Source organism: Oncorhynchus mykiss, chromosome 5 (assembly GCF_013265735.2).
Source record: "Oncorhynchus mykiss isolate Arlee chromosome 5, USDA_OmykA_1.1, whole genome shotgun sequence".
NCBI lineage: Eukaryota > Metazoa > Chordata > Actinopteri > Salmoniformes > Salmonidae > Oncorhynchus > Oncorhynchus mykiss.
The window spans coordinates 43476411-43548499 of NC_048569.1; the positions used below are offsets into that span (position 1 = coordinate 43476411).

Consider the following 72089-nt stretch of genomic DNA (forward strand, 5'->3'; position numbering starts at 1 on the left):
TCTTCATTGTCATTAAGTTGTTCTATTCACTGGGCTTATTGTCAATAAGTTATCCTTCTCATCCATTCATGATTCCATTTCAATATACTGTATGATCAGTGGGGTATACACAAACATGCAGGGATTAAGTTTTTCCTCTTTTTCAGATAAGGGTGTAGATGTGTAATATGTGTCAAAGATGGACTAATGTATGTCAAGTACTTCTGTGTGTAGTTGTTATAGCCTAATATGAATTGGCCTACTGTATTCATACTATAACAACAAAGAAGTCCTTGACATGCAGAATACACAATTGAATAAAATGTCATTGTTGTCACTTGCCAGTAAAATGTGTTAGGCAGACCTACATGCTTTCAATTACTTTCGCTGAAAGTGGGTCAGTGGGCCTAGTGCCATATTTAAATCAAGTAGACTGGTAGGCCTAGGCTTCCCTTTTTTTTCTGACCACACAGATATCAGATCGACAAGAAAAATGTAAACACTTCATATGTAAACAAAGTCAATCTCAGATGTTGTTTTCTTTCTCACGGCCCGAGGGCGGGTACCCTTTGCGCGTCATCATCAAGCATGCGCGCATGCTGACAGTACAGACAACATGGCATAACGAAGGAAGCAAGCGTACGACGAAAAAAAGAAGCGGAGGAAGACACAAAAGAAAAAGTTTACTTAAGAGTCTGAAGAGTGTGTAGCAACGTTTATAATGGACACTCGTTTAAAGTTAGTTTCGATAGGGGACTTTTCACCCTGGAGCGCGTCTCTATAAACGTATTGGTGCAGAGAGGAGCGAATGTTGATACAGGTAAGACCATTTACCTAAGCTAAATGTTAGCTCGCTATTTTAGTTCATTAGTTGGCGAACAAGCTGCTAACATTACTCATTAGCTAAGAGGCAGCCGGTTGTTTTGACTGGAACAAAACTGCACATTAATCTGGCAACGCAACAAGTACCTTCGGTACGCCTTTTCAAGTAGAACTCTAACTCGTTTAAACTATTTTGAGCATGGCTATGAAAAGGAGCTGGCAAAAGTTCTCAGTTTAGTTTGCGTGCTAGCTTCTGATGTACAGTAGCCTACATTTAGCCCAGGCTACTGCTAGTTGGCAGGAACGCAGCAAAGAAGACTGCACTTTTGTTTTGGCAAGCTGCACACACTTTGAAGCGCATTAAATTGATAGTTTAAATAACCGAGCAGCGTTCAGTACAGTACATTATTTGAACGTTTCCAATTGAGTGTCACGAGTCTGTTACAAAGTTTGCCTTTGTTCGAAGAACTTGCTACAATGTTATGTTGCAATTTGCCACGCTTACTTTACGTTCCACAAACCTTGTCTGGCTTTCTACTTTGTATCCAGTAGGCAGGGAAACCCGTTTAGGTGATCAGCTGGGAGTGTTTGCCATTCAGGCTGCGGCTCGGCCATATTGTGCAAGTGTTTGTCACATGTGAATTGCATCAATATTGAATTTAAAGCTGGGTAAACACTACCTATTGGTATTTGTACATGTTTGTGCAGCAGAAGGAAAACCGCTCAGATAACCGTAATGAAATTACCACTATTTAAAAACCACATGGAAATTGGAGAGATTTTTACATCACTAGTTAGAGGACAACCTGCAGAAAAATCAGATGCATTTTCATACAGTGGTCACAAAAACGGTTGCACGTCCTGTTTTAAAAATGAACACCGCTCAAAAACCACACGGAATCTAGGAATAATGTGTATGTCACTGGTTAGAGGACAATTTGTAGAAGACTGCTAGCTACATTTTGAAGTGTTGCATTTTGATTCAAGTGTGTCCAAGGTTCTACACTAACTTTTGACACGTTTCAGTTGGTGGCGCCAGCACACTTGGTCGCACCAATTTTTGTATATACTTAAAAATAATAATTGATGTTAACCTGGCCTGTGTCCCATAATGTGCCTGCATTTCATACTAAACCAGGCTAATAATGACTAGCATTCTTTTAAATTGGCATGCCATTGTATTCTTACAGTGATTAGGGTTGGGCGGTATTCAGATTTTCACATTGTCATACCGTCCTCCTTGCACCCCAGGATTTACTGTATGACTGGTTTAGTACACAAGCCCCCCCCCCCCCCCCCCAGAAATTAGCATAAATCCGAGCAAATTTCCATGGCGAAAATAAATGAATTGCAGAGACAGGCAATCCAGCTCATAAAGTTAAACATGTATACACTGAATTAAAATATAAACAACATGTAAAGTGTTAGTCCCATGTTTCATGAGTTGAAATAAATTATTCTAGAAATGTTCCATATGCACAAAAAGCTTATTTCGCTCAAATTTTGAGCAGAAATTTGTTTGCAACCCTGTTAGTTTTGATCCTTTGCCAATATCAAGAAACTGATTAAACAGCTTGATCATTTTACAGGCAACTCTAAAATGTGCAATGCCACAGATGTCCAACCGGCCTCACAACCGCAGACCACTTGTAAGGTAGTAGTTTTGGAATTGTTAGTTAGATTACTCGTTGGTTATTACTGCATTGTCGGAACTAGAAGCACAAGCATTTCGCTACACTCACATTAACATCTGCTAACCATGTGTATGTGACAAATAAAATTTGATTTGATTTGACGTGTGGGCAAGCAGTTTACTGATGTCAATGTTGGGAACAGAGTACCCCGTGGTGGAGTTATGGTATGATGATCAGGCATAAGCCTCAGATAATGAACACAATTGCATTTTATCGATGGCAATTTTAATGCACAGAGATACCGTGACAGTCCTGAGGCCTATTGTCGTGCCATTCATGGGATGCTCTGGATGAAACGTTTACGACGGCGTGTAGCAGTTCCAGACAATATCCACCAACGTATGTTTTTTTTTTTTTACGTAGGTTGTGAAATCAATAGATTATTATTTAAATTAACTTATTTCCTTATCAACTGCATCTTTAAAGTTGTTGCATGTTGAGTTTGTTCAGTGTAGGTAGGAGCTACTGAATGTCGTCATTTTTGTTGAGTTTGGACATTTCAAAAGCGGGAGGCATTGTGCAAATGAAGCTTTGACATGCTTGTCTGAAGGAAGAGCATTACTGGCTCTCCAGCAGCATGTCTACACGCCGTGTCTGTGTGGAGTCTGAAGTCACTAGGGCAACGGGCCTGCCTGCTTTTCTCAGAGAAGATGGGGGAGGATCATATGAGCCAGAGGCAACCCCCCCCCCCCCCACACACACACAAAAAAACCCACAAGGAAATCAAGTCAGTGGCAGCTGTACAAATAACTCAGCCAAAGGGCTTTAACTTCACAAACATGTTAGAAATTGAACACAATATGATGCCCTGTCACCTTATTCAGTTAGCCACTTACTTAGATAGCAGTGTTAAACCGGGTTAACATAGAGTTCTGGGGGGGAAATAACACATAAATAGCTTGCTGTGTTTTGTAAATGCAGATATAAAATGCTTCTTGTTGTAATTTCTGCTTGGCATGAAACAAATTTTGTGCTTCAGTTGCGCTTCTAAACTCGGATGAGAATTCACGAATGGGCATTCTGTCAGCAGACAGCGCTCTGACTGTTGTGTAGCTACTTTTCAATGTACTTTTCTCAGTGTAGCCAGCCTATTTTTCTCCAGTAAAATGCTAGAAACTTTAAGCAAAACATTAGCAAATGTAGCTGGCTACGTTCTTTCTATGATAGGCCTAAACATTAGAAATATGATGGCCATGCATCACTTTTGCAAAAAATACCTTTTTCATTGTAAGTTCATTTACTCTGGCTGCTAGCCAAATAGCGTTGAGCTTCTGTTATCTGATATAACTGAAGCTATTTTTGGCCAAATGTGATACTCAAATGTATTTTCTGTGAAGGATAACTATAGTTGCATGTCGCTGGTCACTCTATTGAAGCAAAAAAAACACTGACTTTCAATATAAACCGAGACCCCAGTCAATACACAGCTGGACCTGCTTTCTCTCGTTGTGCTATTTACAAACACGCGACTGGCTCAACTGTTCATTAAGCTTCATAATGTAACATAATGTGACAGTTGAAATTAAGAATGCAATCTGCTTTATCTCCCTAACACATTGCACAAGTTGACTGCAGGTATTTACTTAAATAGCTACAACATTTCAGAAATACTGTAGTTTCAATGGTAATGGGAAAACTATCCTGTGGCTACTTCTAAATCCTTGGTATACTGCCCCAGCCTAATTTGGATAGATTTACTGTAACAGCAAAGAAAATAAACTGTTTAATTCAGATGCACACCAGCCAGCCAGTTTGGCGAGCAGTGTTTCTGTAGTGCACATGTGATGGATTTTTCTAAACAAATGGCCACTGGATTGATGCAAATAATCATTATTCTGCAAGGTAGGCATAAGCTACTTTGTCGTTACCTTTTTATCATTAACATCGCTAATGGCTACACAAAATGGTAGACATACAAGCCCACAGGGCTTGACGTTCAGGTAAATTCACCAGTGGCACACCCGGCTAGTGCCAACTGAAAGCTACTGGCCCGAATGGAGGGGAGAAAAACAAAAATACTGGCCTGACAGGAAAGCAAATGATGCGTGCATAACTTCAATAACAGGAGTTTTTCTTTCATTTGCAGGATGAACAAGTAGCCTATACAGGGTTAATAGAGACATTGTTGAGTCAAATTCAAGGACTTTCAAATAGTTTTTCAAGCACTCAATTGTAATGTTTTATATTGTATTGTTGTAATAGCCTATAGAGAAGAGAACTCCCCCAAAATGTATGCAAAAAAAATCTGCATCAACACTTTAAGAATAATGCTCTTTTTAATAGGCCTGCCTACCAAATGGCATTCACATTTCTACATTCGGAAATGTCAATGTGTGCGTTGCCTGACTAAATAGACAGCATGCTTCATACACAAACACACTCATGAAGTCCTGTCTGTGGTAGCAAGTCAGTCTCGTCATTTTAAGATGTTATTGTAACATTAAAGAAAGCGACCAAAGGACGGGCGTCCTTTGTTATGCAACACTTTGTATTGAAAACCAAGTTGAAGACAACATTTCAATATTGTTTTGCTCATAATATAACCTCACATGGGTTTTACCGCAACACAATTTCATCTGTGAGAAACAAACTAAAGCACCCACATCTCTCAAGCAGATCAGAAATGAAATTGCAGAATATTTATATTAGAGCAGTAGAACTTATAAATCGGCTACCATGACTTCAATGACTTTTCTAGAACCATAACTGAATTGCGCATTCCAAATATTCAACCAAGACTTGGAACTTTTTAGATACCTGGTTTGCATACCTATTCTTGCCTTAGCATTTACTGGTAGACGTCATAATTTGGAACATCTTTCCTACTCCTACCGGTGATTTCATCTCCGGTAAGCTGCTCCACACAACATCCAGCTGTTTGAGAGCTGCACGCTTTCTCTGCCTGACAGATTATCTGTTGCCCCCCTACTCAACTGGCAGACCGCGGAACGGATCCGGACCCTGAATGGGGTCAATAGGAACCGCGGGTCCTGACAACAAAAAATGAAATGCTAAACTTTTTATGGGGGGGGGACGACACTTGGTCGGGCTTCAACCCCCGGTATCATATTAATCCACAAATCCAAACATATGTGGAATTGCAGGAAATTAACTTTAAAACTGCAATTTTCTCTGCCAACAAGAAATGTGTGAACCGTTTGGGGTTGCATGAGTTGTGAGGCTTGTTACTAAGCCAATAAATGACTATATCCATCCGGACCTTTGCCACCTAGGACATTTTTGTGACTGTACCTTCAGAAAAGTACATGAGTACCCCTGATCTATAGGCTTTGTGCGCGTGTGATAATCAACATAAAGAACAGTTTTGCTAATCCATCTTTTTATAGATTATAATGCCTAGATTAAAAATAGCATTATTACAAAATCCCACGGCCAAATGCGAGTCAAATGGTCGCAAATGTGACTGTTTTGGTCACAGTATCGAACCCTTGGGTTGCCAACGCAGTAAGTGGAACGCAACATTTTTTGTTAATCGCTTCCATAGACTTCACTGAAATAAATAGAAAAGAGGTAAATGTTTGGTGTAGGCTAGTTTAAACTATTCAAAGGCCACACAGAAACTTGGAATAACCAGTACATGGTCGGTGAACTTTTTGAAGGCCTTTTGAATGGGGGATGTTGATTTTGGGAGGCATCTGTGCCATTTGAGAAAGAAGATGATTGCTGCATTCTAAGTCCTGTGACCACCCCCCCCCCCCCCCCCCCCCCCAACAGATCAACAGAACAAAACCAAGATATTGACCTTGGCGTCATGTTGGCTAGACACCGAAATTCGATGTTGTTGGAAAACGTCAACTTGTGCATTTTTTTGTTTTATTTAACTAGGCAAGTCAGTTAAGAACAAATTCTTATTTACAGTGATTGATTACAAGGGAACAGTGGGTTAACTGCCTTGTTCAGGGGCAGAACGGCTGATTTTTACCTTGTCAGCTCGGGGATTCGATCCAGCAACCTTTGGTTACTGGCCCAACGCTCCAACCACTAGGCTACCTGCTACTCCAATTTGTGTAACATATGTTAATTAGATATGGCAAAAATAATTCATCTTAATTTAAGATGATAGTAAATGAAGCAAACTCACAATATGTTTCATTATTTGAACCATTTGAGATCTAAAAGATGTTCCTAAGCACAATTTAACCAGGTGCTCTAGACTATAGCGTCCATAGGATCTATGCAGCAGACTGAACATTTGACATCCCTACCAGTAGCGCGCTTCCCATTAGCCATTCAAGTGCATAGGCAACTAGGCATCATACACCACTTTCTAATGAGCCGGAGGCAGTATGCATTTTAAAAACATATGCTTAATTGTTTGAAACCTGAACGTTTTATTGCATATTGAAGCATGTCTTAACTTGCTTCAAAGTAACCTAGCCAAAATCTAACCAAACCTGCAGGCAATTATTTTATAAAGACTTCCATATGCCATTGAAACCAGAAGCCTTTTTCTCTAATGTATTGTTGGTTTTCAAATCAACTTTCCTTCATTGTCTGGTAGCCAAAGGCACAATTCTAGTTGTATTAGCAACCAATGCTTGTTGCATATTTAGATCTCCCCTCTTTATACATTTCTGACTGATATTTTACTCTCACATGAAATGGCTCACAATGGTGTTTTCCTGCTGTTTGGGCTTTTGCATTATGGAACCAAAATCGGTGCGCAATGCCAGGGGTTGTTTTTTCCACTTCAAAATTTGTATTAAAAGGCATTAAAAAATCGTAATGTTTTTTGTAAATGCAGATCTAAAATGCTTATTGTAATTTCTACTCCACATCAAGACTCATTTTGGGCTTCAGTTGCACTTCTCCACTCAGATGAGAATTCAGCTGACCGTGTAGCTAATTTTCTCTGGTAAAATACAAGATTAAGTTCAAGCAAAACATTAGATTAGGAAATGTAGCTGGCTACGTTATTTTGATGATAAACATTAGAATTGGCCATGCATAGTTTTTGCAAGAAATACCTTGCTTTTTGTATTGTAAGTTAATTTACTTGTGTGGCCAAATAGCATTGCACTTCTGATGAAAATTAAGCTATTTTCTGCCGAATAAATATATACACAGTTATGTTGGACGTTTACATACACCTTAGCCAAATACATTTACACTCAGTTTTTCACAATTCCAATTACTTAATCCTAGTAAAAATTCCCTGTCAGGTCAGTTACGAACACCGCTTTATTGTAAGAATGTGAAATGTCAGAATAATAGTAGAGATAATTATTTATTTCAGTTTTTATTTATGTCATCACATTCCCAGTGGGTAAGAAGTTTACATGCACTCAATTAGTATTTGGTAGCATTGCCTTTAAATTATTTAACTTTGGTCTAACGTTTTGGGTATCCTTACACAAGCTTCCCACAATAAGTTGGGTGAATTTTGGCCCATTCCTCCTGGCAGAGCTGGTGTAGGTTTGTAGGCCTCCTTGCTTGCACATGATTTTCAGTTCTGCCCACACATTTTCTATAGGATTGAGGTCAGGGATTTGTGATAGCCACTCCAATACCCTGACTTTGTTGTCCTTAAGCCATTTTGCCACAACTTTGGAAGAATGCTTTGGGTCTTCCATTTGGAAGACCCATTTTCGACCAAGCTTTAACATCCCGACTGATGTCTTGAGATGTTGCTTCAATATATCCACATAATGTTCCCCCTCATGATGCCATCTATTTTGTGAAGTACACCAGTCCCTCCTGCAGCAAAGCACCCCCACAACATGATGATGCCACCCCCGTGCTTCACGGTTGGGATGGTGTTCTTCAGCTTGCAAGCCTCCCCTTTTTCCTCCCAAACATAACTATGGTCATTATGGCCAAACTGTTCTATTTTTTTCCCCATCATACCAGAGGACATTTCTCCCCAAATTATGTCTTTGTCCCCATGTGCAGTTACAAACCGTAGTCTGGCTTTTTTATGGCAGTGTTGGAGCAGTGGCTTCTTCCTTGCTGAGCGGACTTTCAGGTTCTGGCAATATAGGACTCGTTTCACTGTGGGGGGGAGACAAATACAAGATGACGTCCATCTAACCTGGAGGAGGAAATTATTGTCCAAAAACAAATGTGACATTGACCCAATGATAAAGATGGTGAATATGCACACTCAGAGGGGATATGGCACATTTTTCTCTGCTGGTACTCTTTGCTGAATTGAAAATGTTGTTAACTTAAATACAAATTGTCTCTTGTCTTCTCTTTACAGCAATATCCATTTGTTTTCCCGAACTGTTTTTCCAAGATTTGTATTTTTCAATATTGTGATATTCCTGGCTGGGTCTCTATACATTTTGCTGACAGTCGCAACTCAACGATCATCTATTTAGTATTTGCCACGGTCCCTTCCGACTCCGTTACGCAATTAAAAACAATCCACCGCAAACATATTTATTTTTTATTAATTATCCTCTGTGGCCAAAGCATGCTTTCTGGTGTAGTAGCCTATTTTGAATTATTTTTATTTCTTTATAGAAAAGCTAAGCTATCATTTTGGTAATTTAATTTACTTTAGGGAAAGCTTAGCTTCCCCTAGCCTTATTGACGCCCCGCATATGTATTCTAACATCTTCAAATTACTCATCGGAATTCGGTAAGAATGACTCATGCCGTTGCATGTTCTCTTAAGATAAATTACCATAAACTAAATGAGATTTCTGTCATTCTGAAAACAGTGGGTGTACGCCCTAATCCGGTTCCACAACCAAAGCCTATGGGTCTGGTAAATTTCTTAAATGTCCGGTATATAAAATTGCTGCCGGTCAAATGTCCAGTGCCACATTTTTCTAACGGAAACCATGCTACAGTGGCATAGTAGGAAAATTTAATAGATTATGTAAACAAAGGAAGGAATGATGGAGGAAGATTTTAATACAGAAGTATTTGATTGCTCAAATTTGGCAGCTGACCATTGTGGTTGTAAACACCTTGGGGTTAGTACATTGAGGGCATTGCACTTCTAGGGTTAATATATTTTAAGTGTTGTTTTTCTGCTCCGTTGCCTCGCTCGCTGTTCGACATCAAGCACTTCTTGCGTTGTGTAGCCCACTGTTTCCCAACAGAGTTCTTCGAAAACTCCCGAGCTGGCCTTTTCCACATATTTGTTCAATTTGACCACAGGCACACCTGATTCATATTGACTAGTTGAATCAGGTGTGTTGGTAGTGGGGAAAAGAAAAAAAATTAGAATGTTTGGAGGGTCCAATGAGTTGCACTTCTCTGTGCCATCTGGTAACCTTGGTGGTCACCTCCACAGCCACACCACCTTCTGTCTGGCTTATTTTGGTGAACACAGACACAAGCTATTCAGGAGATAATGTTTATTGCATTAAGTTCTTTCCATTTTTATAGATGACTACTTTATATTATCATGACGTGTTTGAAACCCCCACCAGTGATGAGAAATGAAAGTGTTAGCATTGTTAAGCCATGGGCTTGTATCTTGACGAATAGACTAATTTATAGAAATGACTTATGCACTTTGGTACCCCCACAATTGAGTTGACTGGGTGGGAGGACTTTCAGGGTTTTGTCTCTGAGATATCTTTAGCTTGATGTCTGGAATTGAACATTGCCAATGAAACATTTTTCCCACACACTTGGGAGAATGGATGTGTGAAAAGTTTTAGTAAAGGCAACAACACCACCAGTGAGAGGGGGGGGGACCAGGCCAGCCAACAAGGGTTCTCTGGCTGCCAACGTCTGGCTTTCCCTGGCTCTTTCACAAACATTCATTTGCATGAAAAAACCTGCATTCAGAAACACTTTCCTTTTCCCATCTCTCTTTTCTCTTTCTGGCGATACAGGGCATCTATTCAGATTGATAGAGGAGTGAGAGGGAGGTAGAAAGAACAGCAGAGTGCGCATTGAGGAGTAGCTATGATTTAACACTAACAAGAAGCTCATTCCAATGTTTTCATTTCCTGGCTGTTTTTAATTGAGGTTGTTAAGAAATCTCTTCTAGAATGGTACTGTGAATCTAAGATGGAGACAGGGAAGAATCTCAGCTGACTTTCAGGAAGGAAGCATTTTATATATCACACTAAAATAGCTCATGTCCTTTGGTGTAGTAGACTACTAGTACTATTTTCTGCTTGGTTGTAATATGAGCTCCTCCTGAAAAACGGACTCCAGAAACCAGTTCCTGCTGTGAAGGCTGGGACGTCCAGTGTTCTCTCTGTGCTCCTCCACTCACATGATGGGGATCTATTAAGTGGAGCATCGGGCTACTATTGTTATGTAAGTTAGATCTCATAGGGAAATGGGTTTGAATTCCAGGCTAGCGACTACCTTCCTAACAGTCAGTCAAGACATTCACTCTCACTCACCCTACATCTTTGGGTATGGGACTACGTGAAGTATTTATTGAAAATGTATATCTACTCAGTTGTTATTTGTTCACATTTAGAAACAAGTGTTATGGTATAAATTCTGGTAATTTTAATAAAGGCCTACGGAATCTTGTTCAGATTGTGACAATTCCGCCAGCACTATGTCGGTTGAAGGATGAGTGTCGCATGGGAGTGACGCCACCTGTCGGAAGACAATGACTGAATCCGTTTCAGTGCTTACAGAGGACTCCCTAGAGTAGAATTGACCCTTAAAATGAAAATGGTTTTATCTATAATTGACTCATCCCTAAGCCCCGCCCCCTTGGTTACTGTTGCAACCTCAGACATTTTCCCGGGGAGCCCCATTCCCCATTCTAACTAGTGAAGACCCCCACAATCTCAAACTGTTTTTAATACACAATACAATTAAACAGACTATCCCTTGCTAATCAGGTGACTCTCGGCTATGTTGTGGTGGACTGTCAACAATTGCTTCACAGGATAATTACACTTTTAGTGTGGCTAGCCACTGGATGGCCATGACAGCGTGCAGTCAAAGCTACTAACAGTCTTGTTCACATTGGCATTTTGAAGTGACTCAAATCAACAAAAAAACTGCATATCCAATTAGAATCTGATCTTTTTCCTACAGTCTGAACATCCAAAAAGCACATCTCATCTGATATTTCAAGCCACATTTAAAAATTTAAATCGGATACAAATCTAATTCCTGGCATTGACTGGTTTTAACTGTCAAATCTGATTTATTTGCCCTCAAGTTGTTTTTAGACTTATTTGGCATTGCTTGCTAGCTTCTCTGGCAGTTTGACAAATGCAAGTGGTAGCAAACTAGCTTAAGTTACAAACACATTAGTGAATGTGCTAGCAAGTTAAGCAGCTACCTATCTAGCTAGTTGACTGCTGTGGATAGCCAAAAAGGAGTCATTTTAAAAGTTGGATCATCTTATACTTTGAGGCTTTAATGAAAGTGTTCTTACACTATGATTTCAAACATTCAAAGCAGCTGGGAGACTTCCATCGTGAGCATTGTCAGTCATCTTAGCTTACTAGACAACTTTTGAGTGCAAGGAAGCATGAATGGCACTTGAACCATACACATGGTACAGAATGGCACTTGAACCAGACAGATCTTTTGGCTTCAATAACATTACAGTGTATATTTTTGAATGTATGCATTAATGAATCAATTGTACAATCAATTTGACTTTGGTAAAAAGTATCTAACTACATTAGCATAATGACTATAATTTCAATATTCAATAAGAGTGTGTGCATGCATTGGGTTATTGAGCTTGATTTGGCTGATTTCACGAGGCTATAGATGAATAAGTCCCTTCCATTTGGGAATTATTCTGTTGTTCAACATCATTTGCGTAGAAGAAGCAATCTCTTATTTTCTAAAATTGCACACGGTCTCTTTAAGACCCATGACGTCATTCATAGTCAGTTTGAGGCTTGAGCAAAGATGATCTTGACTGGGAGAGATGTGAGGCGGGGGGAGATGAAGTGAATGAATAATGTTTTTGGTGACCTTCAGCTTTGTAATCAGAAATATTTTATGTTATGGTTTGCATATTATCACAAACAAGAGGGGTAGTGAATTTATGTTGGCTTCAACTGTAAGCTAGTAAGGAAAGTTAGCCTACAAAGCTGGAAGCTTCTTGCGTTGTAAAGTTTTCTAGCCTGTACTGGACATTGTTTTGGGAACAGTAATTAAGTTTAAAATGTTATTCAAGTGTGTTAACTAACGTGCAGCGTAAGTGGTGATGCCACCCAGAATTCAGTGTGTTCAGTGGTTCCTCAGGACAGGCTAGAGCTAGCACTGAGTAAGTGGCGCAGGCACGGTGCTCTCACACTATAAGGACACATTGGCTGTGCTGACAGACAGATTTGATCCTCGCTCAATCAGTAGACGACGTGAGACACGTTTGACAGAAGTACAGAAAGTGAAACAAATTCTACTATCAAACAGTATCGAAAAAGTGTTGAAGTTTCAGTGAACCGCGCAACACTACTCCAAACACATTTTTGCTAAGAGCAGCTGATTAAACAAAGGTTGGCAATGTGTTGGCACAAATTAATGTCCAAGTAAAGTGGACTTGCCACACAGCGCAAGAAGCCTGTTTGCAGGTGCTTATGGTTTCTAAGATATTCCAGTGAGAGTAATTGGTTCCCACGAATGTAAGTTGCATAATATTAGGAGTACATTTTTATTCTTAAATAAAAATATTTACCCTGGTTTAATAACCGTGGCCTCTACACCACTGTGCACAGAAGACCCATCATTACCATGACAAATTGCGTAGCCATGTCAGCATTCTGAATGCACATTCGATTTGGTCACTTAAAACGGCAGTGTGAACAAAGCTCTAGTGCTCTCAAATTGTATCCTGATGTCGACAGTAGATTAGTTAAATTCATATATACACTGCTCAAAAAAATAAAGGGAACGCTTAAACAACACTGTAACTCCAAGTCAATCACACTTCTGTGAAATCAAACTGTCCACTTAAGAACAACACTAATTGACAATAAATGTCACATGCTGTTGTGCAAATGGAATAGACAACAGGTGGAAATTATAGGCAATTAGCAAGACACCCCCAATAAAGGAGTGGTTCTGCAGGTGGTGACCACAGACCACTTCTCAGTTCCTATGCTTCCTGGCTGATGTTGTGGTCACTTTTGAATGCTGGCGGTGCTTTCACTCTAGTGGTAGCATGAGACGGAGTCTACAACCCACACAAGTGGCTCAGGTGGTGCAGCTCATCCAGGACGGAACATCAATGCGAGCTGTGGCAAGAAGATTTGCGTCAGCGTAGTGTCCAGAGCATGGAGTCGCTACCAGGAGACAGGCCAGTACATCAGGAGACGTGGAGGAGGCAACAACCCAGCAGCAGGACCGCTACCTCCGCCTTTGTGCAAGGAGGAGCAGGAGGAGCACTGCCAGAGCCCTGCAAAATGACCTCCAGCAGGCCACAAATGTGCATGTGTCTGCTCAAACGGTCAGAAACAGACTCCATGAGGGTGGTATGAGGGCCCGACGTCCACAGGTGGGGGTTGTGCTTACAGCCCAACACCGTGCAGGACGTTTTTCATTTGCCAGAGAACACCAAGATTGGCGCCCTGTGCTCTTCACAGATGAAAGCAGGTTCACACTGAGCAAATGTGACAGTCTGGAGACGCCGTGGAGAACGTTCTTCTGCCTGCAACATCCTCCAGCATGACCGGTTTGGCGGTGGGTCAGTCATGGTGTGGGGTGGCATTTCTTTCTCCATGTGCTCGCCAGAGGTAGCTTGACTGCCATTAGGTACCGAGATGAGATCCTCAGACCCCTTGTGAGACCATATGCTGGTGCGGTTGGCCCTGGGTTCCTCCTAATGCAAGACAATGCTAGACCTCATGTGGCTGGAGTGTGTCAGCAGTTCCTGCAAGAGGAAGGCATTGATGCTATGGACTGGCCCGCCCGTTCCCCAGACCTGAATCCAATTGAGCACATCTGGGACATCATGTCTCGCTCCATCCACCAACGCCACGTTGCACCACAGACTGTCTAGGAGTTGGCGGATGCTTTAGTCCAGGTCTGGGAGGAGATCCCTCAGGAGACCATCCGCCACCTCATCAGGAGCATGCCCAGGTGTTGTAGGGAGGTCATACAGGTACGTGGAGGCCACATACACTACTGAGCCTCATTTTGTCTTGTTTTAAGGACATTACATCAAAGTTGGATCAGCCTGTAGTGTGGTTTTCCACTTTAATTTTGAGTGTGACTCCAAATCCAGACATCCATGGGTTGATAAATTTGATTTCCATTGATGATTTGTGTGATTTTGTTGTCAGCACATTCAACTATGAAAAGAAAAATGTATTTAATAAGAATATTTCATTCATTCAGATCTAGGATGTGTTATTTTAGTGTTCCCTTTATTTTTTTGAGCAGTGTATATATACACACACACCATACACACACACCATACACACACACACACACACACACACAGTTGAAGTTTACATACACTTAAGTTGGAGTCATTAAAACTCATTTTTCAACCACTCCACAAATTTCTTGTGAACAAACTATAGTTTTGGCAAGTCGTTTAGGACCTCTATGTGCATGACACAATTAATTTTTCCAACAATTGTTTACAGACAGATTATTTCACTTATAATTCACTGTACCACAATTCCAGTGGTTCATACGTTTACATACACTAAGTTGACTGTGCCTTTAAACATCTTGGGAAGTTCCAGAAAATGATGTCATGGCTTTAGAAGCTTCTGATAGGCTAATTGACATCATTTGAGTCAATACCTGTGGATGTATTTCAAGGCCTACCTTCAAACTCAGTGCATTTTTGCTTGACATCATGGGAAAATCAAAAGAAATCAGCCAAGACATCAGAAAAATAATTGTAGACCTCCACAAGTCTGGTTCATCCTGGAGCAATTTCCAAACGCCTGAAGGTACCACGTTCATCTGCACAAACAATAGTATAAACACCATGGGACCACATAGCCGTCATATCGCTCAGGAAGGAGATGCATTCTGCAAATCAATCCTAGAACAACAGCAATGGACCATGTCAATATGCTGGAGGAAACGGGTACAAAAGTATCTATATCCGCAGTAAAACAAGTCCTATATAGACATAACCTGAAAGGCCGCTCAGCAAGGAAGAAGCCACTGCTCCAAAACCGCCATAAAAAAGCCAGATTACGATTTGCAACTGCACATGGGGACAAAGATCATACTTTTTGGAGAAATGTCCTCTGGTCTGATGGGGGGGGGGGGGGGGGGGGGGGATGGAATAGTTTGGCCATAATGACCATCGTTATGTTTGGAGGGAAAAGGGGAGGCTTACAAGCCAAAGAACACTATCCCAACTGTGAAGCACGGGGGTGGCAGCATCATGTTGTGGGGGTGCTTTGCTGCAGGAGGGACTGGTGCACATCACAAAATAGATGGCATCATGAAGGGGGACATTATGTGGAGATATTGAAGCAACATCCCAAGACATCAGTTAAAGCTTGGTCGCAAATGGGTCTTCCAAATGGACAGTGACCCCACGCATACTTCCAAAGTTGTGGCAAAATGGCTTAAGGACAACAAAGTCAAGGTATTGGAGTGGCTATCACAAATCCCTGACTTCAATCCTATAGAACATTTGTGGGCATACCTGGAAAAGTGTGTGTGATCAAGGCCTACAAACCTGACTGTTGCACCAGCTCTGTCAGGAGGAATGGGCCAAAATTCTTGTGGAATGGGCCAAAAAAGCTTGTGGAAGGCTACCCAAAACGATTGACCCAAGTTAAACAATTTTAAAGACAACGCTACCAAATACTAATTGAGTGTATGTAAACTTCTGACCCACTGGGAATGTGATGAAAGAAATAAAAGCTGAAATAAATCATTTTCTCAACTATTATTCTGACATTTCACATTCTTAAAATAAAGTGGTGATCCTTACTGACCTTAGACAGGGAATTATTACTAGGATTAAATGTCAGGAATTGTGAAATTTAGTTTCATTGTATTTGGCTAAGGTCTATGTAACCTGACTTGAACTGTGTGTATAAATAAATAATCTTGGCTTCCAATCACACATTTGGAGAAAACTAGTTATATTAGTGAGGTAACATTAGCATCAATTTCAATTTTGGCCAGTCGGGCTAGCTGACCCAGCTAGTAAACAATGGAGCCAAAGAATAATTTCAGATTAGAAAAATACTCCAACAGGCTTTGCATTTCAGGAATTAGTTCCATGTACCCCTGGTGTACTGATAAATTATTTAACCATGTAAACCATTTTTTGATATGTCTGTTTTTGCCACTTGCTTAATTAGCTTCCTTGCATTTGGAACGTGAGCGTGTCTGTGCCTGGTCAGACCCGAGCCTGCTTAGTAACAGTTGTGATCGGTTGCCCAAAATTAAAGGATTGGGTTTAACAAAGTTTCATGTTATTTTTGTTTTATTTAGTGTCTTTGGCTATTCTATACATTCCTCCTTTTTTAATGTAACCTTTTTTTTGGTGGGAGGGGACATTAGGCAATAAAAAAAATCTGGGGAACACTAGGCTAATTTGTTTAAATAGAAAGGATCTAATGAACATGAAAACAATCCTGTCTGTCTTTAAGTTAACAGGATAATGTATAAACTAATAGTCCATCTCCTATTAGCTTAGAGGGTTAACCCAATTGTGCAGGTTGTTAAATCATTGTTTGATTTTGGCCCTGTGTGTGTTTGCCCCATATTTGTGTTTGTCATTATTGATTCTCTGAGGGTTGGTTTTGTGCTGCTGTCATTGTGCATTGGTTCCCCCTGCTCCCCTCCTAACCTCCGCCCTGGTCGGTGGTGTGACCTTCAGGGCTCTCTGACCTGCCATTCCAACCCCCCTCATCACACCCCGTCACCCCGCTCCCTCCCTGGTCTGCTGTCCTGTGCCTGGGGCTCCCACCAGCACCCTTCACAAAAAGAGCCCTAATTGAGTCGGCCAGGAGAAGCAGCTGTGCCACAGAGCTGGAAGCCAGCCAGCCAGCATCGGTCACTGCAGAACCAACCACGGAAACAGCAAAACAAGGCTGGCCCTGGTCTCGCTGCCAGGTGATTGGCTGTACCGGGTGATCATGTGACCGGGTGCTGGCTGGATGAGCTTTCAACGTCTGACACAGTTGAGGGAGATGGGATGGAGAATGTCACTGCTACCGAAATGGGGTAAGGTTTTCCTTTCTGTGTTTTTAAAGACCCCCTCTTCCTTTCTATGATGGACAAAAAATGGAGAGAAACGTTTTTTTAAGTCTGTCTGTTAATGGGGATTAGGGGCAGGCAGGGAGCAGCTAGTGTGAATAGTGAGGCATAGCCACTAAGCCTTTTGTTTTGATGGTTGGTTGGAGGGAGAGGGAGGAAGAGGACGGAGGGTGTGGGGGATGTGCATTCATTGCATGCATCCTCTCTACTCTCACTTTATCATCACTGCAAGGGCTGTGTGAAAAGAAAAAAAACCTGCATTGTGCTTGAGAAGGAAGACAAGTAAAGGATTGGAAAAATGAGGTGAAGGAGAACCTGCTCATGGCCAAATGCCCAAAATATCAGTGCTGCTGGTGTGTGTGGTGTACTAAGATGGTGGAGGAGAAGAGTGGGCTGGTCCTTAGGATTCTGCTGCTTAGCCTAGCGACCGGTTTTGCTCAAACAAAGCAGACCTGTCATTGTGGCTGTGTGATGCTGTCTTTCTCTGGTTGCTATGGGGTTGGTCTGCCGGTGGTTGTCTTAGTCTGTGACTTCGTCATTGGTTAATCCCTGGTTGTATTGTGCTGTGTAGAGCCAGGTTAGTTGGGCCAAGTGTAGGCTAACGCCACTAAGTGGCTGCCTACTGTTTCTTTGTGGTGTCAAGGGAAGGGCATTTGACGCTCTGCAGCTGACTGCAGGGTTTTTCTGGTCTAGCTATCTGCTTAGGGGGTATCCACCATACAGTGTCACACACACACACAGAAAACCTTATCCATCCAGTGTAGTGCCACATTCCCTGCCGGTGTCAGACGAAAGGGAAATGTGAGCGCCTGCCTGGTTGTTTTATCGTGTCAAGATGGAATCCTCATTTGGAGAGAGGAAGGCGTTTACACGGTGGGTAGGACGCAGAGAGAATTTGCTCTGAATTGGAAACCATTACTGATGGACCTACACAAGGTGGATCCTTTTCATTATTCATTTTAATGCACCAGCAAGCATCAACCGGTAAAATGTAGAATTTGCTCAATTTAAGCAGGAGATGCATTTTGAGAAGATTGATGCAATATTCATGAGGTAGTAAGAGGCAGTCCTCTTCTTCCTCAGCCCCCTCTGTTCTTTCATTCGCTCTTTCCCCCTTTGCTTCTCATTGCTCGCACCCCCTTTAAACCCTTTGTAGGCTAAATGTGACAGGTTTATATGGTAGTGCTATTAGCGCTTTGCTTTGTTCGATGTTGCTTTGTTTTCTCTAGTGATATTACAGACTGGTTTTTAGTGGGTTGAATTCTGTGGGGGCATAGCTAAGTATGCAGAGGGAGTGGACATGGTAAGATTCTAGATTATTATTATTTTTTACATACAAGCTTGGTGTATTGTGCCGATGGGCATTAGTCATTGTATTGGTCGGTTGGATTATTCATAAAAGAAATAGCAGTGTGTTTTCATCCATGGACTAACCTACTAAATGCACACTTGTTTTTCACCTAGAAGGGAATCAATGTAGCCTACTAGCCTAATTAAAATCTCAGAACATTAGCCTAATATCTGCAGGAAATAAATGACTAAACCTTGAGGCTATAACTGTGTACATTATGGGGCTGTGCGGAGAAGTAGGCGAATATGGAAATAGTGCCATGATGGAGATGCAGATGGCCCTAAATGATCATTCGATTTAGAAACTGATTTGGATGTTGATGTATTTGCAATTATGGAACTGGAAAAGGAAAGGCAATAACTAGTTTTCATTTGCATGCATTCAGTTGTTCAACTGACTAGTTATCTTCCCCATAGAGGCTTGTGTAATTTTTATTACAATTTGTATAACTATCTTCCTATCTAACACAAACAGCTGTATTCACTATAATATAATAGTTTTCATGTTCATATGACACTGGGGCATAGTGAAACGATCATCCCAGCATTGCAACCTCATGATCCCAGCCCCCTTCAGAGTCAGCACTATACTGGCTGTTAAATTATGGTGATGATAAGCGCTCTCTTTTTTTTTTATGGCGGAGGCTGGAATTGAATCGCCAAAATGGCCGCAATTTGAACTACCTCGGTCTGCATCTGCAAACAGGGGAATGTATTGTCTCACCTGCAATTCTCCCCTGTATTGTAAATGCATGAAGTGGCAGTGTGTCAATAAAAGAAGAAAAATGTCCCTCCCCTGATCCAATTTTGGTGATGGTGGTGTTTTAGAAATGTGTTTTGGTTACCCCTGCGCATCAGCCAGTGCATTGACAGAATTCACTGGGTTCTTCTGGAATGTTGAATTTTAGGCTTAAGTGGTTCTGGAATGCTCCTGAGTGTTCTTCTCTGCCCATCCTGTGTATCGGCTCCATCCTAGTGAGGGCAATATTGACATTTACAGACTCACTGCCCAATCAACCCAGTCTAATTGACTCGCTGAATTCAGTTGGATCAGCATTGGAATTGCTTGTCTTGTCTAGAACTTTGTCAAACAAATCATTTTAGCCTTGGAAACCAGAACAATGTTGCAACCAAGGCCATGGTTCATAATTACTAATAGGGCACTGAAGTTGCTTTGATTAGTCATTGTCGACCTGTGGGTAATATAGGCAACTGTGTTGGCTAGTCAGTTAGCTCTACGCTGTATGCTTGCAGCTGAAGCCTTCTGCCACGCACAACTGGTAAAGGAAGAGATCCCAAAGGCTTACATGTAGGCCTGCATGCCAAGGCCATTGCTGATATCTAACATGTCACTGATTAATTTAGTAACAATAGAGTGATACATTTTTCCACCGCAGTGATCTAGTTACTACCCCGCCCGCTTGCTGCTTCCCTCCACCCTCTCTATAATGGATGATCTAAAAATACAAACTTTTCCTTAGCGAGACGAGCGAGTGCCCCTCTGTCGTGTTGAGTTGTCTTCACATGGCAGTATGGGGCTGTGTGGCGCGCGAGTAATGGTGTTCCCTTAGCTGCCGAGCCCATCTTCGGTCTTCTAGATCTCGTCTTCTCAGCTGATTTCCGCAAGAGTGAGGTTAACACATTAATAAGCCTGCCTTTTAAACGTGGCCTAGTTGGAATGCACTGTGTGGTATGTGGTCTTTAGTCTCATACATCACGTGTATAGCCTACATATTGGCCCTAAATTGCACAGAGATTTTGACGTCAGCGGACATGGCCTATGTTGTGTGGAATTTCAATATCGTGTTGTAGAATGTGCTTAATCTGCTTATCGTTATGATATACGTTTTCTATTTAATTAGGTAGTACCGCTTATGGCCGTGTCTATTGAGAATGGAGTGGATGTCATGTCTGTGGTATTTGGCAATTAACCACTTGACAGGTGGGATGGCACCGTTCTGCTCTGTCTGCTGTTGCCCATCTCATCAGTGTCTGCCTGTGGATTGGGCTCCCTCTGCAGTGAAGATTATCAGTTTAAATAATTTGACCATCCATTTTGTCTTTTGTTGTATGCTCTTTTTATTCTTGTCTATGCAATATTGTTTCAAAAGACATTTAGTTAAAAGGTAGCCTAAAAACAAACCTACTATAGTACAATTATGGTGAAAGCCAGAATTGTCATAATTAGTCCATCACTTTCATCAAGTTTCATTTGTTCAAAATCCTAGAAGGGGGAAATGCAGTAAAGCAAAATCTACCCGGATGTGAATTATTCACAAGTCTAGTGTTTTCCAATCTGTGTGTATGTTAGAATTGTTCTTATCCCAAAGCCGTAGCAGGCATTTACAATTCTGATTTTCTAGATCTGACCCTACTTTCTCAAATGTTTAATTGAATCTTGAGTGATGTCTTTTATTTTAATACAATCCACTGCTATCTTATTCTGCGCTACGTGCTTGGGCCCTCGAGCGACTGGCCCTGTCAAGGCTTGCCTAAGTCCTGCCTGTGTAGTAGAAAATAGCTTTAAATGATCATCTAGGCTAACCATTGCTGAACATGTATTTACCATGGAGCTATCAATGTAATTAATGGTGATGGGTTATTAAATCCTTGATAAATTCACTATTTTCTCTTATGAGATGGATATTAATGGACATTGTCATGATCACTCCCTCACCTCTGACTGTAATGTCATTTTACACATCAATGAAGATGTAGGCCTATGGATTAATGGCAATTAGGCAACGTCAGTTTTATGGGCAGTTTGATAGGCGCAGCTGAAAAAACCTTAATGGTCGTAATGTGTCCTCGTCCTCTTAGGTCAAGAGGTAGTCCAAGATGGCTGCAGCATCTTATGATCAGCTGCTGAAGCAAGTGGAGATACTGAAGATGGAGAACTCCAACCTTCGACAAGAGCTTGAGGACAACTCAAACCACTTGACCAAACTGGAGACCGAAGCCTCCAATATGAAGGTAAAAGGCAGAAAGCAGATTTTTGATTATTTACTAAGAACCCATGTTTGTTCGTTATGTGACACTGTAGCAAAACATTTTGCAATGTAAAATGCAAACAGGCTTTATTGGATAAGTACAGATGATAGGCTCTCCCCGTTCCACTCCTTTTTCTAAGCTTTTCCTTCCGTTTCATGCCCACTGAACACAACCCAGCCTTTCCTCTAACCCAGGACCCTATAAAATTAAATGTTAACTACAAAGTAGCCTATTGCCTACCTGGCAGAATTATTCATTTTTTTCATCAATCCATTTCCCATTTTATTATTTTTTTGCAAACTCTGCAATCGCATGAGTGCAGCAGCAACATTGGCCTCTTCCTGATGCTCACTTGCATTAAAGGCTAACTGGACATAAAAACAACAACATCCCAGAACTCAAACATGCTTTTTCTGCACAAACCACTGATCTGTCTTTCACGTCTATGACAATGCCCTTTTGTTTACAAATTTAGCCACAACCATGCATAATGCACATTCCTTAATAATGACTAACTTCTTATAGCAGGCATTATAGAAAATGAACACGGGTCTCATAAACAATCTCAAGCACAAGCCCATGTGCTAGTGAGTAGCCAGCAGATCTTTATATTTCAAGTCTAGACAGCTTGGCTCTATTTGCTTGCAAACAAGGTAGAACAGTTTAATTGTAATGAACACAACCTTCTGTCCATCTCCAACTGTTTGATCAGCATGCTAGCCTGTCCACTTTGTTCAGATGTTGAAATCAAGTGGCCTTTCTTATTTCTCAGATTGAGAACGAGTTGCCAATTCCTTTATATAAGAGTTTTTTTAATGCTCATTGCACTTTTATTAAAATGACTAGACAGCTAGTACAAGTCTGTGGCTAAAATGCTGCTTGTGGTAATGCAATGCCTCACGCAACATTCATTTTCCAGAATCGATGTTCATTGATGCTCCCGTTTTTGGTAGGGTCTGCTCTTTGTGCAATTTGATGAGTTGAAACATAAAAAGGATATTGCTTGGAAAAGGTTAACTTCCTCCTCTATTACGGTAAAATGCCTCAATGTTTTTCGGTGTCCATATGATGGATTATGTTGGACCAAACCGCAAATACAGAGTTGAAACTGCTTGTTAGAGAGGAAGACGTGACCTTTCATCTGTGTTGTTGAGAGTGGCATTGGCTTGGTGTCTGTGGGAGGGGGAAGGTGCACACAGCACGGAAGGAGCGAAGGAGACGAGGCCAAAAAGACATGAGAACAAGCGGACATAAAAGCTCAAAACGAATAATAGAAAAACCTTTGGAATATTGTTCAAAAACATACATTCTAATTAATTGAATTAATTTCATGTAATGCCCGGCCCTATTTACTAGCTGTCAGATCCTTGTTTTCTCCGTCCTTGTTTAATCAATTCCTCTGAAAGCTCATTGGAGGTCCAAGGAATCTCCGTTGATCCTCTCGTCCAATGCACTTTGAGGTGTTTTGACACTTTCTCACACAACCTAAGTCTGTTCATGAGAGGAGCTGCCATCCTGAGCTAGGCTGCTAAATGTCTCTCTCTCGCTCACACACACATGCACGCACACATGCACACACACACAGAGTGGTTGGATGTGCCAGCCTGCTTGGTTGCGTAACTGGATGATGTGACCTGGCAGGCTGAGGATACAAGAGGTGATCTAAGTCCCAGGGCTTTTCTCTTCTCACAGGAAGATTTTGGTTCTCAACAGTCTTTGCCAATGTCTTCTACCCCACAATGCGCCCCTGGGTAGTCACTGGTGCCACCTCACATTAGGGAGCACTACGCTCTTCCATGTAGCAGTGAATGTAGTCGGGAAACAAACTCTAATATACTCTTCTCCTGATAATGCATTTGTAAGAAAGTGGGACAGTCAAATGAAAACAAGAGAAGGAAAGTGGATGTGATAATGGTTTAGTTGCCCAAGTTGTACCAAGGGCATTTTTTGTTTCTCAGGTAAAAACTCAGCTCACTGGCCCTGTTTTTCCACACAGCAATATTGAGCCTATTATAGGGCAGCTGCATGATAAGAATGGGGGATATACTCCCCATGGTCGTATGTGTGTGTGTGTGGCCTGAAACACTTACCTTAATGTACTATATGACGATACAATACTGTTCTGTGTATAGACCTACTAGTTTACAGACATTGTCTGGGCATTATGGAAATGTTGTCTAATGTAACAGTAACCCAATATGACCGCCCGTTCACTACTGCCATATTTTCTTGGATGCAAACAGCTGGCAGTAGAAGATTACTCCATGCATTATTCATCCTAGCCAATTTACACGCTAGTAGCCTATATAATGAATCTAGCCACCCCAGTCCCTTTAGCAGGGGGGAGAGGGAGCTTATCAGGACCTTCTTTATCTTCCAGCTTCCCCCACCCATTTTCTTTTCTTAGATTGCGTCCCAAATGGCACCCTATATGGTGCACTACTATGGGCCCTGGTCAAATGTAGTGAACTACGGTGCCTTCTGAAAAGTATTTTCAGATTTCCTGCATACAATACCCCATAATATCAAAGTGAAATGATCTATGTTTTTAGACATTTTTACAATTATCAAATCAAAATCAAATTTATTTGTCACATACACATGGTTAGCAGATGTTAATGCGAGTGTAGCGAAATGCTTGTGTTCTGCATCCGACAATGCAGTAATAACCAACTAGTAATCTAACAATTCCAAAAACTACTACCTTATACACACACAAGTATAAAGGGATAAGGAATATGTACATAAAGATATATGAATGAGTGATGGTACAGAACGGCATAGGCAAGATGGAGTAGATGGTATAGAGTAGTTGACGTTGCTCTTATATTCAGTAGTTCCTCCTGACTGTATGTAATGAAATTTTAAGATTACCTGGGGGACCAATGTAAGAAATAACACGTAAAAAAACAAAATACTGCATAGTTTCCTAGGAACGCAAAGCGAGGCGGCCATCTGTCGGCTCCGGAAGTACTATGTACAATTAATAAAACATTTTAAAGCTGAAATATCTTGAGTCTAAGTATTCAACCCCCTCCCCTTTGTTATGGCAAGACTAAATAAGTTCAGGAGGAAAAATTTGCTCAAGTCCCATAAGTTGCATGGACTTTGAATATCCCTTTGAGCATTCTGAAGTTATTGATCCACCATCCAAAGTGTAATTAATTTCACCCAGTCACTACAAAGATATAGGCGTCCTTCCTAACTCGGTTACCAGAGAGGAAGGAAACTGCTCAAGGATTTCACCATGAGGCTAATGGTTACTTTAAAACAGAGTTGGCTGTGATGGGAGAAGACGGATCAGCAACATTGTAGTTACTCCACAATATTAACCTAATTGACAGTGAAAAGGAAGCCTGTACAGAATAAACATTTTCCAAAACACGCATCACGTTTGCAATAAGGCACTAAAGTAAAACTGCAAAAGATGTAAAGAAATGTCTGAATACAAAGTGTTATGTTTTGGGCTAATGCATCACTGAGTGCCGCTCATATTTTCAAGCATATTGTTGGCTGAATCATGTTATTTTGGTATTTTATTAGGATCCCCATTAACTGTTGCAAAAGCAGCAGCTTCTCTTCCTGGGATCCACATGAAACATGACATAATACAGAATATTTATAGACAACAGCTCAAGGACAGAACCACATAAAAAAAAAAGTAGCCTACATATCAATACATAAACAATAGAGGTCAAATAGGGGAGAGGTGTTGAGGTTTTGCTTGATCTGTTTTTTGAAATCAGGTTTGCTGTTCACTTGAGCAATATGAGATGGAACGGTGTTCCATGCAATAATGTCTCTACTACTGTATGCTTTCTTGAATTTGTTCCTGATCTGGGGACTGTGAAAAGACCCCTGGTGGCATGTTATGGGTATGCTTGTCATCGGCAAGGACTGGGGAGTTTTTTTTATTTAAAAAAGCGGAATAGAGCTAGGCACAGGATAAATCCTAGAGGAAAACCTGGTTGTCTGCTTTCCAATACACTGGGATACTAATTCACCTTTCAGCAGGACAATACCCTAAAACATCAACCTGTATGGCAATACTTAAATGGCTGTCTAGCAATGATCAACAACCAATTTGACAGTTTCAAGAATTTGTAAAAAAATATAAAAGTGCAAATATTTTACAAGCCAGGTGTGCAAAGCTCGTAGACTTGCTCAGAAAGACTCCCAGCTGTAATCTCTGCCAAAGGTGATTCTAACACTCCATGGATGGAAGGCCTATCAAGTTTGTATTCACGGCCAACATGTCCCTAGTGTCCTACGTGCCAAAGAAAGGGGTGTGAATACTTCTGTAAATTAGATTTCTATATTTCTAAAAACATGCTTAGACTTTGTCATTATGGGGCATTGTGTGTAAATCCATCCCCAAAAAGTATTAATTCATTTTTATTTCATGCTGTAATAAAATGTGGAAGTCAACTGGTATGAATACTTTCTGAAGGCACTGTACATGGGGAATAGGGTGCCATTTGGGACTCAATGGGAATGAAAGAGATTTTGGCTGTGCAGCGAGACCAACTAACCGGCCAGCCCCTCCATCTCTTTCTCACCCCAGAGGCAGGCAGCGCTCCCTGTGTTGGCTTCAGTATGCCAGTGCCTCCCTGGAGGACTAATGGTGCTATACCATGCATGCTAATGAGGAGATGACTGGCTATGGGGGCTCCCTACTCCCTTGCCCATGAAGTAGACATCTGTTTTATCCCCCCACTCCTTCCCCAACAATATATATATTTTTTTAAACCTTGCATTTGTCTTTTCCTGCTAGTACTGACTTTGCCAATTTAAAGTAAGTAATCAACTTTGCCGATTACTTACTGTGATTGTCTCACTTAGCTATTAAGATGAATGCACTCACTGTAAGTCGCTCTGGATAAGAGCGTCTGCTCAATGACTCAAATGTAAGTAAGGACAATATTGTGTATCCTTTCCTGAATCCCAAATCAACCCCTAGCCTCTATCCTTTTGTGTTGATCTGACAGGATGGGAGTAGGCTGGTAGTGCCTATCTTGCCCTCTGATAGACTGTGGAATTGTTGCCATATTGCTTACACCAATCTAATCCTCTCTGATCTAATCAAATGCCTAGAGCATGCGGGCTAAGGGTTGATTTGTTATTCAGTCTGAGAGCTTACTGCTTTTGTAGAGCGTTTTTGCGATGTTGCCTTTCCATTTCCTTGTAATAAATGCGTGTACGGACTCAGCATGTAGGGACTTGCTTTGGTATATTTTTGGTACAAGCTTAGTCAGTCATTAGCTATTAGTCATTGCTAGGGAGAGTCTTGCAGTATGTGTCATCAGTCTTACTCGCAGTATCTGAGACTGTCTACACACTTTCCAGTAGCTTTGGAGCTGGTTGGGGTTTGCCTCTCTATTTTGGGCATTTGAGGGTCTCTGTGCTTCCCTTAGCTGGGGAGAGTCTTCCTCTGTTACTTGTCCAACACTGATGAAACATCCTTTTATCTCAGTAGGTTTGGAACTGAGTTTGGGGTTTGCCTCAGTCTCACTTTTGGGTGTGTGAGGCAGGGGGTCTGCTGGCTCTACCCTTAGAGTGGCGCATTCAGCACTTAGCTATCTATTAACAATTCACTCGATCAGGTCTGCGTAGTCGGTCTGCTCTTGCGCAAATGGAAAATACTGCTAACTCAGTGAATTTAGTAAGCCTAGGGCTATGCTACCTGCTACTCTGCAACTAGATATTTCACACTGGGGGGGAAAGTGGCTGGCGCACCCTTTTTGTGTAGCTGCAGATACAGTATCAGCCTGGGTTTGGCTTAGGGATTTGGAGGAGATATCAAATAAGAAAACGTGTTAAACAAAAAGGGTAATGTTCTAGTTTAAATAATTGTCACGGTTGAGCTAGGCCCTCTGTTCCATGATCTAACCAGACATTGATGCTGTAAACGGTTAATGAGTCACATTTATTCATTGTGTAATGTGGATAGCAATGTCATCACCTGTAAAAGAGAATAAATTTTATTTTATGGTCGCATGCTGACGGTTGGTTTAAGTGTGCAAAACGTTTTTATTTTGTTAGAACTCTTGCGATTCAGTTCAGTTTGTTCCTGTTGCAACTTCCAGTTTTTATTGTCCCCCCCCCGATGAAATCAGGGAGGGGGCTGTGCATCTGTCTCCATCCGCTAGTATGTTTGTTCGTTTGTCACATACAATATCTCAGACAACACTGGCCCGATTTTGACTCGGGTGAACGATGCTTCTTACCTTACCGTAGAGATCCGTCATTTACAAAATTAGGGGGGTGGTATCTGCATTATTCGTGGGAGATATGTTTACTGTTGCATTGTTTTCTTTTGGAAATACTTGTACAGTTTTTGCTGGCTTATTATTCACTTGATAATACAAATCCTCACTCTGGCAAGAAAACACACCATCGTATTGAAGTCACTGTAAAATCGAACCACTGGGCCAACGTCACAGTAATCTTTGCACTTGGGGCCACAGCGGCATTCATTGTTGACCTGTATTGTTCTTATTTCCTTCCTGGACTATATAGCGCCGTAGAGAGAGCAGGATATTGCATCCTCCTTACTAAATAGGGTTTAACCTAATACTTGGCCTAGGCTGTAGTAAATTAAGTGTTTTGTTGGTTAACGGTAGCCTAAGTAGTAAAATCACAATGACTGTAGTGCAAAGATTCTGCATATTCTAAATAGGGGGAAGGGTTATAATTTGCAACCAAGTGAGAAGTATTAGGCCTATCTTGTCGTAATATCGCCTCCATAGTATTCCTTACTGGGGAGAACCCCTGTTGATCATAACTAATTAGGTAATTCAAGGGGTGGATAATGTTTATGACTAATGGATGAGATTACAAACAGTCTGCCTTCTCCCCTGTGGTAATCCAGTCTCATATTCATCAGAAACAGTATCTCCCCCCCTTTTACACAGACAGACACTGCTGCTTCTGAGGCGCTCCCTTCCCTCTGCACCTCAAAGAAGGCAGGATGTCTTTTTTTTTTTGTCTCTCCCTTCCACACATTGTATCTAATGAATGTGCCTCTCATTTCCTGTCCTCCAGCCATTTCCTCTCTCCTCAGGGCCCAGGGCCTCCAAAACGCAAACTATCCCCTTTAGAGTGCACTCCTTTTGACCAGGGCCAATAGGGTTCTGGTCAAAAGTAGTGCACTATGTAGGGAATAAGGTGTCATTTGAAAAGTAGTCCCTATACAGTGCACTAAGGTGCCATTTGGGATGCAACCAGGCTCTCACAGCTGCAGGGAGACGAGAGCCCAAACACCACACTCTTCATCAAGGAGCACAGAGCAGGCTTCCTTTCTTTCCTACCCACCAAGCCAATTACACACAACACAACGAGCTCCATTTTAGTTAGATAACTATGGTTACACAAACTCACACAATTTGAACGTTTATCTTATGCAGCCTACTTAACATAAACCCTAAAGCTTTAGATAAGTACTACACTAAAAATCTTCATTCATGTTATCCCGTATGTGGAAAGGAGTTATGTCAAGTGAAATGTTTTTGCCATATTTTAAGTTCCTGGCAGAAAGTTTCTGAAGAAGTTGGCTGACTTAAAAATCCTTGTGACAACTAGAGGATCATTCCCAGTGACAACTGTCAGGCCTGGACTTGCATCCCAAATAGCACCCTATTCCCTACGTAGTGTGCTACTTTTTTTTTTTTACCAGAACCATATGGACCCTGGTCAAAAGTAGTGCACAATATAGGGAATAGTGTGCTCTGTGGGACACAACCCGTGTTCAGGCAGCTCTGGGATCCAGATGGGGGAAGGAATAATTTCAGTTAGTGACAGTGTCCTGTCATGGCGTATCAAAGCGTGTGGCTTTGATTCTCTTCATGTCATGTTCTATCAAAGGAACAGTCATAATATGACACAGCAATATGACATCATCAGAGGTGTGTGTGTGTGTCTAGGGCTGACCCCAATTAGTCGACTTGTCGATTGTTTGTTCGTTAGGCTGTTGGTTTGACCGATATTGTTTTAGTCGAGCAGTAACACACACACACAGTGAACTAATCCATTGCGGAGGCCTAGACTAAAAGCCAATTTATGCTTGATTTGAAAATATGGTCGGAGGCTCCATCTGGAGGGTGTGACGGAATTGCGGAGGCATGCAGAGGTCAGCTCGAGCTCTGTACTGCATCGCTATGCACCTCCCAAATCTTTTAACAACGCAAAGGGTTCTGTATCGCTCCGCATTGGAATTATTTGTTGACGGTAGGTGGGGGCAGTACATCCTTTATAAACACAAACTCACTTCCTTGATAACAGCTCTGCGACGCACAAGAAGTATGAATGCCCTGACTTCTGCTGAGGCCGTGTCACCATTAATGCTGCATGGCCGATGCAGACGTCGGATGAATGAAAAGCTTTTGAACAAAACAGATCTCTCCATTTTTCTTTATTTAGCCAAGATTTTGTCTATTAAGAAGTGATTTTTATTTGTTTTAAAAAAAAACTAATTTCTCAAGTCTCATTTCTGGTCTACCATAATACTAAAATGACTCTAAACAAATCTATGGTGATGTGGGTCTCTTAAGTATAGCAGTTAGGATACTTCACTCATTAGCCTCGTAGTCTAAACCCACCATTCTCCACGTCCGCCTTCCCATGACAACATCGATGCTTGTTTTTTCCATATTGTGCATGTGACGTGATGTAAAATTTTTTTTTACAAAAATATATATATTTATTTATTTACATAAATAAATAAATGTCCTTGAGAATGAAATGTAAAAAATATATATATAAATATATATTTTTTTTTACATCTCATTCTCAAGGACATTTATTTATATATATTTATTTATATATATATATTTATTTATATATATATATTTATTTATTTATATAATTATTTATTTATATATAAATATATATATATATATATATAAATATATTTATATATATGTGTTTATATATATATATATATATATATATATATATTTTTTTTTATATGTATATGTATATATATGTGTGTATATGTATATGTGTGTATATATATGTATATATATTTATTTATAATATTGTATATGTATTTAGTTATAATATTATATATATATTTATTTATTTATTTATATATATTTATTTATAATATTGTATATATGTATTTAGTTATAATATTATTTATTTATTTATTTATTTATTTATTTATATACAGTGCCTTGCGAAAGTATTCGGCCCCCTTGAACTTTGCCACCTTTTGCCACATTTCAGGCTTCAAACATAAAGATATAAAACTGCATTTTTTTGTGAAGAATCAACAAGTGAGACACAATCATGAAGTGGACCGACATTTATTGGATATTTCAAACTTTTTTTAACAAATCAAAAACTGAAAAATTGGGCGTGCAAAATTATTCAGCCCCCTTAAGTTAATACTTTGTAGCGCCACCTTTTGCTGCGATTACAGCTGTAAGTCGCTTGGGGTATGTCTCTATCAGTTTTGCACATCGAGAGACTGAAATATTTTCCCATTCCTCCTTGCAAGACAGCTCGAGCTCAGTGAGGTTGGATGGAGAGCATTTGTGAACAGCAGTTTTCAGTTCTTTCCACAAATTCTCGATTGGATTCAGGTCTGGACTTTGACTTGGCCATTCTAACACCTGGATATGTTTATTTTTGAACCATTCCATTGTAGATTTTGCTTTATGTTTTGGATCATTGTCTTGTTGGAAGACAAATCTCCGTCCCAGTCTCAGGTCTTTTGCAGACTCCATCAGGTTTTCTTCCAGAATGGTCCTGTATTTGGCTCCATCCATCTTCCCATCAATTTTAACCATCTTCCCTGGTTAGAGTGTTGGACTAGTAACCGGAAGGTTGCAAGTTCAAATCCCCGAGCTGACAAGGTACGTTCTGTCGTTCTGACCCTGAACAGGCAGTTAACCCTCTGTTCCTAGGCCGTCATTGAAAATAAGAATTTGTTCTTAACTGACTTGCCTAGTTAAATAAAGGTAAAATAAATAAAAAAATAAAAAGTGGCACCATTTCATTCCAAGCGTAAAGAAATAAATATTGACGTACGAAACAAATTTAGGCAGCAGGGATCTTGTTCCAGGAGGGGATGGATGGTCTCTGCTGTAACCAAGAAGCTTAATCTTGTAAGCTAGCCACTTAGTTAGCAAGTTAGCAAGCCCTGAGCAGGAGTTAATTTATTTGGGACTTTTCTTAGATAGGCCTAGAGCTTTAGCCTTGTGCTTGCCTTGCATTAATGACTAGCCCATCGTCAACTTAATTTACTATCAATGACTTGATTGTTATTTAAGCCATAAGGCAGTATGGTATATGGCCAATATACCACGGCTAAGGGCTGTTCTTATGCACATAATGCAGAGTACCTGGACAAAGCCCTTAGCCGTGCTGTATTGGCCATATACCACAAATCCCAAAGTGCTTTATTGCTATCATAAACTGGTTAACAACGTAATTGGAGCAGTAAAAATAAATGTTTTGTTGTACCCGTGGTATACGGTCTGATATACCACAATTGTCAGCCAATCAGCTCTGTTTATAATTGTTTTTATAGAATGATCTCTACTCTAAAAATACCTATCTGGATTTTCTTCTTGGCCTTTCATGTACAGTCAGCTTGTAGTCAGCTGTATTCTATTCACGTTAGCAACAAAATGTTTGTCACCCCTGATGGTCAGGATAGTGGTTCTGCTAGGAACTGGTGACTCAGAATAGAATGAAGGGCTCTTTATCATATTATCCCAGCCTGATAATGCATTCGTTGTTTGATGCGTCTGGACATCTCACACTCTCAAGAGAGAGAGTGAACGCATCACACAGCCCGGGTGTTTTTTTTGTTTTCTGCCATCGTTGAGCTACAAAAAAGCCCAGCCCTCCTGTCAGACCCTCTTTCGACTCGCTCCTCGACGCATGAGCTTGGGTCAGAGGTTAAGGGGTAGAGGTCAACGGACACTGACCCTCCGGGTCATCTGTTGGGAGTAAACTCTTCAATGTAATGCAGCTGGATGGATGTGGCCTCTATCTGCTCTCTGGCTAGAGACAACCAAGGTGGACGGAAAGCCCTGTTTCCTGAGGGGGAGCCGCATTGTCACCCGACATGTTGTCAGACATTGCTCCTCTGCTCTGACCCTTTGCTCCTCTGCTCTGACCCTTTGCTCCGCAGGTCAAGAGACTACTCTTTCTCTTCCACTTAAAAAATGGCATATCCAAACTATAAACACCCATTCAACCTGGAAAGAAATGTGTAGTAACTTTTGTCGAATGACCTGCAACACAAAATTGTTGTTAATACAAGGTCCAAACTGTCGTATGGACGTGCTCGTACCCAGCCTCTCGCTCGATATGCTGTATGATTATAGGCCTAATAGTTTTAACGCTGGACCTATTTTTCTCCTCTAGAAGTATGTCCTTTCACCGCTTTTAGGTTCATTGTGGTAAGTCCTCCTGTAGCAAGGGAGTTTTCTACAGTAATGCCAACTGATTATGGACAGGACACGTACTCTAACAAACCCTGGCATAGAGCGTTTTAAATCTGTAGATCTTTGAGGTGTAGGCTACATTAGGTTCATAGTTCCATTTTAAAATTGGTCATTAGCCTATAGTGGATCGTTGTCCCTATACCGGGATGGTTGATGCTAATGTGACTAGAATGACGTAAGTAACGGCAAACTTTCCAGGGCGTAGACATGTCTTATATGGGCAGAAAGATTAAATTCTTATCGAACTGCACCGTCCAATTTACAGTAGCTATTACAGTGAAAAAAGTACCATGCTATTGTTTGAGTGCACAACACCTTATCACGGCAACTGGTTTGATACATTCACCTCTGAAGGTAAATAATGTACTTGCATTCAGTAATCTTGCTCTGATTTGTCATCCTGAGGCTCCCGGCGACAAAATGTAGCATAGTTTTGTTTGATAAAATAAATGTTTATATTCAAATGTAGGAACTGGTTTCTGCTTTCTCTGGCTCCACACCCACCCTGCCCGGCGCATCTAGATTAGAGGTCGACCGATTTTAAGATTTTTCAACACCGATACCGGTTATTGGAGGACCAAAAAAAGCCGATACCGATGTATTTATTTGTAATAATGACAATTACAACAATACTGAATTAACTAATTTGAACTTAATATAATACATCAATAAAATCAATTTAGCCTCAAATAAATAATGAAACATGTTCAATTTGGTTTAAATAATGCAAAAACAAAGTATTGGAGAAGAAAGTAAAAGAGCAATATGTGCCATGTAAAAAAGCTAACGTTTAAGTTCCATGCTCAGAACATATGAAAGCTGGTGGTTCCTTAACATGAGTCTTCAATATTCCCAGGTAAAAAGTTTTGGGTTGTAGTTATTATAGGAATTATAGGACTATTTCTCTCTCTACCATTTGTATTTCATATACCTTTTGACTTTTGGATGTTCTTATAGGCACTTTAGTATTGCCAGTGTAATAGTATAGCTTCCGTCCCTCTCCTCGCCCCTACCTGGGCTTGAACCAGGAACACATCGACAACAGCATTTCTCGAAGCGTTACCCATCGCTCCACAAAAGCTGCGGCCCTTGCAGAGCAAGGGGAACAACTACAAGTCTCAGAGCGAGTGACGTCACCGATTGAAACGCTATTACCGCGCACCCCGCTAACTAGCTAGCCATTTCACATCGGTTACACCTGCCTAATCTCGGGAGTTGATAGGCTTGAAGTCATAAACAGCTCAATGCTTGAAGTATTGTGAAGAGCTGCTGGCAAAAGCAGTAAAGTGCTGTTTGAATGCGTACGAGGCTGCTGCTGCCTACCATCGCCCAGTCAGACTGCTCTATCAAATCATAGACTTAAATACTTAAATATAACAACATAATAACACACATTAATATGGTCGAATCCAGAAACTATCATTTCGAAAACTAAAAATGTATTATTTCAGTGAAATATGGAACCGTTCCGTATTTTATCTAGGTGGCATCCCTAAGTCTAAATATTGCTGTTACATTGTACAACCTTCAATATTATCTCATAATTATGTACAATACTGGCAAATTAATTACGGTCTTTGTTAGAAATAAATGGACTTCACACAGTTCGCAATGAGCCAGGTGGCCCAAACTGCTGCATATACCCTGACTGTTGCACGGAACGCAAGAGAAGTGACACAATTTCCCTAATTATAAGAAACTCATGTTAGCAGGCAATATTAACTAAATATGCAGGTTTAAAAATATATACTTGAGTATTGATTTTAAAGAAAGGCATTGATATTTTAAATAAAGGTGCAATTTAAAAAATATATATATATATCGGCCTAATCGGTGTCCAAAACACAGATTTCCGTTATGAAAACTTGAAATCGGCCCTAATTAATCGTCCATTCCGATTAATCGGTCGACCTCTAATCTAGATGTATGAAAGTTGGTGTATACGCTAATGATCCATCATGTATGACATTCCTGGGATTGGGGGATTGAAATGCGTTATTTTAAATTTTTATTTTCATACATTAATTTCACATTTCCATAAACGTCAGTGTTTCCTTTCAAATGGTATCAAGAATATGCATATATTTGCTTCAGGTCCTGAGCTACAAAGGCACAAATTGAAAAGGGTCCAATCCTTAAGAGGTTTAATGGTGCTTTAAGTACTAAGTATGCTGTTTTAGGCTAGGGTTTAGGCTACGTTCTTTAGAAAAAGCTTTTTATTTGTGGATATAGGCCTACGGCAAACAATATATTTCTTGTCGGCTACTGTATGTTTGTTGGCCTGTAATCTAATAAGACTAGAGACTGAGACGCACAACCATGCAGGGCCCGTATCTGAAATGAAAGGAGATGATGTCCATAGGGGGGGGAAAAAAACAGTGCTCAAAGTGACCTACAGGATGGCAGAAAATGTTGACTACAGAGTACACTGAGACCTATCAGTCAAAAGAGAAGCATCCTCCCTTCAGGTCAACGCCACTATGGCATCAATGGCTTATTTCTTATAAATCCATTAGTGGCATGCCTTCTAGGAGTGGCGACAGAGGGTTCGGTCTACAATGTGGTTCTACTGTCTGTGATCCATTAAACATGCTATCTAAGAAATGCACCTGACCAATTCATTAGATCTTATCCAAGAAGAGTCCTTTTTGTTTCTGAATAGCGTCCACTTTGCTATGAAGTACCCCGCTCGTTGATGCTACTGTTGCACTTTTCTTCCTCCAAAGAGGAAAGCTCTCCCTCAAAGCCCTGACTACATTAGATGCGTCGCTCTGTGAACCTGATCGGGATGTTGGCTACCAAAGGTCCATTCGCGTTCAGCTGGGCAACATCTAATTGACACACTGGCTGGAGAAGAGTGACTTCTAACAATGCGATCAATGGCTGTTCACCTCACTCCACAGCTTGGGTGAGATGAAAAAGGCTTAGATTAAAAAAACTAACTGGAGCCAGTCTGTAGGACTTCAGGGCTGTTTTAGAGGAAAAGAGAGGGACAAAGAGGGGGGGTGGGGCTATTTGATGGCACTTCAAAGCTAGCAAATGGACCTTTTTCTCCTCTCTTCCACCCTGTCCTTCAGGCAGGATCACAAACCATCGACTCCTTATCTCTGGAATGAGATGGTGGGGGTTGAACCAAAAATAATATTTTGCACTGCAGTGTGTCAGGTTGGTTTTGATTTGATGTTTTTCACGTGTGAAATGATGTTGACTCTTCCCCCATCCCCCTTAAGCAAATGTGTGTTCCTGAACTTAAAGAACATTGCTGTTCTTTCCTGCTTTGGAAAGATGTGTGTACATATCACCTAGAGAGCGGTCATATAAGCCTACAAGATGTTTTTCTTTGCTCTTTGATTGTGTGTTTACGGACAATACATTAAAACCCATTTTTGTTTTTTCTTTGTTTCAGGAGGTGCTGAAACACCTACAGGGAAGCATTGAAGAAGAGACTACCGATTCATCTGAACAAATCCATCTCCTAGAAAGACTGAAGAGTAAGCTTCTTAGCCCGAGCCAGACCAATTGTAGGCTTATGTAGGACGATTGTTGCACACACGAGGTGGCAGAATTAGCTCACTGAAACGCAAAGCTTCCATTAAATAACCTACATTTTATGTTCCTTCCTCCTGTAGAAATTAGCCTGGATCCTAACAGTTACCCAGGGGTGAAGCTAAGACCTAAGCTGCCCTCCATGCAGGGCTCAGGCTCTGGGCGGTCAGGGGACAGCAGCCCCAGTCCTAGCCATATGGGCTCCTTCCCCAAGAGGGGGGTGTCCAATGGGGGCCGAGACAGTGCTGGCTACCTGGAAGAGCTAGAGAAGGAGAGGTGAGCTTCTATGCTTGTATTATAACAAATTGCAATATTTGTTCATATACTGATTTTACTGGAACAGTGATATATTCACAGAATGTCTCGCTCAGGTTCGAACTGATTCCTTCCACTTGCATATGATGTATTTTCTCATTTGTTTATACGTGTTAAGTAATGCATTCTTGGCTATACACTGTGATTTACTGCAACAATATTCATTGGTGAGTGGTTTGCCCCTCTCCCAGCCAAATCACATTACAATGGTGCAGCCTGAGGGCTGTTAGGTTGCATAGTGTATTCCCGGCATTAGTCACAGACAGGATGCATTTTTACTTTACTCTTATTCAGGACACCCTCCCTGTTTTATTCTAGTATTTCAATGCTGTATATGTATCTTTGAATTAGGTCTTTAATTTGGTGTTTAAATCGCTCTGATTTCTGTCAGTGTTTTGTATCTTGGATGTCAATAGGTGTGCTTGTCTCTGTCATGTCAGGTCTTTACTGATGGCGGAGCTGGAAAAAGAGGAGAAGGAGAAAGACTGGTATTACGCACAGCTGCAGAACCTCACCAAGAGGATCGACAGCCTGCCACTGACTGAGAATGTAAGTGTTTATTTGTCGTCCAGCATTATTAGTGTGTTGGGGTACTCTTGTCAAAAGCGATGCAGAAATTGTATGTATAATCTGATGAAGATGGTAATCTGATGAAGGCGATGGTCAATTGGTCTCCTCTCTGCATTAGATATTAGAAGTCACTCCATTTCATCACATGACTGATGGTTGTTTTGTTGTTCCTGTTCTCTTTCGCAGCAATTCTCCCTGCAGACTGATATGACCCGTAGGCAACTGGAGTATGAGGCGAGGCAAATCAGAGCCGCCATGGAGGAACAGCTGGGAACCTGCCAGGATATGGAGAAGAGGGCACAGGTGAGGAGAGAGGGATGAGATGAATGGATACAGGTACAGAAAGGGCAGAATATGGGTTGAGTCAGTGAGGATACAAACGCGCACACAGGAAAAAAAAGAATGGTCAGACAGTAAGTGGGATAAGATGATGTAGATGGGTGGGGGCTGGACATTAGTAAATGGACTTAACGCAAGAACATTTGTCTCTGCCTCTACATATGCTTTTATTCAGTCAGTGTTACATCATTGAAATATTTCATCCTCTCTGAGTGATCACGTCCTCTAAATGTCCTGCTGTACTTCAGGTGAGGGTGGCTCGCATTCAGCAGATTGAGAAGGACATGCTGAAGCTCCGACAGCACTTACAGTCCCAGTCTGCAGAACCAGAGGTACGTCCTATACCAGCCTCAGACCTAATATACTAGAATGACAAGAACATGCGTGGAGGACATGTTCTACAACCAGAGAAGGTGTCGCCAGAAACGAGAGGGACATAATATCTCGGTAATTACATTTAGGGCCAGATTCTTGGAACAAGATTAGGTTTAGTCCTGGGGGGGAAAAAATCATTGAAAGGATGTTTTAGTCAAGGACATGCATAATCTGGGTTTGGTAAACCCAGCCCTAAATCTATTTACCATGAGATATTCTGTCCCCTGTTGTTTCTGGCAGCACTTTCTCTGTATTCTGGCTACTGCCTGGCCTGTGTGGACATCTCCATCTCTGCATACATGCTGTGGTTACAGTTTGTTCAGCTTTTAGTCATGTAAAGAACCAAAAGCTGCTTACATCTGAGTGTCATACCATATCGGAGTCAGCCATCTCATTTGCTGATATCTATTTAATCCTCCATGTTGTACTGGTGATAGCGACCCGCTTCCCTATGCAATGAGTTCTGTAGTGTTTAGCCTATGGCCTACATCCCTGCATTACAGAGAAACAACTCATAGACATAGACTAGTGTACAATAATGCTTCGTTACTGATCCGTGTCTGTTAATCTATATTGAACACGCTGTCCTTTCATCCAATCATTTTGCCGTGATCTCCTAAACAAGAGCAGCATTTATTTACTGTGGCTCCTAAGAACACTACAATGCTGGAAGCCACTCTAGAATGTGGAGTTCCATCCAGTATTCCATTTTTATCTCACTTCAGACTCTGATTCTGGGGGGTGAAATCAACCATAGGCTTTCTCTTGTTCTCTCTCCCTGTGTTAAATATGAAAAAGAGCTATTTTCATTTGAAGTTTGCAGCACTGGACACATTAGCTGACCTAGTGACTGAGCATGTGTGCAGTCAGTCAGTCAACCAGTGACCTACCTTCTGCTCACGTTGGATGCACAGCCAAGGAGGCAAGCCATAGTCTTGGTCTGTGTCTGCATGAATGAATGCAAGCCGATGCACTCATGCCTTCATGTGTTTATTTGGTGGCCCATGCAGTGTGTGCATTTATGTCTGTTGGTAATTGTTTGTGTAGTTGGTGTGTGTATACTAGTCCCTCAGCCTGCATGTGTGCTGGCTCTCATGTGTCCCCTCTCTTCATGAGTGGATTAATCTCATTGGACACATTTAATTTCACTCCCCCTCTTTGACTAATCCTGCAGACTGAGAGACAGTTTGTAGGTCAGGGATGAGGAAGCCTGATGCTCCTGCAGCTGTTCTAGCTAGCTTAGTGACTGAATGCTCTCCCCCACTCAATTTTTCTTGCTCTCTCAATCTTTCTCTCACTCCCTCTCCTACTGTCTTGCACGCTCTCTCACTCCCGTTCCTTCCTTTCCCTCTCCGCCTGCCCTATGGTGACTGATTTCTATTTCCACTTTGAACTGACTTTGCCTCTTCTTCTGTCCTTCCAGGTGACGGATTCTGTATCCTCTCTCTGTTGACTAGTTCCTCTCATCCCTCATTTAGCCTGCTACATTAATGGTTTGCTCCTCTCCTCTTGAGGTCTGACCCTTCAATCTGTCTTTCTTTCCCACCCACAGAGCAAGCACGACCAGGCTGGCCAGAGTGAAGGACCCCAGGCTTCAGGGGACAGTGGGGGGCCAAGTGCTGGGTGTTCTCAGGTAAGACAATCTTTTACCTTCCATTCATACCTGATCGAAAATAATCAGCATTGTTTTATGGGATACAAGGAGATTTGTAGACTGATCCTGTACAGTCCAACTGCAAGGTAGTCAATCTCAAACACAGATTGCTTGCAGGATTTGTGGTTAATGTTTGATGGATTCATTTGATTATTTTACTCCTATTATGCTCCTGAAAATCTCTTCCACCATTAGCCTGACTGGCAATGTTGGTTAGGGAAGTTCAGCTGAGCAAACGTGAGCTGCCTTTTTGGCTGTGCTTAGAGCCTCGACTTTCCTGTTATTTCTAATGATTTGTGTCTTACTTCAGAGTAGGTTGTATCGCTGAGGCTTGAGGTTAAAGCGTTACTTCAGGGGTTCCCAAACCTTTTTGGCCCACGAGCCCATTTGGATACATGAAAATTCTTGTGACTCCCAAGCATTTTTTAGATGTAATTAACAGCCAATGTTTACCTTTTTCTTCGGGGCAATGGCAGTCAATTGCGAAACATTCTAACACTATTTCTGATTGTATTCTCAGCTAACTAGGGCTGACCCCAATTAGTCAACTGGTCGATTGTTTGGTCTAGAGGCTGTTGTTGCGCAATAGCAAAACATGCCCATCTCCGTGAACTAATCCATTGCGGAGGCCTAGACTTAAAGGCAATTTATGTTTGATCCGATTATGTGGTGGGGATCCATATTTTAAAAATGTATTTAACCTTTATTTAACTAGGCAAGTCAGTTAAGATCAAATTCTTATTTACAATGATGGCCTACCAAAAGGCCAAAGGCCTCCTGCTGGGATTAAAAATACAAATAAACAAAAATATAGGACAAAACACACATCACGACAAGAGGGAACACAACACTACATAGAGACCTAAGACGACATCATAGCATGGCAGCAACACATGACAACACATCATGGTAGCAACACAACATGGCGGCAGCACAACATGGTAGCAGCACAAAACAGGGTACAAACATTTTTGGGCACAGACAACAGCACAAAGGGCAAGAAGGTAGAGACAACAATATATCACGCAAAGCAGCCACAACTGTCAATAAGTGTCCATGATTGAGGGGGTGACACAATTGCAGAGCCTCAGGAGGCATGCAGAGGCGAAATCGAGCTCCATGTGCCTCCCAAATGTTGTAACAATGCGGAGGACTCTGTAAAGCTCCGCATTGACATTATTGGTTGACGGTAGATGGGGATGGTACATCCTGTATAAACACAAACTGACTTCCTTGACCACTTCCTTCACAACAGCGCTGCACTGCTCTGCAAAGTGCAAGAAGTATGTATGCCCTGACTTCTGCAGATGCCGTATCGCCGTTAATGCTGCATGGCCAATGCAGACGTCAGATTGACCATGCGGTGCCCAGATGCACAATGCACTTCTCTCTCCAGGGATGTGCTCTCCTCAATTTGTGCATTGTTTCATAACGTCATTGTGTGAATTGTTTGATTTGGATTGTTAGTGTAGGCTATATCACTTCCACACATACTGTATCACCAGTAGTACATTAACCGTTAGTTTGTTTGGTTATGCTAATTTCTGTTAATGCATTCAATGTATTATAATTCCAGTCTTACCGTTCTTGTCTGAATTTTGATTAACCACGTGACAATGATTTTGCGATATGAAGACGTTATTATAAATTAAATGAAACTGTTCCACACATGTGCACATGAAAACCATAACTGGCACACAGATTGGTATAAATGGTGAGATAAATTGGCATTCCACAAGGTTGCCGACTCCTCAAAAAAAAAAGCCAGTGGGAGGAGAATGGTTAGGTCAAGGTTTTTCTTTTCTTCCTCTAGATCTCTGGCTCACTCTTGAGTCATTTGTTTTATTTCATCAAACAGTAAGCGTCATACAAGCTCAATGCATATAGTTGATTTTATTAAAACACATAGGGTGTGTCTATATATGGGAAAAAATACTTGTTTAAACATGCATTCACTCTTTATATTACTGTAGCATAGGCTATGCTTCTGCAAATGTGGGTCTAAATGTCACCAATAAATAAATAAAAAAGTTACCATGATGGGTCCTGAAATACTGAAATGGGTTGTCGGTCACCACCCTGAGCGTCGATGATTCATCGTACTGTGACCAGAGTGAAGGACATAGAGAATCCATATTTAGACATCACATATAATTTAACAGTTAACTTCATGCTGTGTGTATAAATAATGTGTTATAATTGACTGGTTTCTCACATTTATTTATCCCCAGAAAATGGAGTGGTTTTGGGCAATAAATCTCGGTAACCGGGTTCCCGCCAATAAACCCAAATAGTGAACCATGAAAGCGTTGTCTGCGGCATTCAGTCACATGACAGTTCGATCAGCTGTTGGATTTCACTTACTGGCATGTCAACTGAGCTAGGATCACAGTCGACTGGATTTCGCTGATTTGGTCACTCATCTGTTGAATTGTTTTGAATTTCCCCTGCATGCTTGCTTTTAGTTTGTTCAGTTTCCCAAATATGTCTGTTACATAGGTAAGGAGACACCTCTTGTTTTTTTTTTCATTACACAGAAATTCAACAAAGGCCATTGTGAATGACAACAGTTCCTCTCACAATTAAAAAAAAATCTTTATCACTCCCCTCAATAACCACTTTGCCTCGGTGTGAAATAGAACATTGACATGCTCTGATCTCGTATCTCCACGTAGTTTTGCGAACAGGCGTGCGTGATGTAGTTTACAATCGATGTTACCTGCTGCGTTTCTGAGTTTTGCGCTCAGCTCTTTTGCAGCCAGTTGCTCTCTGTGTATCCATTATAGCCCAGTGGGTGTATCATACAATGCAGAGGGAGACACATTCATAACTAGAGTGCAGAGCCCCATCTGTGCAAAAGTCCGTCATTCGATCCCATGGAGTCTGTTTTTTGTCAATCTAGCCACGTAACACACTGCGCCGTTTCTTGCTTGGGAATCGTGAATAGCATCCCCTGACTAGTAGGGAACAGAAGTCAATGCATGGGCATCAGCCCTCACGGCTAACGTCCATTTGGAGAGCATAGGGGGGGTTGAGTTCAGTCAGTTTACTCTTGATTACTATCAATTCTTAGCATCAAGATGTACTTGGGTATCAAATGTAAAAGTATAAACAACTTCAAATTCCCTATGTTAAGCAAACCATATGGCACAATGTTTTTGACGGATAGCCAGGGGCACACTCCAACACTCATAATTTACAGTTGGGTTCGGTAATATGGTGTCGTAGCTCAGTTGAGTATTTAATACTGTTGCTTTGAGAATGTATAAGGCACGTTGTGCATGAACGGAGGTGTGAGGATTGGACGAGTGAGTTTTGTACGAGTTAACACATTGATCTGAAGTAAAGAAGTTCAGTTTAATTGCTCAACAAGCCTCCTTGCATTTGTAACATTTACAAACAAAGCATTTGTGTTTAGTGAGTCCTCCAGATCAGAGGTAGTAGGGATGACCAGGGATGTTCTCTTGATGATCTCTTGATAAAATGTTTTAATTTCTTTTAGGGTTCAAGCAGTCGCCTGGATCACGATTCTGCCAGTGAAATAAATTTGGGTGTGGGTAGTTACTCTGTGCCCCGCCGACTGACCAGTCACCTGGGCACCAAGGTAACCAGAGATTCTAATACACCTCAGGTTGATATAGTTCTACTGTTACTATGAAACAGCCCCCGTTAACAATTAACCACATGAGATCTGCCTGCATGTCCAAACCGGAATTGTGAAATGTTATCTGTACTGAACAAAAATATAAACGCAACATGCAACAATTTCACATGAGTAAATCGGTCAATTGAAATAAGTTCATTAGGCCCTATTCTATGGGTATCACATGACTTGGAATACAAATATGCGTCTGTTGGTCCCAGTTACCTTAAAAAAATGGGTCTCACAATGGGCCTCAGGATCTCATGGTATATTTGTGCATTGAAATTGCCATCTGTAAATTGCAGTTGTGTTCGTTGTCTGTAGCTTATGCCTGCCCATACCATAACCCTACCGCCACCATGGGGCACTTTGTTCACATTCACAATTCGCAAAATTTCACGCACACAACGTGTGGTCTGCGGTTGTGAGGCTAGTTGGACGTACTCCCAAATTCTCAAACGATTATGGTAGAGAAATGAACATTTAAATTATTTGGCAACAGTTCTGGTGGACATTCCGTAAGGTAGCATGCCAATTGTACGCTCCCTCAAAACTTGAGACATCTGTGGCATTGTGTTGTGACACAACTGCACATTTTAGTGGCCTTTTGTTCCCAGCTCAAGGTGCATCTGTGTAATGACCATGCTGTTTAATCAGCTTCTTGATAAGCCACACCTGTCAACTGGATGGATTATCTTGGCAAAGGATAAATGATCTCTCTTAACAGGGATGTAAACAAATGTGTGCACAGAATTTTAGCGAAATAAGCTTTTTGTGCACATGGAATATTTCTGGGGTCTTTTGTTTCAGCTCATAAAACATGGGACCAACACTTTACATGTTGCATTTATATTTTTTTCAGTGTAGTTTAGCAATTTCATAAAACCATCTCCTGCTGCGCTGCATAAAAGTTTTACATTTATTTTAACAGAAGTAGTCCCCATAAATTAGATTGCATCCCAAGGGGTATAATGTTATCAATTTCGATATGAATAACTTGTTTTGACCTATAAATTATCAGTGTGTCTTCTACAATATAGTTATTCTCATGGTCGGCCTTCTTGTCCTACAGGTGGAGATGGTATATTCCCTTCTTTCAATGCTGGGGACCCACGATAAAGATGACATGTCTCGCACTCTGCTTGCCATGTCCAGCTCTCAGGACAGCTGCATCGCCATGCGTCAGTCTGGCTGCCTTCCCTTACTCATCCAGCTCCTCCACGGCAACGACAAGGTTTGAAATGTTACACTTTTTTTTTTATAGATAACTTTGATTTTTATCAATAGTTATTTGTTTTACCATGAAGGATCACTGGAAATATGTGTAAATTCATGCTTTCGCGTGAAATCCTCTGGGATCAAATATCTTGTCGATGTATGTATTATATATATATTTTTTTTACCCCAAATAACATTTGATTCTATTCAATTCAAGGACTCTGTGCTGCTGGGGAACTCACGGGGAAGCAAGGAGGCCCGGGCGAGAGCCAGCGCCGCCCTTCATAACATTATCCACTCCCAGCCTGATGATAAGAGGGGTCGCAGGGAGATCAGAGTGCTGCACCTCCTGGAGCAGATCAGGGTCTACTGTGAGACCTGCTGGGAGTGGCAGGAAAGCCATGAGAGAGGAGTGGACCAGGACAAGAACCCCAGTGAGGCTTACTCTGTTTTTACTGTGTTGTATTGTTTTTGTGTATCTAGTCTTGATGTGTTGGTGTATGTATTGCTGACCTCACAAGAATAATTTCAATTAAATATAATATGAAATAAAATATTGTGTCGTAGAGATGAACTGTGTCAATTTGGTTAGTGAATGGACATTTGGATGGGTAATGGATTTTTGTTACCAAATGGTGTGTTTGTGTGAACCCCAGTGCCCTCTCCCGTGGAGCATCAGATCTGCCCAGCGGTGTGTGTTCTTATGAAGCTGTCCTTTGACGAAGAGCACAGGCATGCTATGAATGAGCTCGGTAAGCATTCATCAAATGTACTTTATTTTTTACTTCGAATAATTAACCAGGGTAATCACCTCCACTGCTTTCCAGGCAGTTATCTTTAAAGATAACACATTTGATGGATTTTATATTTCATACCATTATCATCACCAAGCAACCATAACAGAACAGAGCTACTTATTATGTTAGAGAAATAATTGATGTAATCATCACTGTAAATATGTAGGATCTTCTGCAATGTCCTTAATTAAGGACATTATATAGTAGAACATTCATGGGGCAGAATAATTAAATTTATTGATTGGCATTTCTCCTGCTGTGCTGTGTGTTCCCAGGGGGCCTGCAGGCTATAGGGGAGCTGCTCCAAGTGGACTGTGAAATATATGGCCTCACCAGCGACCACTACAGCGTCACTCTGAGGAGATACGCTGGCATGGCCCTCACCAACCTCACCTTTGGGGATGTTGCCAATAAGGTGAGCTTATTCAGACTATGTAGCCTAATGTCAGATATAGATTGATTGTGTGTGGAATTCCTAGAGTAAAAAAAAAAAAGAAGTTTAATCTCCATTGAACATGCTTTTTAGTTTAGGAGTAGGCTCAATCGGAGTCTGGGAAACCTTCCCACATGTGTGCTTACACCTGAGAGTAAGTGTATTCAATGATAATCTTGTTCTAAAAAGTATGACTTCAACTTAATAATAAGCATCTTTCTGTATCTTCAATCCTCAGGCAACACTGTGTTCCATGAAGGGATGCATGAGGGCCATGGTGGCTCAGCTGAAGTCTGAGAGTGAGGATCTACAGCAGGTGATTGCTAGTGTGTTGAGGAACCTGTCCTGGCGTGCGGATGTGAACAGTAAGAAGACCCTCCGCGAGGTGGGCAGCGTCAGGGCTCTGATGGAGTGTGCCTTGGAGGTACAGAAGGTGAGACGCATCATGAATACACTTTCAATTACAGGTCACCTTGGTTACTTTGGTACGAATATATAATTAGGAGCACATAATGTATAAATATTTGAATGAAATGTCCAATAGGAATTTGATCAAGATATTTGCCTAAAGATGTATTCACTGGCTAATAGTTTGTCCTCTTTCCTTTTTTATAGGAGTCTACTCTGAAGAGTGTCCTCAGTGCCCTGTGGAACCTGTCAGCTCACTGCACTGAGAACAAAGCTGACATCTGTGCTGTTGAGGGGGCTTTGGCCTTCCTGGTTAGCACTCTGACGTACCGAAGCCAAACCAACACCCTTGCCATCATTGAAAGTGGAGGAGGCATCTTACGCAACGTGTCTAGTCTCATTGCTACAAATGAAGATCACAGGTGTGTTTTCTAAAATCAAAAGTGATTAACTGTAGTATTATGCTGTTAAATATTCAAATTATTTGATATTTTACTGTATCCCCTGTAGTAATTTTTACACTTGAAAGCTTACAAGACCATATGTTTCTGTCTGTAGGCAAATCCTGAGAGAGAACAACTGTCTTCAGACACTCCTGCAGCACCTGAAGTCTCACAGCCTGACTATTGTGAGCAACGCGTGCGGCACGCTGTGGAACCTCTCTGCCCGCAACGCAAAGGACCAGGAGGCCTTGTGGGACATGGGTGCTGTGAGCATGCTGAAGAACCTCATCCACTCCAAGCACAAGATGATCGCCATGGGCAGCGCCGCAGCACTGAGGAACCTCATGGCCAACAGGCCCGCCAAATACAAGGACGCCAACATCATGTCGCCTGGATCCAGCCTGCCCTCTCTTCACGTCAGGAAACAGAAAGCCTTGATCGAGGAACTGGACTCTCAGCACCTCTCTGAGACATTTGACAACATTGACAATTTAAGCCCCAAGGCGTCCCACAGGGGTAAACCAAGCAGGCACAAGCAGAATGTCTACAGTGATTACGATGGTGTTTCTAGATCGGACGGGTTTAGCCCCAACAGTGTGCCTGTGCGCCCCCCTTACGTGAACACACCAGTTCTGTCGAGCCCGTCACCCAGAGAGAACCCAAGGGGAAACATAGACAGTGTTAGGGCTGAGAGGGATCGAAGCCAGGACAGAGACAGACCGAGGGGTGGACCCGGGGGTTTCCCCCCAGATCATGACTCTAAGAGAATGCAGATGCCTGCCACAACAGCTGCTCAGATCGCCATGGTGATGGAGGAGGTGAAAAGCATTCACTTGCTGACTGGTCTGGATGATCGGTCACCAGAGAGCCCCAATCAAGACCCTCACCGTAACACTGCAGCACATGGTCATTCAAATGTATACCCCTACACTAAGCCCGATCACTCGGGCAGACCTTGTCCAATGCCCAAGTTAGAATACAGGGCGTCAAACGACAGTCTCAACAGTGTAAACAGCACTGACGGCTATGGTAAAAGAGGCCAGATGAAGCCATCTGTGGACTCTTACTCTGAGGATGATGAGGGGAAGTGTTGCGTCTATAGAAAATATCCTGCAGACCTCGCTCACAAGATCCACAATGCAAACCACATGGAAGATGATGATGGAGAAGTTGACACACCCATCAATTACAGCCTGAAGTATTCTGATGAGCAGCTGAACTCTGGTCGGCAAAGTCCAAGCCAAAATGAAAGGTGGGTGAGGCCTAAGCACATGAAGGAGGAGATGAAACGGACAGATCAGAGGTCTGTGCGATCTCAAAGCCCAGGCTACCCCATGTACACAGAGGGCAACAGTGAGGGCGAGGAAAAACTCAAGTACAAGCCCAGGTTCGTGCAAACCGAAATGCCACAGGGATTCAGATCAAGGAACGCCAATCAACAAGCTCAAAGCAATGCTGGCTCCACTCAAGGAATTAACAAAAAGATGAATAACCAGACTATGTGCCAGTCTGTGGATGATTACAGTGATGACAAACCAACCAATTATAGTGAGCGATACTCAGAGGAAGAACAACAAGATGACCAGCCGACCAATTACAGCATGAAGTACAACGAGGAACATCACGGAGAACCCATTGATTACAGTCTGAAATACTCAGACTCCTCCTCCCAAAAATCCATGTTTAGTCATTCAAAGTCATCCTCCACTCAGAGTTCAGTGAAAGACAATCTGAGCCAAGATGGTTCCACATCATCCGTGTCATCCATAAAGAATGCAGGAAGACAAATGCAGCTACATCCCTCCTCGGCTCAAATGAGATCAGGGCCAACTCGGCCAGGCCAGAAGAACACAATATCCAAACCCCCTACCGTCAATCAAGAGACACTACAGACGTACTGTGTTGAGGACACACCCATCTGTTTCTCAAGGGGTAGCTCTCTGTCATCCTTGTCCTCAGAGGAGGACGGAATGGAGGGCTGCAAGAGGAATGTAAATGCTACTAGTAACTACCCAACTCTTCCCATCTCTGAGAAAGAGTCCACTGGCGGTCACACACAAGAACAACGCAGAACTGAGAGCCAGTCGTCTGTGCAGTATGTCCGAATGAAGCCTCTAAGAAATAGTCAAGTTCATGGAGATGGATCCAGACATCACAAAGCTGTTGAGTTTTCATCTGGTGCCAAATCCCCATCCAAAAGTGGCGCCCAGACCCCCAAAAGCCCCCCAGAACAGTATGTGCAGGAGACACCCCTCATGTTCAGCAGATGCACATCTGTAAGCTCTCTCGACAGCTTTGAGAGCCATTCCATCGCTAGCTCTATACAGAGTGAATTGTGTAGCGGTATGCCCAGTGGAATCATTAGTCCAAGCGATCTGCCCGACAGCCCTGGTCAGACCATGCCTCCGAGCCGAAGCAAAACACCACCACCACCCCCACAAAATCAACATCCACCCCCAATGAAACACAAAAAGGTGCCACCTCCGCCGCCTCCGAGGGCGGATATGGCTCCAAGACATGCTGCTGTACACGCTGCTGTCCAGAAAGTCCAGGTGCTTCCGGATAATGACACCCTCCTACACTTTGCAACAGAGAGTACCCCAGAAGGATTCTCTTGCGCATCCAGCCTCAGTGCTTTAAGCTTAGATGAACCTTACATTCAGAAAGATGAGCTCAAGATCATGCCTCCTGTTCATGAAGACGACCAGGGAATTGAGGCTGAGCATGAGAATGATGACACTACAGAACTCCCAAGCCAAGGGAAGCGTGAGATGGAAAAAGACATTCTGGACGATTCAGATGATGACGATATAGAAATACTGGAGGCTTGCATAAACTCAGCCATGCCAACAAAGTCATCAAGAAAACTCAAAAAGCAATCCCCTTCCAACACTACTTCTAGAATACCACCACCTACTGCCCGTAAACCAAGCCAACTTCCTGTGTACAAATTACACCCTTCACAAACCAGAGGACAACAGAAGACCGTGAACTTTGCCCATGGAGAGGACATGCCTAGGATTTACTGTGTAGAGGGAACCCCTATCAATTTCTCAACAGCCACATCTCTCAGCGACCTAACCATTGATTCACCCCCTAATGAGCTGGCCAATGCTGAAAGCCGTGCTCCTCCTCGTGCAGAAATATCATCCAGTCAAAGAAGGGACACTATTCCAGAAGGTAAATGTACAGAGGAAATAGATGTTGGTGTTACTTCTTCCTCCATACAAGCTGCCGGGACGGAAAATGAAGGGGATGATATTTTAGCAGAGTGTATCAGTTCAGCCATGCCGAAAGGTAAAATCCACAAATCCTTTAGAGTACAGAAAATGTTTGATCAACCACTGCACCCGTCAGCTTCTCCTGTTAGCCTAGTCCAGCAGGAGGTTGAAAAGAAGCCCACTTCCCCTGTTAAACCAATGCCACAGAGTAGTGAGTACAGAGCTAGGATGATTAAGAAACCCCAGCCTCCATTCAACTTTTCTTCATACCCTGATAAAAACAAAGAAACCAAAATGCAACAGACAAAAACGGCATCCAGAGATTTCACAGATAAGCCACCAAATGCGGAGAGGCCACGGCCAGGGTTTGCTTTTGACTCGCCACAGCATTACACACCAATAGAGGGTACACCCTATTGCTTCTCACGCAATGATTCACTGAGTTCATTGGACTTTGAGGATGACGAACCTAACCTCGCCAAGGAAAAGGCAGAACTCAGAAAAGACAAAGACCAGAGAAAAGCTTCAACAAAAGACTGTGGAAAGCCATCGTTAAGAGCAAACAGGGCAAATCTACCACAGACTGCTCCAACAAAACCTCAGCAACAGAAGCAGGCAATATTTCCACAAGCATCCAAAGAAAACATGGGGCCAGTGCCAGATGAGAAGCAGAAGTTTTCCATTGAAGACACACCGATGTGTTTCTCTAGAAACTCATCTCTCAGCTCTTTAAGTGACATTGACCAAGAGAACAACAACAAAGACCTCCAGCCAAAAGAAGAAGAAGAAGAGGAGGATGTAACTCAGGTGGAAGCTCCTACAAGACCCCAAGCCTCCGGTTATGCACCAAAAGCCTTTCATGTTGAAGACACCCCTGTGTGTTTTTCAAGAAACAGTTCACTCAGCTCACTAAGCATTGACTCAGAAGATGACCTTCTACAAGAGTGCATCAGTTCAGCCATGCCAAAAAAGAAGAAACAGACAGCGAGAAATAAAGAGGGGAATGACCAAGGAGATGCCATTGAGGAGAGAGGTATGGATGGCATTTTAGCTGAGGAGCCAGAACTCACATTAGATCTCACTGATACACATAGTCCAGTTTCAGAACAAGCCTTATCGCCAGACTCTGAGTCCTTTGATTGGAAGGCCATCCAAGAGGGTGCCAATTCCATCGTCAGTAGTTTGCACCAGGCAGCTGCTAGCCTCTCTAGACAAGGCTCATCTGACTCTGACTCAATCCTCTCCCTCAAATCTGGAATATCCATTGGGTCTCCCTTTCATTTACCCTTAAATTCAGAGGATAATAAATCTGCATCTGACAAAGGACGCCCACGGATATTAAAACCTGGTGAAAAGAGCACTTTAGAAGCAAAAAAAAAAGAAAAGGAAGAGGAGGCAGCAAAAGCTCTTAAAGGGGGCAAGAAAGTCTACAAAAGTCTCATAACAGGAAAACCACGTGCAATCACTGAGACCCCAGCCTCATTACAGCAGAGGCAGACGGCCCCTACTGTTCCAATCTCTCGTGGTAGGACAATGATCCATGTCCCTGGTGTTAGAAGCAGTTCTCCAAGCACTAGCCCAGTCCAAAAGAAGCCTCCAGCCCGCGGTCCAGCCTCAGTCTCAAAAATTCCCCCTACCCAAGGGCAGAGCTCCAGTAATTCAAACAGAAGCATTAAACCACCTGCTAAATCTGACCCTAGTCCCGCCAGGGATCAGCCTGGATCTCAATCGGGATCAAGTAAAGCTTCATCACGATCTGGATCCAGAGACTCCACACCATCCAGGCCAGCTCAGCAGTCCTTGACCACCAGACCCATGCAGTCACCTGGTCGCTCCTCTGTGTCACCTGGAAGAAATGGTCTGGGCTCCTCAAACAAATTATCCCAACTGCCTCGCACTGCTTCTCCAAGCACATCGTCAACCAAGTCTTCTGGTTCTGGCAGGATGTCCTACACCTCCCCTGGAAGACAGATGGGTCAGCAAACGCCACCCAAGCAGACTGGCTTGACTAGAAGCACTAGCGGAATCCCTAGGAGTGAATCTGCCTCAAAGAGCCTGAATCAGTGTGGAGTTACTGGCATATCTAAGAAGCAAGATTTGTCCAGGATGACATCCACAAAGTCAAGTGGAAGTGAGTCAGACCGGTCGGAGAAACCTGCCCTAGTTCGCCAGTCAACGTTCATCAAAGAGGCCCCTAGTCCAACACTGAAGAGGAAATTGGAAGAGTCTGCCTCGTTTGAGTCTCTGTCCCCCTCCTCTACCAGCCAGTCTCAAACGCCTGTGTCAAGCCCGTCTTTGCCAGATATGTCGTTGACTCTGCCCTATCAAGGAAATCAGGGAAGCAACTGGAAAAAGTCCCCTCAGAGTCAAAACTCTTCAGAAAATGAGGATGGGAAACCTGAAAGGGGAGGGAAACACGACATCTCCAGATCCCATTCAGAAAGCCCCTCCAGACTCCCTAATCTTAACAGGACAGGGACATGGAAGAGGGAGAAAAGCAAACACTCCTCCTCTCTTCCAAGGGTTGGCACCTGGAAGAGAACTGGCAGCTCCTCGTCCATCCTCTCTGCCTCCTCTGAGTCAAGTGAAAAGGGCAAAAGTGAGGATGAACGACAGCCACTGAGTCCAGCCCAAAGGTCCCCACACGGTAAAGATGGAAACCCTTTAAAAGGAACATGGAGGAAGATGAAGGACAGTGAAATATCTCAGTCAGAAGGCCACGATTCTTCCTCCATAGACTCTAACACCATGGCCATGGGGCACCAAATGAGCCCTGCAGTGTCCAAGACTGAGGATGTGTGGGTGAGGATTGAGGACTGTCCCATCAACAGTCCGAGGTCTGTAAAATCTCCAACAGCAAACACACCTCCAGTAATCGACAGTGTTCTAGTCAAAATGCCCTCTGTTGATCTCTTGTCAAGTGAAACTCATCCCAAACAGTCCAAAAATGAAAGTGTAAATGCTCGTAGGCTAGGTCCAGAGACTAATTTAAACTTGTTTAGGAGCAGTGAGAGTCTTGATAAGAAAGGGCCAGACCTCAAGCCTGCTCAGAGCATCATCCCAGAGGCCCATGAACTGCCTGTTGCTGAACGCACCCCTTTTAGCTCCTCCAACTCTAGCAAACACAGCTCACCTAGTGGTGCTGTGGCTGCCAGGGTCAGCCCTTTCAATTACACTCCTAGCCCCAGGAAGAGCAGTGCTGACAGTGCCACACCACCACGACCCTCACAGATACCCACGCCTGTCAGCGTCACCAACAGTGCAAAAAAGAGAGAATCTAAAGGAGAAAGTGCAGGAGAAAGTGGGTCCTACATTGTAACCTCAGTTTAAGTCCCTTGAGGCTAGACTACACAAACACACAACCACGATCTAGGGGAAATGTCTTGAGCATACCTAGTGACCTCTGTTGTAAAGAATTATTCAAACACCAAGCAAAGATCATGGATTCATCAACTTTTGGTGTAAAAAAACGAACATGTAAATAATAGTGAGATACTAGAGGGTTATTGTAGTTGATGCCTAGCCTAATTGCTGGGCTCGTGTTTCTTTGCTGGTAGGAATGTGGCTGGGACACTTGGTTATCAGAGAACGAGAGAGAGGGAGACCTCTGAAGGATAATGTATGTGAATTTGTACTGTACAGATTTTAATTATGTATGTATTTAATTTAAACCCCTGTAAAGATCCTGAATCTTGTCTGACTTGACAAAGATAATCACTTAAAGTTGCCTATTTGGGTTGTTAAATCACTTAAAGATGGACTTTAATGCTACTCCATTTATTTTTTATTAAACCTAAGTTTCAGTCAAAGAAAATTAATTCTCACTTTTACTACTGCAAATGTATTATAAACTTCCCTTCCTTGCATGACCTGATGGTTTGGTTCCTGAAGTAAAGATTAACATGTATGTGGTCACATGTGTTGGTAGCTGTAGTGTAACATTTTACACTATCTTTGTGTGCTCTGAAAGTAAAGGGATTATCTGCAAGTTACCCTTGACACCTTTTCGATTGAGAAAATATTTACATTGGAAAATAGATTATATAAGAGTAGATAGATACATTGCTCTGCTGTTTAACTGTTATCAGGTGAGTTGGATGGTTTTTTCTCAGAAGGACTGAATGAACACTTTGAACAAAATAAATTATTACTGTAGGTTTTTGGTGTTGGTATATAATTTTTAAAGCTCATTTTACTTCCCCTGTAATCACTGTAATGCTAAAGCACATAAAATGACACTGTGTGAATGACTGTTTGTGTTTTATTTTCTCATGCAATAAAGTAGTGGTTGTATATTCAAAGGAAAAAATTACACTTACAAATTGTAAATCAAAATAATAAACGTTAACATTTTTGGTGCAAAACTAGTGTCCAGTGTTACTGAACAGTGGAAGGGTTGTGTGTATCAAGCTTTGATAATTTAGTATCAATCTTGAAGATATTTTGGTAGTGAATGGAATTTAAGCTCTGCTTCCAGTCAAATCAAATTTATTTATAACGCCCTTACATCAGCTATCTCAAAGCTGTACAGAAACCCAGCCTAAAACCCCAAACAGCAAGCAATGGAGGTGTAGAAGCACAGTGGTGAGGAAACACTCCCCAGAAAGAAACCTAGAGCGGAACCAGGCTATGAGGGGTGGCCAATCCTCTTCTGGCTGGGCCGGGTGGAGATTATAACAGAACATGGCCGAGATGTTCAAATGTTCGGCAGGGTCGAAAAATAATCAGTGGTTGTCGAGGGTGCAACAGGTCAGCACCTCAGGATTAAATTTCAGTTGGATTTTCATAGCCGTCCGGTGAACAAGTCTGTTGAAACTGGAGCAGCAGCACGGCCAGGTGGACTGGGGACAGCAAGGAGTCATCAGGCCGGGTTGCCCTGAGGCATGGTCCTAGGGCTCAGGTCCTCCGAGAGAATTAGAGCATACTTAAATTCACACAGGACACCGGATAAGACAGGAAGAAATACTCCAGATATAACACTGACCTAGCCCCCTGACACACTACTGCAGCATAAATACTGGAGGCTGAGACAGGAGGGGTCGGGAGACACTGTGGCTCCATCCGACAATACCCCCGGACAGGGCCAAACAGGCAGGATATAACACCACCCACTCTGCCAAAGCACAGACCCCACACCACTAAAGGGATATCTTCAACCACCAACTTACCATTCTGAGACAAGGCAGAGTATAGCCCACAAAGATCTCCGCCACGGCACAACCCAAGGAGCCCCTGTAATAGGGTTAGAGGCAGAGAATCCCAGTGGAGAGAGGGGAACCGGCCAGGCAGAGACAGCAAGGGCGGTTCGTTGCTCCAGTGCCTTTCCGTTCACCTTCACACTCCTGGGCCAGACTACACTCAATCATAGGACCTACTAAAGAGAACTTAAAGGTTGAGATCGAGTCTGCGTCTCACATGGTTAGAAAGACCATTCCATAAAAATTGAGCTTTATAGGAGAAAGCCCTGCCTCCAGCTGTTTCCTTAGAAATTCTAGGGACAGTTAGGAGGCCTGCGTCTTGTGACTAGCGTACGCAGGACCAAATCGGAAAGATGGGTAGAAGCAAGCCCATGTAATGCTTAGTAGGTTAGCGGTAAAACCTTGAAATCTGCCCTTGCCTTAACAGGAAGCCAGTGTAGAGAGGCTAGCACTGGAGTAATATGATACATTTTTGGGGTTCTAGTCAAGGTTTTAGCAGTCGTGTTTAGCACTAACTGAAGTTTATTTAGTGCTTTATCCAGGTAGTCGGGAAGCAGAGCATTGCAGTAGTCTAACCTAGAAGTGACAAAAGCATGGATTCATTTTTATGCATCATTTTTGGACAAAGTTTCAGATTTTTGCAATGTTATGTAGATGGAAAAAAGTTGTCCTTGAAACATTCTTGATATGTCCTTCAGTTTTATTTGAGACGACAGTACAACCAAGATTAATTGTCAGATTTAACAGAAGATCTCTTTGTTCCAGTGAATGATTATGAACACAAGTATTCGTATTGCAGCTATGATTTGATATACAAGCAAAGGGGATATAACTATAGGCATTTATTCATAACACCAATACATAAACATTTCGTGATAGTTGTATGTGTGTTACAATAACCTTCATCCGATCATAAGTGTCAAACTTTTTTATACCCGATATCACACACTAACAAACTGAAAACATGTACAATTAATTGGTGGGAGAAGTCTCATCACTTTCATGTGTAACCCTTGTAGCTGTAGAATCGCGGCACACTTGCTTCCTGTTTCTATTCAGTCGCGTTCGTGTGGGTCAACCAAAAACACCCTTACGATTGGTTGACATAGTGCCTTCCACAATACAGGTAGGTGATTGCTGTTGGTAAGAAGTACTGCAGCGATTTAAAGCAGAGAGGAAGAGGATTTCCAAATCAGAGGAAAATTTGTGTCCCTCCAGCAGGTGGCATTTTTCGTTTCTCCCAGTTTTTGTGTGGTCAGTGTCGAATTTGGTCAACAAAAAAATGAATGTCTTATTTGATCGAATAGACGTTTCGTAATGCTTAAGTTGAGTATACTGATATAAGTAGGACAAGTGACATCCAGGTAACTTTGCAAAAAAACACTTTATACAGTAGTCGTCTGCATAATCATGTTGAGTCTAGTAACGAAGCATCCCATTGAATACCAGCGGTTGACGTCACCTCATAATGAGATGTATACACCAATCCAAAGAAAGGACAGGCTGGAGCTAGACAGCCAGTCATGCCGCGTTGTTGACAGCAAATAGTTAGGGTGGAGAGACGTGTTTTTGTCGGTATATCCATAATCTTTCCATAAAGATTCCATAATCTCTCATCAAAAACGGCATGCCATCTGATCACGTTTTTTTTTTTTATTAAAGCGAAATTGTCAAAAGTTTCCTGTCTGTTGAGTTTCCACTATTTACCACAGCCACAAAGTCAAAATATCGTAAAGATAAAATAAAACAATTTGCTTTTTGGTCTTAAATTAAGGTTAGGCATAATATTAGCCGTGTGGTTAAGGTTTAACATCAGATTTTAAGAAGATAAATGGAAGAAATGCGGGGTTTATGAATGTGAGGCTGTGTTGACCCTGGTAACTTTGATACAGCTATCACATACTATACCTTCTTTGCAGTTATCTTCAACCTAGCTTAATTTCCCGCTGAAAACCGGATGTGGGGACTCATTGTTTAGCCACGATAGTGGATTTTACGCATCATCTTCAAAATAAAAGTCCCCCAAACAGATTGAAATGTTTTATTTATTTTACTAGGCAAGTCAGATAAGAACCAATTATTATTTTCAATGATGGCCCAGGAACAGTGGGTTAACTGCCTTGTTCAGTGGCAGAACGACACAGATTTTTACTCAGGGATTCAATCTTGCAACCTTTCGGTTACTAGTCCAACGCTTTAACCACTAGGCTACCTGCCTCCCCAAATTGTGGAATTATGCCCTTTTTGGACTAGATAATCATAAACAAGGTCAGAATGTTGTTATATAGATTAAACAAAAGACAATAATGAGTTAATTTGAAACAACAACAAATAAATATCTGAAATCACACTGTGGATGTATTACACTTTAGAATTGCATGGAGGGCAGCATGACCTATGGATGTTGCACCAATGAAATTAGGCATCAGCTTACTTACTCAGTGACACTCACAGAACACAACTGTGTAGAGTACACACATTATAGCGTCTTAGCTCTTATTGCAGGACTTTGACTGTGGGAATTCACCTTTCCAGTCAATCTATTGTGTGTATTGCACTGTGCAGCCTAACCTATGGATGTTGTAACCATGAAATGGGCCACGCATGCCTCCAACTCCAACATCAAGTTTGCAGTAGTAGGCCTGATTACCAACAATGATGAGACAGCCTACAGGGAGGAGATGAGGGCCCTGGCAGTGTTGCCAGGAAATTAATCTCCCTCAATGTCAACAAAATGAAGGAGCTGATTATGGACTTCAGGAAACAGAAGAGGGAGCACCCCCCTATCCAAATTGACGGGACCACAGTGGAGAAGGTGGAAAGCTTCAAGTTCCTCAGTGCACACATCACTGACAATCTGAAATGGTCCACCCACATAGACAGTGTTGTGAAGTCGCAACAGTGTCTCTTCAACCTCAGAAGGCTGAGTAAATTCGTCTTGGCCCCTAAGACCCTCACAAACTTTTACAGATGCACAATTGAGAGCATTGAGAGTGTCCCAGAGTATCACCACCTGGTGCAGCAACTGCACCGCCCTCAACCGCAGGGCTCTCCAGAGGGTGGTGCGGTCTGCCCAAGGCATCACCGGGGGCACACTGCCTGCCTTCCAGGACACCTACAGCACCCAATGTTACAGGAAGGCCAAAAAGATCACCAAGGACAACAACCAATGGAGCCACGGCCTGTTCACCACACTATCATCCAGAAGGCGAGGCCAGTACAGGTGCATCAAAGCTGGGACCGAGAGATTGAGAAACAGCTTCTATTGCAAGGCCATCAGACTGTTAAATAGCCATCACTAGCCGGCTACCAACCGGTTACTCACCCCTGCACCTCAGAGGCTGCTGCCCTATATACATAGACATGGAATCACTGGCCACTTTAATAATGTTTACATACTGCTTTACTCATCTCATATGTATATACTGTATTCTATTCTACTGTATTTTAGTCAATGTCACTCTGATGTTGCTCATCCTAATATTTAGATATTTCTTAATTCCATTCTTTTACTTTTAGATTTGTGTGTACTGTTGTGAATTGTTAGATACTACTCCAGTTGGAGTTTGCTATACGTTGTTATTTAAATTCAACAAAAGACAATACTTTGTTAATTCGACACAAAAAAAGTAGAAATATGTTGAAATCACACTGTGGATGTATTACACTAGAATTGCATTGGGGCATAGTCCACAGGAGGATGATGGCACCTTAATTGGGGAGAATGGTCTCATGGTAATGGCTGGAGTGGAATAAGTTGAATGGTATCAACCACATGGTTTCCATTCGTTTGATGCCATTCCATTAACTCAGTTCTGGCTATTATTATGAGCCATTTTCCCCAATTAAGGTGCCACCATCCTCCTGTGGACTATGCCCCAATGCAATTCTGAAGTGTAATACATCCACAGAGCGATTTCAACTTTTTTTGTGTCAAATTAACAAAGTATTGTCTTTTGTTGAATTAATATAACAACATTCCGATCTTATTTATCATTATCTAGTCCAAATATGGCATGATTCCACTATTTGTATCCGTTTGAATCGCTTTCAATTAGGACCTTTTATTTTGAAGGCGACCGCACATTGCACTATTGTGGCTAGCTTTATACAGGTCCCAGCTAGGAAGCTAACGCGAACTCTGTGCTAGTGTGTTCTGAGAAAATGTCTCCACTAAGTGATAATCCAGCTGAAAAGGACAGGTGGGTGATATTAGATTCATATCTCTTGTTTTCCCATGACAAGTTATTGAGTTGAAGTCCTACCTGTGAACATAAAAACAAGCGAAGACAGCCATATGTGTTAGCTAAAACTAGCCAGCGTGTCTACGAAAATCGGTAACTTAGGCAACTTTGAAGTCAGTTGGCTAGCTATTTTCTTCGTTTCAAATTAAAATACGTTTTAACTTGTAATAGTATCATTGTATTGTCGGTTGCAGTTGAGACGGCAGCAGTGTTTGCTAGCTAACATGTTCTAGACATCCAAGTTATGAATAGCTAGTTAGCTAACATGTTCTTTCTGATTTCTTTTGCAGGTTTATCTGCATATACCCTTCCTATGTAAATAGTAAGAAGACCCTAGCAGAGGGGAGACGGATACCTGCTGAAAAGGTAAACCAAATCTGCAGCATTCTTCTAATTTATTTGGTTCAATAAATGGTGGACGACTTATTGCCGATCTATGTTGGTAAATGGACACGCATACAAACCACTATGGTCTACCTTTACCACACGTATACACCACTTAATACTGATTCATTATAGCCTATGTCCTCAAGAGTGTGTTGAGGGATATGGCTGACATCTTGGGTTTCCTCTGTACTCAACCAGGCAGTGGAGAATCCTACATGTGCTGAAATCCGTGATGTGTTGACAGCAGCAGGGGCAAATGTTCTTGTGGAGGTAATGAGACATTACATCAATAATGAGTTGCATAGCTACATATGGTGCTTTACATCGGAGGGGAATGCCCCATTCATTACCATTGTGTAGCTCCCACCTAAGTAATTCCACGACAGCCATTTTCCATCGTCAACCACGTCACCATAGGTTAGGGGTATTGCCTGATTATAATTCTCTAATTGTTGTTCAATTGACCAACCACAGAACAAGATGTACTCTAGAGAGTGGAACAGAGACGTGACGTTCAGAGGAAGAGTACGTGTTCAGTTGAAGCAGGAGGATGGAACTCTCTGCTCAGACAAGTTTGCATCACGTGAGTGTTTGTGAAGGAGAGGAGCAACACCCTATGGCTCAAATTAGCCAAACTGGAAGAAATGCAGTCTGTTTTCACCATCAAATGGTCTCACAACACAGTCGTGTGTGTGTGACCATTCAAACAAATATGAATGCTTTGCTTTCCTTCTGATTGTCCCTAAAGGTAAAGATGTGATGATCTACTGTGCTGAGATGATCCCCAAACTGAAGACCAGGACCCAGAAGGGTGCAGGGGCAGACTCCGGCTCCCAGCAAGGGGAGGGCAGCAAGAAAAGCAAGAAGAAGAGGAAGTAGAGGCCCTGCCCAGTCACACAAAGGTCCCCATATTACTGTTCAGTTTACTGTAAGAAACTAACCAACCAAGGAAGAAAGTCTGTCCCAAGGAACTGGCAAGTGTCAAACAGAAAGAGTGAGAAAATGATAATTTATGTGACGTAATTATTTGGTATTGGCCCATATGTACGATGCTATGGGATATGCCGTATGTGATTATGCCAACAGTCAAATGTAAACATTTATATTTTGTGAATTATGTATACATCAAAGTATTGTTTCAATTGCTTGAAGGGAAATAAAAGTCAAATAGACAATGATTGCTTCCACTTTGTTCTGACAGTAAGAATCAATTGTATTACCTTTGTCAAGTTATTATGGAACTTTCTTAACATTTACCCATCCCTTATTTGCATATATTTTTTTACAGATATTTCCTTCCTCATATGCGTCTTTATAAAATAAATGACTTGAGGTCACACATACAAAGCAAGTTAAATGTTTTCATTTGTTTCAATTTATTTAGGCAGGTTTCAAAAAATATAAACACCACTTCCAAAAATGTCATTGCATTTAATGAGTTCCAGTTCATATGAGGAAATCAGTCAATTGAAATAAATTAGGTGCTAATCTATGGATTTCACATGACTGGGAATACAGGTATGCATCTGTTGGTCATTAAAAAAATAGGCCTCACAATGGGCCTTTATCCCGTCACTGTATTTTTGTGAGTTCAAATTACCATCAATAAAATGCAATTGTGTTCGTTGTCCGTAGCTTATGCCTGTCCATACCATAACCCCACTGCCATCATGAGGCACTCTATTCACAACACTTGCCCACATGACGCCATACATGTGGACTGCAGATTTGAGGCCGGTTGGATGTACTGCCAAATTGTCTAAGGCGACTATGGAGAGGTGGCTTATGGTAAAGAGAAATTAACATTACATTCTCTGGAAACAGCTCTGGTGGACATTCCTGCAGTCAGCATGCCAATTGCATGCTCCCTCAACTTGAGACATCTGTGACATTGTGTTTTGTGACAAAACTGCACATTTTATAGTGGCCTTTTATTGCCCCCAGCACAAGGTGTACCTGTGAAATGATCTTGCTGTTTGGTCAGCTTCTTGATATGCCACACCTGTCGGGTGGATGGATTATCTTGGCAAAGGAGAAATGCTCACGAACAGGGATGTGAACAAAATTGAAGAGAAATAAGGTTTTTGTTTGTGTGGAACATTTCTGGAATCTTTTATTTCAGCTCATGAAATATGGGACCAACCTTTTACATGTTGCATTTATATTTTTGTTTAGTGTATAATGTAAATGATATGAGATGCAATGTTTTGTTCAGTCAAAACCTTAGACCTACACCTATGCAGTGTTTGTGCAGAGTTTTCTCTAATATATGTGATTAGATTCGGGGGGATTTAAAAATAATAATTTTTAAATTAACGTGTTAACGTTTAGAAGGTGAGCTCAACGATAATGTAAGTTTTCAGTATCATTTTTGGTGAATTCTTGCGTTGCACCTGTTAAGTTTTTGACTTGAGTGAAAAATACTGCGATATTGTGGTAATATTTTAAGACAGTTGTTTTGCATATAAAATGTAAAGGCCTTATAAGACACAGGTTCTGCTAAATTCTATTGTATTGTGACAAGGAATGTGTGCTCCATTTTCTATTATACAAACTATCAAACAACATTCTGAATGTATTGTAGATTGAACTGTTTTAATTATAATTCAGTTAATTTAGTCTCACATGGTATATAGACAGTATGACTGTGGACATCAATCTTTTTTTTTTAACCTTTATTTAACCAGGTAGGCAAGTTGAGAACAAGTTCTCATTTACAATTGCGACCTGGCCAAGATAAAGCAAAGCAGTTTGACACATACAACAACACAGAGTTACACATGGAGTAAAACAAACATACTGTCAATAATACAGTAGAAAAATAAGTCTATATACAATGTGAGCAAATGAGGTGAGATAAGGGAGGTAAAGGCAAAAAAAGGCCATGGTGGCGAAGTAAATACAATATAGCAAGTAAAACACTGGAATGGTTCATTTGCAGTGGAAGAATGTGCAAAGTAGAGATATAAATAATGGGGTGCAAAGGAGCAAAATAAATACAGTATGGAAAGAGGTAGTTGTTTGGGCTAAATTATGGGCTATGTACAGGTGCAGTAATCTGTGAGCTGCTCTGACAGCTGGTGCTTAAAGCTAGTGAGGGAGATAAGTGTTTCCAGTTTCAGAGATTTTTGTAGTTTGTTCCAGTCATTGGCAGCAGAGAACTGGAAGGAGAGGCCAAAGGAAGAATTGGTTTTGGGGGGTGAACAGAGAGATATACCTGCTGGAGCGCGTGCTACAGGTGGGTGCTGCTTTGGTGACCAGCGAGCTGAGATAAAGGGGGCCTTTACCTAGCAGGGTCTTGTAGATGACCTGGAGCAAGTGGGTTTGGCGACGAGTATGAAGCGAGGGCCAGCCAACGAGAGCATACAGGTCGCAGTGGTGGGTAGTATATGGGGCTTTGGTGACAAAACTGTGATAGACTGCATCCAATTTATTGAGTAGGATATTGGAGGCTATTTTGTAAATTACATCGCCAAAGTCGAGGATTGGTAGGATGGTCAGTTTTACAAGGGTATGTTTGGCAGCATGAGTGAAGGGTGCTTTGTTGCGAAATAGGAAGCCAATTCTAGATTGAACTTTGGATTGGAGATGTTTGATGTGAGTCTGGAAGGAGAGTTTACAGTCTAACCAGACACCTAGGTATTTGTAGTTATCCACATATTCTAAGTCAGAGCCGTCCAAAGTAGTGATGTTGGACAGGCGGGCAGGTGCAGGCAGCGATCGGTTGAAGAGCATGCATTTAGTTTTACTTGCATTTAAGAGCAATTGGAGACCACGGAAAGAGAGTTGTATGGCATTGAAGCTCGCCTGGAGAGTTGTTAACACAGTGTCCAAAGAAGGGCCAGAAGTATACAGAATGGTGTCGTCTGCGTAGAGGTGGATCAGAGACTCACCAGCAGCAAGAGCGACATCATTGATGTATACAGAGAAGAGAGTCGGTCCAAGAATTGAACCCTGTGGCACCCCCATAGAGACTGCCAGAGGCCTGGACAACAGACCCTCTGATTTGACACACTAAACTCTATCAGAGAAGTAGTTGGTGAACCAGGCGAGACAATCATTTGAGAAACCAAGGCTGTCGAGTCTGTCGAGTCATGAATGATTGTTAGTGAAATCACCCAATTTTTTGTGTGAAATTAGAAAATGAATGTATTGGCCTCCCGGGTGGCGCAGTGGTTAAGGGTGCTCTCCTGCAGCGCCAGCTGCGCCACCAAAGACTCGCACCCAGGCTCTGTCGCAACCGGGAGGTCCGTGGGGCGATGCACAATTGGCCTAGCATCGTCCGGGTTAGGGAGGGTTTGGCCGGTAGGGAAATCCTTGTCTCATCGCGCACCAGTTACTTTGAAGAATCTAATATATATTTTGATTTGTTTAACACTTTTTGCTTATTACATGATTCCATATGTGTTATTTCATAGTTTTGATGTCTAAACTATTATTCTACAATGTAGAAAATAGTGAAAAATTAAGAAAAACTCTTAAATGAGTAGGTGTGTCCAAACTTTTGGCTGGTATTGTATGCATTTAGTCAGAATATGACTGACATTCTGTATCAAACAACTAGTGACAACATGCATTTCTCAGAGGATTATGGTAATTTCTCAGAGGAATATGGGGATTAACAATGGGACTTGCACAGAAGAGTATGGGGATTAACAATGGGACTTTCACAGAAGAGTATGGGGATTCCAATGGGACTTTCACAGAAGAGTAGGGGGAGTTTGACTTGTATTATGACCAATTCAATTAAAGGTATTTCTCAGAACAAGGGCATCCATCCATACGGGTGGTGTCTATGGTCCTATACAGCATTACCTGTGTCCTCGGTATCCCAGGCAACAACTTTGTCATTTGGATAGCTAGAGTCAAGATGAAGAGAACAGTCAACACCATCTGGTTTGTTATCCTGGATGTGGCTGACCTGCTCTGCTGTGTCTCCATCCCTCCATCCCTTTCTCTATTACTGAAATCATACTGAACCACCACTGGAGACGCTATGTGCAAGGTGTCTTCACTCTGGTCCTTATCAGTTTGGACCACTTTGCCCTGGTCATCCTGCCTTTCTGGGCCCAGAACCACCGGAGCCTCACCCTGGCCTGGCTGCTGTGTGGTCTGGCCTGGGTCCTGGCCCTGCTCCTCAGCCTCCCTCTACGATCTACAGAGGAATAGTACTCCTTGATTATAGGAACACGTCACTGTGCACCCATCACCACCTACTAGACAAAACTGAGGGCAACCATCCGGCCATCACAGCTATCAAAGCCACCCACGTCACCAGGCTTCCTCATCCCCTTGTTGGTCATCACTGTCTGCTACCTGCTCAAATCCCAGAGGGCCATCTTGATCATATTGGGTGTTGTGGCTGTGTTCTTTATGTGCTGTCTGCCGTATCACATCATAGGGCTGGTGATGCAGTATGGAGGGGAGGCCTCGTAAGTCATGGCCCAGGCCCTGGACCCCCTGGCCATCTCCTTTGGCTTACAGCAACCCTCTTTCCGTATGTCTTTATGGGTCAGGACTTAAGGAAGAGGGTCAGGGTATCTCTTAGGAAAATATTTGAAAACGTATTCAGCGAGGATGTGACCACATGTTCCCCTGTGTACTCTAAAGGACAGCCGCAGCGGTCACGGTTCACAAACTCATCTGAGGCTCAGGTCTGAGTCGGAAAGAAGAGAATAAATAACTCCTGTCTCAAAGATACCCAATATGTAGATGAAGAAACACATGTTGGTGTTTTCTGACTTGTTGAGGCACTGAATGTGCATGATTAATGAATGAACAGTAGTTAAGAAATTAGACATTGAGCCAAACAAACGACGGTTGGACGTTCAGTCCATGCCCGATTGGAATGTTGCCTGCATTGCTTTGAGTTTTAAGCTGTCGTGTCCTAAAACTCGTATCTCTGTTGCACTTACAGTGCCTTCAGAAAGTATTCACACATCTTGATTTCTTCCACATGTTGTTGTGTTACAGCCTGAATTCAAAATGGATTAACTTGATGTTGTTTGTCACTGGCCTACACACAATAACACATAATGGCAAAGTGGAATTATGGTGAAGTTATTAATTACACTTCGAATGGTGTATCAATACATCCAGTCACTACAAAGTTACAGGCGTCCTTCCTAACTCAGTTACCGGAGAGGAAGGAAATCGCTCAGGGATTTCACCATGTGGCCAATGGCGACTTTAAAAGTTTAATGGCTGTGATAGGAGAAAACTGAGGAAGGATCAACAACATTGTTGCTACTCCACAATACTAACCTGCATGACAGTGGGAAAAAAGGAAGCCTTTACAGAATAAACATATTGCAAAACATGAATTCTGAGAAGAATAACGGGCACAATCCAGGTGTGGAAAAATCTTGTAGACTTACCCAGAAAGACTCACAGCTGTAATCGCTGCCAAAGGTGCTTCTACAAAGTTTTGACTCAGGGGTGTGAACACTTATGTAAAGGAGATACAGTACTTCTGTATTTCATTATCAATAAATGAGCTAAAATGTATAAAAACATGCATTCACTTTGTCAATATGGGGTAATTGTGTGTAGATGGGTGAGAGAGAGAGAGAGATAAATTAATTTAATAAATTTTGAATTCTGGCTGTAACACAACAGAACGTAGAATAAGTCAAGGGGTATTAATGCTTTCTCTAGGCACTGTAGATGACCAGTAGGGTCATGGTGATGCTGAGGGATGTAGGATCATGGTGATGCTGTAGGATGTAGGTTCATGGTGATGCTGTAGGATGTAGGATCATGGTGATGCTATCGGACGTAGGATCATGGTGATGCTGTAGGATGTAGGTTCATGGTGATGCTGTAGGATGTAGGATCATGGTGATGCTATCGGACGCAGGATCATGGTGATGCTGTAGGATGTAGGATCATGGTGATGCTATCGGACGCAGGATCATGGTGATGCTGTAGGATGTAGGATCATGGTGATGCTATCGGACGCAGGATCATGGTGATGCTGTAGGATGTAGGTTCATGGTGATGATGTAGGATCATGGTGATGCTGTAGGATGTAGGAACATGGTGATGCTGTCGGACGTAGGATCATGGTGATGCTATCGGACGCAGGATCATGGTGATGCTGTAGGATGTATGATCATGGTGATGCTGTAGGATGTAGGAACATGGTGATGCTGTCGGACGTAGGATCATGGTGATGCTGTAGGATGTAGGATCATGGTGATGCTATCGGACGCAGGATCATGGTGATGCTGTAGGATGTATGATCATGGTGATGCTGTAGGATGTAGGATCATGGTGATGCTATCGGACGTAGGATCATGGTGATGCTGTAGGATGTAGGTTCATGGTGATGCTGTAGGATGTAGGATCATGGTGATGCTATCGGACGCAGGATCATGGTGATGCTGTAGGATGTATGATCATGGTGATGCGATCGGACGCAGGATCATGGTGATGCTGTAAGATGTATGATCATGGTGATGCTGTAGGATGTAGGTTCATGGTGATGCTGTAGGATATAGGTTCATGGTGATGCTGTAGGATGTAGGTTCATGGTGATGCTGTAGGATGTAGGTTCATGGTGATGCTGTAGGATGTAGGATCATGGTGATGCTATCGGACGCAGGATCATGGTGATGCTGTAGGATGTATGATCATGGTGATGCTGTAGGATGTAGGATCATGGTGATGCTATCGGACGTAGGATCATGGTGATGCTGTAGGATGTAGGTTCATGGTGATGCTGTAGGATGTAGGATCATGGTGATGCTATCGGACGCAGGATCATGGTGATGCTGTAGGATGTATGATCATGGTGATGCAATCGGACGCAGGATCATGGTGATGCTGTAAGATGTATGATCATGGTGATGCTGTAGGATGTAGGTTCATGGTGATGCTGTAGGATATAGGTTAATGGTGATGCTGTAGGATGTAGGATCATGGTGATGCTGTAGGATGTAGGTTCATGGTGATGCTGTAGGATGTAGGATCATGGCGATGTGTCAATTCAAAGCACAATGCTAATGTTTTGTTAAACTGATGACTGAAAGACCAACTTCTCCCCTCAGATAAAGGAACTACGCCTGCAGTGTAACCTGGCCGGAACACATCTTCGTGTTCTTCTTTTAATGTTGCAGATAAATTATGTTAAACATTATGAAATTCTATCTATATTTAAGCCCGGAAATTGGGACATTAACACATTTCTATGGTTTCTCTGAACTTTCCATACTTTTCTTTCTTGAAAAAGAAAACATACCATATTCTGTCAATCTTCATCATGTTTCCTCCCGATCACGTTGTATATTCCTCCGACACAAAAATCAAATAATTACCCCACCTGTCACCACGACTGTCACTCTGATGTACAGTCAAGTCTTCACATACTCCCCTGCACTTATTTAACTGCACAACAGATGGTCGCCTCAAAACTACGACATGAGTGTTAATGACAAAGTCTGTACAGCATGGCTCTGCAACTAATCATTCGGCGACATCCCATCCATTTGACTTTCTGCCATACCGTCTCCCTCGCAAGAAGTAAACTTCACTTCAGTTACAGTATTTCCCCTCAATCTATAGTCGTAATGTCATCATCTGAAATGGAGAAGCTAGTCCTAGTTAACCCTACATCATTAGTCTGAGTACCAGTCTTTTTTTAAGCTAATAATCCACTCCTTGTCACTCCCGTCATTTGCCAAAGATTGTCTTTGGCAAATGACAGGAGTTGCAATGAGTGGAATGTAGTATCTGAACAAGAGATAGCAGCCAGGCTAATCTACGTGTCATGACCTCAGTCAGATGGCTTAGAATGATGTAGATTCTAGAATGTAGATTCGAGTAGTCATTGACTGGGTATCTTGAAGGCCTGTTGGGACATCTTGGCCCTCCTGATGTGTTTCTCTTCGAAAAGCTCCAGCTGCTGGTTCCGAAGCTTCAGCCTCCTGAGCCACTCTTCCCGCAGCCTGTTGGAAGGGTGATGAACATGACCATTTTTAATTCATGGAGAATCAATCTGATAAAATAATTGACAGTGTGATACATGGGTGACTTGCAATGATAGCATAAACATGTCTGTAGAATACAACACCGAAACCTATCATGGCTCTATGAAGTGCATATACTTATCATCATGGCTAATGTTTACACCTCTCTTTTGGAGTAAAATGTGTTTTTCCTCTGCCTTTTTAATGTCCTGCCGCAAGTGGTCCTTTAACACGAAGATGACTTCAATAACTAATGCATTGATTTGCTAATTAACACCGTGTCACCTCCACTGCCCTCCCTGTCACTCACATAAACAAGATGCTACTCTGACACATTATCCTATTCAAACCTACAACGTGTCCATCAACATCAGCCAGCCTCCCGGCTGCCTACATGACTCCACATTTCACAAGCACCCGTCAAAAACAATGCTGATCATATCTCTAGTGATCTGACGGGGTTCAAATACTATTTGAAATCATCTCAAGTACTTCATGGACCACCTATAGAGCCATTTTCTGTTTACCGTCAAATGTCATGCTCATCCCAACATCTAAAAGCTCTGTAGCAGGACGCTAATGTTGGGACCTTGACAATGGACCCTCACAGGGAGTGAGTGATGATCAAGAGAACAAACCAGATTGTTGGCTATAACTATGTTCAACAAGTACAATAACCTTCTGGCTTTATTTAACTCTGTTTGAGATATTGTACCTCGCCTCTCTGCCTTGCTAGTGGCGATCTGCGATGTTGTAGACGATAACCATCTGATTGCGCGTTTGTTATCGCACAAGCTGCATTTGAAGTTGCATGTGATCCTATCCACTGCTAGGTAAATAAAGAGGTTTCTGATGATAAACTGTGCGTGCAACTTCTCATGGCGTGGCTGGGAAATGGGTCTATAGAACGGTCCCAAAACGACAAACTTGGCACACCTGACTCTCCAGGTAGGCTATAGCAAATGCTCAAAGTATTTGAGAGATAGTAGATGAACCCAGGCCTGAACACAATTCACCAGTGACTCAGCATTAGGCCTAATGCTGGTAGTGGAGTAATGAGACAGTATTTCTTAACCTCTCTACCTTTCTTTCACTCATCCCTCTCTCCCTCCCTCCATCCACCCCTCCCTGGCAGCAATTACCTTTGCAGTCAGTTATTTCATTGTGTAACGAAGGGGATTTGTGGATCACACAGATACACATATTAATACAGGGAGGATCAGCCTCAAGGCCCATTGTGTCGTTCTGTGTGTGAACAATCTATACATTCATTACAGGCGGTGGAGGGTTCGGGCTGCTTTAGAGGGCCCCTCCCATCTGTTCCAAAGGAAACACATTCTGCTCACATCGATTAGTCACAGGACCAAAGAGGAAGGATTAGGGTGCATTTGTAACAATACGTTCTTAATCCCTACTGACCTGACTGCAGCAGCAGAGCACAGCATACTGCCCGACGGCCTGTCTCTCTGCCTGCCTGCCTACCTGGCTGCCTGCACATCTTCCTGCTTGTCTCCCTGCCTGTTTGCCTGCCAGTCTGTAGCTAGGCTCTGTAGTCTACCCGCCTCAGCCTGCAATCGATTAGAACTCATTTGCATGTCAGTTATGCTTCAAGGGCGCAAGGCGTGTTGTCTTGGTTACTGTCGGTTAAGTTCTGAGCAGCATCTCAAGAACAGATGCTCATAGTGAGGAGAGGTTCCGATATTAGACTAGTTACTGTCCTGTGCAGAATTGAGTTATAGGCGACCAAACCAACAGGCTGTGTTGCAGTAAAGAAACACTGTGGAAAAGACAGAAACATTTTATTTTTCCTCTGGAGATGAATGCTGAACATTTGGGGGGGGGGACCAAAGCCAATTACTCAATGAGCCCTAGTGTAAGTAGCTTATGGTTGTGCATGGAGACAGAATTCCAATGGTAATTACTGTCTATAAAGTAGACTTTATTAAGACAAGAAAATGCATTTTCCATTTCCTGAGGTTTGGAAATCTACTTTCCCTCTGCACTATTCTTCATAACAGTGATGGTCTATAGTTGATAAGGCAATGTGGCTATTGACAGAGATACTTACTTTGATAAAGCACTGCTCTTCATTCTGGATTCCTCACTCCCCATTATATCGCTGTGACTTTCGATTTTCTCCTCCCAGTATTTCTTTAGCTTGTGTTTATCATGGATCCGAGCCAAGCTCATTTTCTGAAAGAAAGTAAGGAGGGAAGATGTCATTTCAATTCAGGAGAACATTTTAGGCTCATAGCCCATATTATACTAACTCAGGCAAATTTTTATTGTTACAATTTTAATATCAGAATTGATATCTGTTTTAGTACAGCGAGTGTGTTCAAAATATTACCACTGTGCACTACCTGGTCTCTATTGATTGTATTACTCTTTAAAGGTGCCCCTGCTCCCACATGGTGAGTGTAGGAACATGCTCACCAAATAATTCATGAGGTACAAACAAACACAAACATCGCTGGGAATTGAGAAACACATGACACAGAAACACTTCACAGCTCATAAACACAGAAAAACAGGAGAGACTTACTGCCAAGATTGGATCAGTGTCCTCTCCCTGTGTCTGTCTGATGATGAGGGTCTGCAGTGCTGCTATCAGTCTGAAACAGTAGTCGTCCAGAGGTGTACAGTCTGTCCAAAAATGCACCTCAGTGGCAGGATGCATGTTGGACACTCAATCACTCATACACACGCCATCTCTCTCTCTCTCTCTCTCTCTCTCTCTCTCTCTCTCTCTCTCTCTCTCTCTCTCTCTCTCTCTCTCTCTCTCCCATTCCCATTCCCATGGCTGTCTGTGTATTTCTGAAACAATGACACTGGTCAGCCCCCCTGTTCCATTCCGTTCCACTCTGCCAGCGTCGGGACACATTGCTAACAGAGGCAAAAGGGAATTCCACAATTCCCACTC

General features: G+C 42.1%; 2 protein-coding genes and 1 pseudogene across 5 annotated transcripts; all 3 read left to right on the forward strand.

The window, feature by feature from the left end:
* Positions 1-574: 574 nt before the first annotated feature.
* On the forward strand, positions 575-54732 carry LOC110523905 (adenomatous polyposis coli protein). 4 transcript variants are annotated; one of them, XM_021603037.2, is made up of 16 exons: positions 575-799; positions 21777-21929; positions 36813-36897; positions 37036-37228; positions 37708-37816; positions 38024-38140; positions 38425-38508; positions 40104-40184; positions 43708-43809; positions 44921-45082; positions 45284-45500; positions 45723-45818; positions 46139-46278; positions 46535-46729; positions 46912-47126; positions 47263-54732. In XM_021603037.2, the coding sequence occupies exons 2-16, from the start codon at positions 21795-21797 to the stop codon at positions 53696-53698; spliced, it is 8367 nt and encodes a 2788-aa protein (XP_021458712.2). In that variant the 5' UTR covers positions 575-799; positions 21777-21794; the 3' UTR covers positions 53699-54732. The 4 variants fall into 4 exon arrangements, with proteins under 4 accessions (XP_021458712.2, XP_021458713.2, XP_021458716.2 ...); XM_021603038.2 differs by lacking the exon at positions 575-799 and adding an exon at positions 17429-17573 and having other exon boundaries at positions 47263-53698; XM_021603041.2 differs by lacking the exon at positions 575-799 and adding an exon at positions 18462-18479 and having other exon boundaries at positions 47263-53698.
* A 4942-nt stretch (positions 54733-59674) lies between these two features.
* srp19 (signal recognition particle 19) lies at positions 59675-61541 on the forward strand. Its single transcript, NM_001165194.1, is given in 5 exon segments — positions 59675-59768; positions 60101-60176; positions 60396-60467; positions 60672-60780; positions 60946-61541. Coding segments are annotated over 5 exon segments (426 nt in total). The 5' UTR covers positions 59675-59730; the 3' UTR covers positions 61077-61541.
* Positions 61542-64704: 3163 nt separating this feature from the next.
* On the forward strand, positions 64705-65857 carry LOC110522862 (annotated as a pseudogene).
* The last annotated feature ends 6232 nt before the right edge of the window (positions 65858-72089 follow it).

Bases quoted from the DNA above. Each gene is read 5' to 3' on its own strand.
- LOC110523905 (XM_021603037.2), top strand. From the start codon at position 21,795: ATGGCTGCAGCATCTTATGATCAGCTGCTGAAGCAAGTGGAGATACTG. The intron at 37,817-38,023 runs GTAAGTGTTTAT...TCTCTTTCGCAG, and splicing joins GCCTGCCACTGACTGAGAAT to CAATTCTCCCTGCAGACTGA. The intron at 40,185-43,707 runs GTAAGACAATCT...AATTTCTTTTAG, and splicing joins CAAGTGCTGGGTGTTCTCAG to GGTTCAAGCAGTCGCCTGGA.